Source organism: Hyla sarda, chromosome 1 (assembly GCF_029499605.1).
Source record: "Hyla sarda isolate aHylSar1 chromosome 1, aHylSar1.hap1, whole genome shotgun sequence".
Classification (NCBI taxonomy): Eukaryota; Metazoa; Chordata; class Amphibia; order Anura; family Hylidae; genus Hyla; species Hyla sarda.
Window position 1 is genome coordinate 615,933,074 of NC_079189.1, and position 56,247 is coordinate 615,989,320.

The following is a 56,247-nucleotide window of genomic DNA, read 5'->3' on the forward strand; positions in this document are numbered from 1 at the left end:
ACACACACACACTACATATACACAGGTGAGAGGTGTCAGCAGCACTCCGGAGTATAGATATATATATATATATACACACACACACACTACATATACACAGGTGAAAGGTGTCAGCAGCACTCCGGAGTATAGAGATATATACACACACACAACATATACACAGGTGAGAGGTGTCAGCAGCACTCCGGAGTATAGATATATATACACACACACTACATATATACAGGTGAGAGGTGTCAGCAGCACTCCGGAGTATAGATATATATACACACACACTACATATACACAGGTGAGAAGTGTCAGCAGCACTCCGGAGTATAGATATATATATACACACACACTACATATACACAGGTGAGAGGTGTCAGCAGCACTCCGAAGTATAGATATATATACACACACACTACATATACACAGGTGAGAGGTGTCAGCAGCACTCCGGAGTATAGATATATATATATATACACACACACTACATATACACAGGTGAGAGGTGTCATCAGCACTCCGGAGTATAGATATATATACACACACCCTACATATACACAGGTGAGAGGCATCAGCAGCACTCCGGAGTATAGATATATATATACACACACACACACACACACACACACACACACACACACTACATATACACAGGTGAGAGGTGTCAGCAGCACTCCGGAGTATAGATATATATACACACACACACACTACATATACACAGGTGAGAGGTGTCAGCAGCACTCCGGAGTATAGATATATATACACACACACTACATATACACAGGTGAGAGGTGTCAGCAGCACTCCGGAGTATAGATATATATACACACACACACACACACTACATATACATAGGTGAGAGGTGCCAGCAGCACTCCGGAGTATAGAAAGCAGTGCGGAACCTTTATTCGTTTCTAGGGTCTCACACAATCATTTTCAAGCCAACGTACATGTGATCCATTCGGATTTAAATATACACAGTCATGTGACCAAACAATTTGCATACATACAAGGTAATTAGATACATACAGATAGGGGCCTTGTATATCTGCCCAACGTGCATCACAGTGAAGAACGATTAAAATGACATAGAAAACATTACGGGCGAGTAACGGCGCACACTGAAGTAATTATATATGGGGCGGGGCACACGGCTCGCGCATGCGTAGAAGGATAAAGTAGCGCAGCGCAACCATGTGTAAAGATGCCCTCGTTAGACCCGGTTGCGCTGCGCTACTTTGTTTTTACACGTGATTACTTACACGCCGCTCCACGTGACTGCGCTACACTCTATGCTTATCGGGTCATGTGACCTCTGACGTACTCCCCGCCTCTAGAATACCATTGGCTCCACACGTCCGATGTCCACGCCACTATGTTTTGTCTCCACTGCCGCCATATTTAATTACTTCTGATATTCATTCATACCTGTAATGTTTTATATGCACGATCATGTATTTTATACCTTGAATGTATGCAAATTGTTTGGTCACATGACTGTGGATATTTAAAGGGGTATTCCAGGAAAAAACTTTTTTTATATATATATATCAACTGGCTCCAGAAAGTTAAACAGATTTGTAAATTAATTCTATTAAAAAATCTTAATCCTTTCAGTACTTATGAGCTGCTGAAGTTGAGTTGTTCTTTTCTGTCTAAGTGCTCTCTGATGACACCTGTCTCGGGAACTGTCCAGAGTAGAAGCAAATCCCCATAGCAAACCTCTTCTACTCTGTGCAGTTCCCGAGACAGACTGAGGTGTCAGCAGAGAGCACTGTTGCCAGACAGAAAAGAACAACTCAACTTCAGCAGCTGATAATTATTGGAAGGATTAAGATTTTTTAATAGAAGTAATTTACAAATCTGTCTAACTTTCCGGAGCCAGTTGATACAAAAAAACTTTTTTTTTCCTGGAATACCCCTTTAAAGTCAGTGTTCTCAAACCAGGGTGCCGCCAGCTGTTGCAAAACTACAACTCCCAGCATGCCCGGAGTGGAAGTTTTGCAACAGATGGAGGCACCCGGGTTGGTAAACACTGTTGCAGAACTTCATAGAAGAGGCCCGCGGAACCTTCAAGGTTCCGCGGGCCTCTTCTATCAAGTTCTGCAACAGTGTATGGGAATAACACAAGGTTCTGCAGCAGTGTATGGGATTACAAGAGGTTCTGCAGCAGTGTATGGGATTACAAGAGGTTATGCAGCAGTGTATGGGATTACAAGAGGTTCTGCAGCAGTGTATGGGATTACAAGAGGTTCTGCAGCGGTGTATGGGATTACAAGAGGTTCTGCAGCAGTGTATGGGATTACAAGAGGTTCTGCAGCAGTGTCTGGGATTACAAGAGGTTCTGCAGCAGTGTATGGGATTACAAGAGGTTCTGCAGCAGTGTATGGGATTACAAGAGGTTCTGCAGCAGTGAGTAGGATTGTAAATAGGGTTTGGTAGCAGTGTATATTTCAAGAGGTTCTGCAGCAGTGTATGGAAATTACAGTTCTGCAGCAGTCTATGGTATTTAAAAAAAAATTGGCAGCAGTGTGGGCTTTCAAGAGGTTCTGCAGCAGTTTATGGGATTGCAAAAAGGTATGAGATTGTAAAAGGTTCTACAGCAGTGTTTGGGGTAGCAGTTTGTGGGACTGTAAGAGGTTCCGCAGCAGTATATGAGACTGCAAAAGATTCTGAAGTAGTGTATGGGTAGAACAAGAGGTTCTGCAGCAATTTGTGGGATTGTAAGAAGTTCCGCAGCAGTATATGAGACTGCAAAAGATTCTGAAGCAGTGTATGGGACTGCAAGAGGTGCTGCAGCAGTGTATGGGACTGCAAGAGGTGCTGCAGCAGTGTATGGGACTGCAAGAGGTTCTACAGAAGTTTATGGGACTGCAAGAGGTGCTGCAGCAATGTGGGATTGTAGGTGGTTCTACAGCAGTGTATAGAACAAGAGGTTCTGCAGCAATTTGTTGGATTGTAAGATGTTCTGTAGCAGTTTATGGAATGGAAAGGTTCTATAGCAGTGTATGGGACTGCAAGAGGTGCTGCAGCAGTGTATGTGACTGCAAGAGGGGCTGCAGCAGTTTATGGGACAGCAAGAGGTGCTGCAGCAGTGTACGGGACTGCAAGAGATGCCACAGAGGTGTATGGGACTGCAAGAGGTTCTACAGAAGTTTATGGGACTGCAAGAGGTTCTACAGAAGTTTATGGGACAGCAAGAGGTGCTGCAGCAGTGTATGGGACTGCAAGAGGTGCTGCAGCAATGTGGGATTGTAGGTGGTTCTACAGCAGTGTATAGATATAACAAGAGGTTCTGCAGCAACTTGTGGGACCGCAAGAGGTGCTGCAGCAGTGTATGGGACCGCAAGAGGTGCTGCAGCAGTGTATGGGACCGCAAGAGGTGCTGCAGCAGTGTATGGGACCGCAAGAGGTGCTGCAGCAGTGTATGGGACCGCAAGAGGTGCTGCAGCAGTGTATGGGACCGCAAGAGGTGCTGCAGCAATGTATGGGACCGCAAGAGGTGCTGCAGCAGTGTATGGGACAGCAAGAAGTGCTGCAGCAGTGTATGGGACCGCAAGAAGTGCTGCAGCAGTGTATGGGACCGCAAGAGGTGCTGCAGCAGTGTATGGGACCGCAAGAAGTGCTGCAGCAGTGTATGGGACCGCAAGAGGTGCTGCAGCAGTGTATGGGACCGCAAGAGGTGCTGCAGCAGTGTATGGGACCGCAAGAGGTGCTGCAGCAGTGTATGGGACAGCAAGAGGTGCTGCAGCAGTGTATGGGACCGCAAGAAGTGCTGCAGCAGTGTATGGGACCGCATGAGGTGCTGCAGCAGTGTAGGGATACCTGAGGGGGTTCACATACTTTCCATACAGACTGCACAGTAAGACGAGGTTTACAAACCCAAGAATGTTTATTAATCCCGTTACATGAGATGAAGGCACGGCACACAGTAACATTACTGACAATTCCCTTTATACAATAAAAAGCCATTTATTAATACTCCCATTTCTTTGTGCGTAATAAAAACTCTATTATACTTTCTCTGTAAACGCATCGTACGCCGCTCCAGCCGCAGAAAACGGACGGAGAACGTTCCCGAGGACGTGATATACAAATCTCCACGAAGAGAATACAGGATTTAATGCAGTAAAAACAAAAAATGTCAGTAGAAAAAACACAAAAGTATTTATCTTATTACATTCCACGAGATGAGATTATCCTTTGGGAATTCACATTTATTATGGATTAAAAAAGAATAAAAAAAAACACCCCCCCCCCCCCTCCTGATATGAAGAATTAACCACCAACTAAACTCCCCAAAGTCTCATGGGTGAAATCTTGTGTATTAAAAATGTTTGTCCAGGATTAGAAAAACACTGCTTCTTTGGAAAAACAGCATCACTCTTGTCTACAGCAAGCAACTTTTTTCTAATCCTGGACAACCCCTTTAACCACCTAAACTCCCCAAAGTCTCATGCGTGCAATTTTTTGAATCAACCACCTAAGCTCCATGAAGAATTCATTGGTGCAATATTTTGAATTGACCACCTTCGCTCCTTAAGGACACATGGGTGCAATCTTTTGAATTAACCACCTAAGCTCCTCAAAGACTCATGGGTTCAATCTTTTGAATCAACCACCTAAGCTCCCCAAAGTCTTGTGGATGCAATTTTTTTCAATTGACCACCTTAGCTCCTTAAAAACACATCTGTGCAATCTTTTGAATCAACCACCTAAGCTCCCTGAAGAATTAATTGGTGCAATATTTTGAATTAACCACCTACGCTCCTCAAGGACTCATGGGTGCAATCTTTTGAATCAACCACCTAAGATACTCAAGGACTCATGGATTCAATCTTTTGAATTACCCACCTAAACTCGCCAAAGTCTCATGGGTGCAATCTTTTGAATTAACCATCTAAGATACTCAAGGACTCATGGGTGCAATCTTTTGAATTACCCACCTAAGCTTCCCAAAGACTCATGGGTGCAATCTTTTGAATCAACCACCCAAGCTCCTCGAAGACTCATGGAGCCAGTCTTTTAAACTGACCACCTAAACTCCCCCAAAGATTCATGGGTGCAAAGTCTCTTTCCTGAATTATATTTACATAGGTAAATATAGCCAAAGCCTAAAGGGTAACTCCAAACTGGACAACCAATTTTTTTTCTATTTGACAGGTCCCCAACTCCTAGGGGGTCATACTACCAGACCAGCAAGTCAACATTTCCATAGAGATGGAAATAAAGAAAGAAAGAAAAACCTTTAATCTGGTCACATACGTTGGATACGTGTCGAGGGAACCTGCCGATTCTGACAGAACTAACCTAACTCTTCCCCAACAGATAATGTCAGGGAAAAGAAAGATCAGGCAATGGTGAATGTCAACTCCCCAATCCTTTCATTCTTAGGGTCTATTCACACGGCGGGTTTCCGCCTCAAATTAAAGCCCATAGACTTCTATGGGATTCCGCACTCCCATTCACACTTCTGAATTTCCGCTTGCGGAAATTCAGAAGTGTGATTGGGAGAGCGGAATCCCATAGAAGTCTATGGGCTTTAATTTGAGGCAGAATTCCGCAAGCGGAAATTCTGCCGTGTGAATGGACCCTTAGGGAAAACAAATTGGCCATGTCTATGAGAGTAGGCGTGACAGCTACGTACTACCAGTCACTCCCCCTCCCATAGACATGAATGAGTAGGCGTAGCGTGGCGTCACGAACACGAAAGTTCCAAGCTTCTGTGTTCCGGATGCAGCCGCTGGCCCCATCATCACACATCTTATCCGCTATCCTTTGGATAGGGGATAAGATGTTTTTCGCCGGAGTACCCCTTAGCTCCAGTGATGATGTGCACTACATTCACGTGACTGCTAAAGATGCCCATACACATAAGATGGAAATAGATCGATGGTCGAACAACCGCTGAGCAAACAACCACTTCCGACACATGATAGTCTATTCTGGTCATTATGGTTGGTCCCATTGGCCATCAATGGGGGGGGGGGGGGGGGAGGAGGAATGAACGACCTTTCTGGAAACGTTCTAAGAAGAAAAAGAAAAAAGATCATTTGTGGACGGAAGTTCGGTCACCCAACTCTTGGTCAAATAATGCCAACACAGTCGACCACTAGATGAGGACAGCCATGGCCAGCGACTTAAATGGTCATTCACCGTTTAATCTTAACATAATGAATGATCTAGATGGTTGATATCATGAATTTTTATCTAAGCTGTATGGGCCCCATTAGGCCAGTGACTGGCAGCAGTGGTTACGTGGATCACTCCAGACTGGTGGTGACCACTGGAGCATCACATGACATTTCCTCCGTCTATACTTACTGTGCCCTGGTTCCACGCAGCTCCGTTCATTCCCCCGATCTTCTCTCTTCTTCATGCTTCCGGGACGAGCATTGTAGGACCTGCCGGCCGAGTTGAGCACTGTAGGACCTGCCAGCCGAGTCAAGCACTGTAGGACCTGCCGGCCGAGTCGAGCACTGTAGGACCTGCCGGCCGAGTCGAGCACTGTAGGACCTGCCGGCCGAGTCGAGCACTGTAGGACCTGCCGGCTGACTCGAGCACTGTAGGACCTGCCGGCTGACTCGAGCACTGTAGGACCTGCCGGCTGACTCGAGCACTGTAGGACCTGCCGGCTGACTCGAGCACTGTAGGACCTGCCGGCTGACTCGAGCACTGTAGGACCTGCCGGCTGACTCGAGCACTGTAGGACCTGCCGGCTGACTCGAGCACTGTAGGACCTGCCGGCTGACTCGAGCACTGTAGGACCTGCCGGCTGACTCGAGCACTGTAGGACCTGCCGGCTGACTCGAGCACTGTAGGACCTGCCGGCTGACTCGAGCACTGTAGGACCTGCCGGCTGACTCGAGCACTGTAGGACCTGCCGGCTGACTCGAGCACTGTAGGACCTGCCGGCTGACTCGAGCACTGTAGGACCTGCCGGCTGACTCGAGCACTGTAGGACCTGCCGGCTGACTCGAGCACTGTATAAGACAGGACACTGCCATGGCCAGCAATTCCCAGAATGGGCAGGTCAAGCACCAATCGCTCATCTTGGAAGAAGAGAGAAGATCAGGAAACCAGAAGGAGCTACAGGAAACTGGGGCTAGGTAAGTATAGGGTTTTTCCATTTTTATTCCACCCTTCAGAAGGATATGAATATTAGCGAAACGCTGGATAATCTCTATAAGTCTCGGACATTTCCCTTAAATTCCAATAAACGGAGATCATATTTCGGGGGTTAGGATAAAAGTTTGTCCATGGTCTCTTTTAGGGCATGTGGACATCGTAAAATGGAACCCTTTCCTACGTGAGATTAACACGCCTTGGCTTCGAATGGAATTCGGCCAATCTGTGTCTAGCTATGATTTACCACAATCCCCTTCTATACGAGATGTACGCAGTCGTTGGCAACTTTCCCGAAAATCCATTGTTTGCCGACGGCCTTGAGAATGGAGTCAATGGAATCTCTTGTAACGTGGAGGTTCTTGTCTACGAGACAACCCCCTTAGCAAGAGTAAAAATCCTATATAGGTCTGGGTGTTATGTTTTCCTTGAAGACAGGGGGTCTCCAAACCTGCAGACCTCCATGTTGCAAACGACAACTCCAAGCATGCTGGGAGTTGTCGTTTTGCAACATCTGAAGGTCCGCAAAGTTTTGGAGACCACTGATTTATACCATGATCACACGTTCAGGCCTTGTACAATACTCTCCTTTTACTGATTGATTTGGCACAAACCTTTAAAGGGGTACTCCGCCCCTAGACATCTTATCCTTCATCCAAAGGATGGGGATAAGATGTCTGTTCTGGGGACCCCCGCGATCTCCCTGCTGCACCTGGCATTCGTTTAGAGCGTCGGGTGCAGCGATGGAGGCTTGTGACATCACGGCCGGCCCCGCTCGTGACGTCACGTCCACGTCCCCTCCCATAGACTTGCATTGAGGGGGGCGTGGCTGTGATGTCACAAGCAGGGCGTGGCCGTGACGTCACCAGCCTCCGCCCCGCATCGCCAGTCATCTGGCACGGAGCGAAGTTCGCTCCGTGCACCGGATGTCTAGGGTGCCGCAGCCGGGATCGCGGAGGGTCCCCCGCAATCAAACATCTTATCCCCTATCCTTTGGATAAGGGATAAGATGTCTAGGGGTGGAGTCCCCCTTTAAATACACAATTTACATAAATCTTGTACGATCCTACAAAACGACACATCACGTACACGAAGCTTCTATCACATCGTAGAAAAATAAAAATTGTTACAAAAATATTCTCCCGGTTTCTCTCCGCTTTCACAAAAATCAGGGATTCTCCCGATACCTTCATCAACTCAACTTATGGACCAGCAGTGGGGACCTCATAGGAAGCTTCTTCTAGACATCTTAAAGGGGTACTCCGATGCTCCAGCATTCTGAACACTTTGTTCAGAACGCTCGGAGCCCAAGGCAGTGATCGTGACGTCACAGCCACGACCCCCTCGTGACGTCACGCCACCCACCCTCCATTCATGTCTATGGGAGGGGGCGTGTCGCCAGACACGCCCCCTCCTATAGACATGAATGGAGGGGGTGTGACGTGATGTCACGAGGGGGGCGTGGCTGTGACATCACGACCACTACCGCAGGAACCCGCGTGTGTTTAGAACTTTGGGTGCTGCCGGAGATCGCAGCGGGACCTTCGCGATCAGACATCTTATCCCCTAACCTTTGGATGGGGGATAAGATGTCTAGCAGCGGAGTACTCCTTTAAAGGGCATCTTACATACAATTGCCCCAAGCAACCAGATTCCATTAAAAGCTAGAGCTTCCGTCTGACTGGCTGTTGTCAGGAGGGCCGCCATCAATATAAAAGAGGAGCTCGTCTACATTACAATACCGGCAACAACAAAAGGGCGCATGGTACAAATGAGGGGGCAACAAGGCATTTCGGATGTAGCGGAGGCGGAGATAGCGAAGGAAAAACAATGAAGATATTCACGTTCCAGCTCCACGATGGTGTCGCCACCAATCATTAGACCATGTAGTTAGGCCAAAAATTGCATCTAAATCCCGTCAAAAATCACTGCAACCCTTATAAGTTAACAGTGCAGCTCACCTCCTCACCACCGGGGGCAGCAGCTGTACTACCCCGAGTCACAGTAAGGTAGCTGGCACTTTACTTCCAGGATTAAATTAGACTTTGTAATATAAACAAAATGGCGATCATAATGGCTCAAAGTTCCTTAGACAGCACGGGAAAGGCGAGGGCTCTCCCACAATGCACCGCCGTAGTGCAAACACAAACGTTAGACGCTAGGGCCTCGTACAGATGCGATCGAGTTCCATCAACCGCTAGATGGGTCCCATTTACCCATTTCCTATATTCAAAATGGCGACAATCGATACATCTCTTCCTTGTTAGTTAATATCAAGGGGCAAGAACACTGAAACAGTGGTGGGGCTCTTCATTTTGGAGAGGATTCTGGTTTGACCTATAAAAGCCTTAAAACATGACTGGGGATTATCAGTCAAACCTGAATCTCCTCCGAAAGGACAAGTACCTCGCTCCCCCGTGTGAAGTCAGCTGTTTTGGTGTTCTTGGCCCCGTTGTGCCACCAGTTGGTAGTCGCCTCCCTGTAAGCAAATATCAGACTTCTTAAAAGCCTTGAAACATGACTGGGTATTAGGAAGTCAGACGATGACAGGGAGGCTACTTCCAACAGGTAGCACAACGGGGCCAAGAACACCGAAACAGCTGACATCACATCAGAGAACGTGGGACTCTTCCTTTCGAAGGAGATTCAGGTTTGGCTGATGATTCCCAGTCATGTTTCAAGGCTTTTAAAAATAGTTGGACACTGACTTTCAACCGGTGGCAGAAGACTTTTTCTTACGGAGTTGAATTATTTTGCATATGAAATTATTTTCTCCAGATTCCCTATTCCAGTTTAGCGCTCTCCTCGAGAAGTAAAAATGTTAAAATTAGATTTTAAACAAGTCGGACCCCATGATCAGACATCTTATCCCCTATCCAAAGGATAAGATTTCTAGGGGCGGAGTACCCCTTTAAAATCATGGAAATTAAAAGGAACCTTCCCATCCCTAACGAAAGTTAAGCCCCCTCACCCACAGTCAGGCCTAAGATCTGCATCGCACCGATCGTTCCCACTTTGGGAGGAGCCAAGTGGTCAAATGACTGCGTGGAACCGGCAGGCGGGTCAGATCATTAGGTTTGTGATTCTATACCCTAACCACAGGGAGATGGTGATGTGTCTAATACAAGGCCACGCCCACTACCCCTCCCCCTTATTTTAATAATGTAGCAAAAATACCCAACCCAACCCAGCTCTCGGTTACTATGGCTCGTCAAGTGAACTCGCTGACGCACAAGATGCTTACAATTTTCCCTTAAAAGGGGTACTCCACTGCCCCATTGTGCGGGGGTCGTGACATCACGGGCACGGCCACGCCCCCTCAATGCAAGTCTATGGGAGGGGGCGTGGCGGTGGCCACGCCCCCTCCCATAGACTTGCACTGAGGGGGTGAGGCGTGACATCACGAGGGGCGCTGCCATGACGTCACGACCCCCGCAGCCCACACCCAGCATTCGGAACAAAATGCTTCGAACGCTGGGGCAGTGTACTACCCCTTTAACCCTGACTAGATTCCTTAAAGAAGCACTCCGGGTTTGTTTTCTGCCTATTTAATGCACAAAACTGCACACGTGAACTAAACCCAACCCAATAGAGTCTAAACCAGGTCACCTGGGCCACCTCCAGCACCAGCAGCCTAATCTGATGACCAGGTGCAGTGATAGGACTCCACCCCCTCTCTCTGGAAAGCCAGAGGATTCATGGGAAATGTGGGCAGCAGGAAATCCTTTCAGTGATAGAATTACAACCAGTATGGGCTAACAACCCCATGCCTGCCACTTTAGCTCAAACAGGTAAGCACAGGGCGTACACAAGAACCTTTACATTATTCTCTAATACCTTAAGCTATCATCCAGGAGTGCTTCTTTAATACGGATTAATTAAAAAATTGAATATTTCTGGGACATAGAGGGGAAAAAACCTACAAACAGCACCAGATCCCCCCCCCCCAATCGAGAAGGTGGGGAAGAGATCAAAAGTGGAGGTGGGGACTGAGTTGCTGGTGGGGGGGGGGGGCTTATTCCCTTTTATTCCCTTCTTAGCATGATTTATGCTGGAAGCATGAGATAAAGTGCTCAAAGTACCGGTCCCTATGGCGGCGGACCAACACGAATGTCCAAACATCACACCAGACCCTCCCCCGAGGAACCAAAACATGGCCCAACGGAAGACAAGCAGAACCCGTGGAACAGTCTTAAAGGAAGACTCAACCCCTGAAGACACTTCTACATTACACAGTTAAAATCGTCTGGGCATATGCTCCGCCCACACCCCCAGGGCTGCATTGAGAATTCTCATCGTTTCTTGTGGCAGTGCATTGTGGGAGCTTACACCACATAATCCGAGTAAAGCTCTTATGGTAGGAACTAGAATTACTGTCTGTAACCAGCAGAATCATGAATGCAGCTCTGGAGGTGACCGGAGCATAAGGTATAAAATTTAAGCTCGATATAAGTACACGATGCACGTGGTAAAGTTGTATAGGATGATACTGTGAAATGAAAGTGAAAGTGCAGCCACGTGGCCCATTAGTGTCCTCGGAGGATAAGTCTGGTTAATACTTGATGCTTTAAAAATGATTTTGCTGGTGCGAAGCGAAAATGCTGCGTTGTTACCAAAATCGACTCGGTGCATTAAGAAGCCACCCACATAAAGTAGGCCACTTCATCTAAGTCTACGGGGTAGTCGGTCAGCAGTACGGGAGTCCTTTGGTAAAGTTCCCCTTTGTAGCTTCGCCATTTGCCGGCAGGAAGGTAGACGTCACGTTCCTGTTTTCCAGGCTCTAGCACCGGGGCCACCATCAAGGTGTCTCCTATCAAAAACTGAGAATCTATTTTATGGGCGGCTTCGTCGTTGGGAGAAATCCACCAAATCGGCCGAATGATGGGATCTCCGGTGTCGGTGACTTCTCCAGCAAGTTCCAGCAACAGAGGAGCGACCAAAGACTCGTGGATTTTGGTGAATTTCTGAGCGATTTCGATAACTTCTTTATCAAAGAGCCAGGGAGGGATGGAAAACTGCATGGTGGGCATGAAGGCCGAGAGTTCCAGCCAGCGGATGTAGAGCTCCTTCATGTCCTTGGTGAAGTTGGTGTAGGCATTGCCACCGATCATGTCGGGCAAGATGAAGGGGTAGCCCAGCATACTGATGGTCAGGACCGTGGGTATCAGAGACTTTAGTCCCAACTCGTAGCCCCAATCGGTGTCCCGGTCAATGATTCTGAAGAAACATGAAATGTTTTGAGATTGATACCCCACTCGGAGCTCGGCGAGGTCGTAAAACTGGTCGGCCATTTCGGTGTACCTCCTACTGAACATGTTGGGATCGGCCAAGGGTTGATACGTGCTAAACTGGTAGGGAAGGTAACTTGTTTCCCCGGCATCAAACTTAAAGGATGAAATGCCGTACTTTGTTCTCAGCTGCCTCAGGTTGTGCTGGAACCACTCTTTAGTGCTGGGATTTGTAAAATCCAGGATAGCGCCAATCCCATTCCACCATCGAACCATGGCTGGCAGCTGACCACTGGGCTCCTTCACGAAGAGCCCCCGCTCTACGCCAATGCCAAAGTTAGAGGAGTTATAGTTGACGAAAGGATGAATCCACAGGGTCACTTTGAAGCCGTCTTCCTTTAGCTTTTTGAACATGGCCGGAGCATCTGGAAACTTGTCGGGGTCAAAGTCAAAGTCCCCGTAGTACTTGGAGTACATGTCATCTATTTCTATGTGACTGTAATTGAACTGGTATTTCTTAATACTCTCGGTATAGTTCAGGAGTTTCTCCTGGTTGACGTCTTTTTTGTACTGCGCCCAGGTGGACCAGATTGGGTACTTGAAGGCACTTTCTGAGGGGATCCTGCTGGGCTTGTTAAAGTATCTCCTCACCATGTACTTGTGGATGGAGGTGACGTCTGACCCCACGCACACCCTATAGCTCAGCTCGGGGAAGGGCTGTTTTCCGGGAGGAGGCTTATACGGGGAATCCTTATATCGTGCCTCAAAGAAGAAGACCTTTTCCGTGCTGTTCCACCCGAGATGGAAGGGGACCGAGGCGTTAATTTTTATAGCCGTTGCGTTGGAGGAGAGCCAGTAGCTTTCTAAGATTCCACCGAAACCATCTCTAAACGAGTAGACATCGCCAGTCACGAAGGGCTTGGGTTCTTGGTGCCCGGATAACTTGATGGGCCAGTGCTGCGTACGCATCTCAGCCCCTCCGTACCAATAGGCATTATCCCAGTACATGGTGTGGAGGACCGACTTATCGGCCACAAACTCCTCCCAGCGAACCCGGTAACACATGACGGTGGCTTTATCCTTGATGACCGTCTGGACAAAGAATTTCAGGGGCCCCGTCTCCGATCGGGTGCAAGACAAAATCTCTCCGTATTTTGCGCAGGAATCTAGATCTAGAACCCCAGACTGGAAGGCCATCCTGAAGACCACCCTGCCTTGCTGGTTGTGTATGATGAATCCATCTTTCCTCAGGTACAGCAGCTCTGTCTTCAGGCGGTCGGCTTTGCGCAGGGAGATGGAGTAGTAGCACCAAGATACCACAGCGCCGATGACCAAGACGATGCCCAGCAGGACGGCACCAATCAATGGCTTCTGCTGCTTAGACACCTTCGTCTTGCCCGGCGTGACGTTCTCGGGCAGGAAAGTGTACATGATGGACGGCAGTAAGGGTTGGCTCCTCTATTCTAGGGTTACGGACACTTCTTCATGCCTGAAAAATCAACGGAAATATAAAAATTAGAAACAGTAATCCAAGAAAAGAAAACTTTTATAGTGGAATCGTCCCATAAAAACCAACCCCAAAATTCCCCTAAAGGGGTACTCCCGTGCCCCAGCGTTCTGAACATTTGGTTCACATCGATTGGAGCGGGCATCCGTGATCGGGGCGTTACAGCCACGCTCCTCGCGCTCAGTCGTCACGCCCTCCCATAGATATGAATGTAGGGGGTGTGGTGTGACGTCACGAGTAGGGATCGACCGATTATCGGTTTGGCCGATATTCCCGATTTTGGACATTATCGTTATCGGTAATTATCTTGCCGATATGCCGATAATGCACATCCCCGCCCCCCGGGCCAGAGACCGCCGCTGCCCCATTGCCTGCCCCATCCCTGGTTTTATAATTACCTGTTCCCGGGGTCTGCGGCGGTGGGGGCAGCGGCGGTGGTTGGACTCCGGACCGGCAGGGGGAGAGAAGCGGGCGGCGGCGGTCTCTGGCCAGAGGATAGGCAGGTGGCGGCGGCGGTCTCTGGCCCTGCAAAAGCCGCTGCAGTTCATTGATTTAAAGCGCCTGCTTTAAATCCTTGATCTGCAGCGGCTTCTGCGGGGCCGGAGGGGGGATAGCCGATAACTTATACCGGAATATCGGTATAAATTATCGGCTATCGGCCTCAAAGTTCACAGATTATCGGTATCGGCCCTAAAAAAAATCAATATCGGTCGATCCCTAGTCACGGGGGGCGTGGCTGCGGCGTCACGATCACGGCCGCTCGCTCTAACATGTTCTGATTGACTATAAAGTGAACCCTGGTGAAATCCTCTTCCTGGGCCCAATAAATAACACTGCCCCTCTGGCCAATTATAGGCCGAGGTGGGACATTGGCGAAAATTGACAAAAATCAAACCTATATAAGTCGGGTATCATTTTAATCGCATGGACCTACAGAATAAAGATCAGGCGCCATTTTTACCGAAAAATTTACTGCGGAGAAACGGGAGCCCCCAAAAATGTTACAAAATTGGCCTTTGGCTGTCCGGGCATGCTGGGAGTTGTAGTTTTGCAACAGCCGGAGGCACCCTGGTTGGGATACACTGCTCTAGATAATGTCGGCTAAACAGTTTGTTACAATGTATCAGCGCAGGTAACACGTATCGATCTGGACTCCGGAACGTTGGGAGTTGTAGTTTTGCAACAGCTGGAGAACCGCCGGTCAGGAAGCACTGGCTTTAATCGACGCCGTCAAGATTTACGCAAACATTTACGCAGTTTTTTTATTTTATTTTTTTAGAATTTGCGTTTTTTCCGGTAGGGGTTTCTATGTCTAATTGAGGAACCTGCGCACGCAACGTAATAAATAGAACGGGCAACGAGGGGAAGGAATTTCCCCACATTCAACATCAAATTTTTGTTTTTTTTTTATGGCAAAGATTTTTTTTTTTGCAACTAAGCCCCGCCCCCTGTAAAGTAAAAAAAAAAAAAAAAAAAAAAAATCACCAGAGCAAAAACATTCATAAATAAAACGAACGGCCAATGCAACAAATTGTACAAAAACAATAAGAATTGTGCTGTCCACACAGCTGAGGGTTTGTTACAGTTGCGCCCAATCGTCTTTGAGCTAAACACGTCCAGCACAAGGCTCTGGATCGGTTTGTTACAATGTATCAGTGATGCTGTTCAGGCTGATGATCTTACCTTATGTTCTTCACTGGATGCAATTGTAACAAACCCTCAGCTGTGAGCAGGACAGCCTCTGAATGTAAAACCAGAACGGTGCCGGGGAAGTGAAAAAAAAATGGTGACCCGCAGCCGAATGTGACCTGAGCTCAGTGCTGATCGCAGTTAGGGGTAAGGATTAGGGTTAGGGGTTAGTATTTAGGATTAGGGGTAAGGATTAGGATTAGGGGTAAGGATTAGGGATAAGGATTAGGGGTAAGGGTCAGGATTAGGGGGTAAGGGTCAGGATTAGGGGTTAGGGATAGGGGTTATGGGTTAGTGTTTAGGATTAGGGAGAAGGGTTAGGATTAGGGGGAAGGATTAGGGGGAAGGACTAGGGGGAAGGACTAGGATTAGGGGTAAGGGTCAGTATTAGGGGTTAGAATTAGTGTTTAGGATTAGGGGTTAGAGGTTAGGATTAAGATTAGGGGTAAGGACTGGGGTTAGGATTAGGGATAGGGGTTAGATGTTAGGATTAGAGGTCAGGATTAGGGATAAAGGTTAGAGGTTAGGGGTAAGGACTGGAGTTAGGATTAGGGGTCAGGGATTATGATTAGGGGTCAGGGTTAGGATTAGGGGTCAGGGTTAGAGGTTAGGATTAGGGGTCAGGATTAGGGATAAGGGATAAAGGTTAGAGGTTAGGGGTAAAGACTGGAGTTAGCATTAGGGATTAGGGGTCAGGGTTAGGGGTAGGATTAGGGATAGGGGTTATGATTAGGGGGTTAAGGATAAGGATTAGGGATAGGGGTAAGGATTAGGGATAGGGGTCAGGGTTAGGGATAGGGGTCAGGATTAGGGATAGGGGTCAGGATTAGGGATAGGGGTCAGGATTAGGGATAGGGGTCAGGATTAGGGATAGGGGTCAGGATTAGGATTAGGGATCGGGGTTAGGATTAGGGATCGGGGTTAGGATTAGGGATAGGGGTTAGGATTAGGGATAGGGGTTAGGATTAGGGATCGGGGTTAGGATTAGGGGTCAGGATTAGGGATAAGGGATAAAGGTTAGAGGTTAGGGGTAAAGACTGGAGTTAGCATTAGGGATTAGGGGTCAGGGTTAGGGATAGGGGTTAGGATTAGGGATCGGGGTTAGGATTAGGGGTCAGGATTAGGGATAAGGGATAAAGGTTAGAGGTTAGGGGTAAAGACTGGAGTTAGCATTAGGGATTAGGGGTCAGGGTTAGGGATAGGGGTTAGGATTAGGGATCGGGGTTAGGATTAGGGATCGGGGTTAGGATTAGGGATCGGGGTTAGGATTAGGGGTCAGGGTTAGGATTAGGGGTCAGGGTTAGGATTAGGGGTCAGGGTTAGGATTAGGGATAGGGGTTAGGATTAGGGATAGGGGTTAGGATTAGGGGTCAGGATTAGGGATAAGGGATAAAGGTTAGGGGTAAAGACTGGAGTTAGCATTAGGGATTAGGGGTCAGGGTTAGGATTAGGGATAGGGGTCAGGATTAGGGATAGGGGTCAGGGTTAGGGATAGGGGTCAGGATTAGGGATAGGGGTCAGGATTAGGGATAGGGGTCAGGGTTAGGGATAGGGGTCAGGATTAGGGATAGGGGTCAGGATTAGGGGTTAGGATTAGGGGTTAGGATTAGGGGTCAGGATTAGGGATCGGGGTCAGGATTAGGGATCGGGGTCAGGATTAGGGATCGGGGTCAGGATTAGGGGTTAGGATTAGGGGTTAGGATTAGGGGTTAGGATTAGGGATAGGGGTCAGGATTAGGGATCGGGGTTAGGATTAGGGATAGGGGTCAGGATTAGGGATAGGGGTCAGGATTAGGGATAGGGGTCAGGATTAGGGATAGGGGTTAGGATTAGGGATAGGGGTCAGGATTAGGGATAGGGGTCAGGATTAGGGATCGGGGTCAGGATTAGGGATCGGGGTCAGGATTAGGGATCGGGGTCAGGATTAGGGATCGGGGTCAGGATTAGGGGTTAGGATTAGGGGTTAGGATTAGGGATAGGGGTTAGGATTAGGGATCGGGGTCAGGATTAGGGATCGGGATTAGGGTTAGGATTAGGGAGTGGAGGGAGTCGGCTGTAAAGCAGTGAAGTTCCCCTCTGTGGGGTCACGTTCCTCTACAGGTCACAGTTTTCTTCATTACATCGGGCACTGACAGCAAGCAGAGATACTAAAACACGGCGACTGAAACGCAAAACCTGGGGGAAGTCGATGGAACGTTTCAGGATGCGGCGCGGTTGCGTCTCGTACAGGACAGAAGCCGCCGTTACCTCAGTATAAGGGTCTCCCCGGCCTCCGGCTGATAACAGAGAACAACAGCTGCTGCCGAGATCCCCAAGTGTCACACGGAGGGTTAATGTCTATGGCGGTCACATTGGCAGCGGCGGGTTCAGCGCCTGGAGCGGAGGATGGGCAGCTCTGCCAGGAAAGTCATCTGATGTTCAGCTGCCCGGAGCTGTGAATGTCGTGACAATGTGCCAGGAACTGAGGCTATTTATATAGAGAGGCGGGGGAGGGGCGGCCGGCATAAAGGGGCACAGAGGGGGGGCCGGTATAAAGGGGCACAGAGGGGGGGCCGGCATAAAGGGGCACAGAGGGGGGGCCGGCATAAAGGGGCACAGAGGGGGGGTCGGTATAAAGGGGCACAGAGGGGCGGCCGGTATAAAGGGGCACAGAGGGGCGGCCGGTATAAAGGGGCACAGAGGGGCGGCCGGAATAAAGGGGCACAGAGGGGCGGCCGGTATAAAGGGGCACAGAGGGGGGGGCCGGTATAAAGGGGCACAGAGGGGGGGCCGGTATAAAGGGGCACAGAGGGGCGGCCGGTATAAAGGGGCACAGAGGGGCGGCCGGTATAAAGGGGCACAGAGGGGCGGCCGGTATAAAGGGGCACAGAGGGGCGGCCGGTATAAAGGGGCACAGAGGGGCGGCCGGCATAAAGGGGCACAGAGGGGCGGCCGGCATAAAGGGGCACAGAGGGGCGGCCGGTATAAAGGGGCACAGAGGGGCGGCCGGTATAAAGGGGCACAGAGGGGGGGGGGCGGTATAAAGGGGCACAGAGGGGCGGCCGGTATAAAGGGGGCACAGAGGGGCGGCCGGAATAAAGGGGCACAGAGGGGCGGCCGGTATAAAGGGGCACAGAGGGGCGGCCGGTATAAAGGGGCACAGAGGGGCGGCCGGTATAAAGGGGCACAGAGGGGCGGCCGGAATAAAGGGGCACAGAGGGGCGGCCGGTATAAAGGGGCACAGAGGGGGGGCCGGCATAAAGGGGCACAGAGGGGGGGCCGGCATAAAGGGGCACAGAGGGGGGGCCGGCATAAAGGGGCACAGAGGGGCGGCCGGCATAAAGGGGCACAGAGGGGCGGCCGGTATAAAGGGGCACAGAGGGGCGGCCGGTATAAAGGGGCACAGAGGGGCGGCCGGTATAAAGGGGCACAGAGGGGCGGCCGGTATAAAGGGGCACAGAGGGGCGGCCGGTATAAAGGGGCACAGAGGGGCGGCCGGTATAAAGGGGCACAGAGGGGCGGCCGGTATAAAGGGGCACAGAGGGGCGGCCGGTATAAAGGGGCACAGAGGGGCGGCCGGTATAAAGGGGCACAGAGGGGCGGCCGGTATAAAGGGGCACAGAGGGGCGGCCGGTATAAAGGGGCACAGAGGGGCGGCCGGTATAAAGGGGCACAGAGGGGCGGCCGGCATAAAGGGGCACAGAGGGGCGGCCGGTATAAAGGGGCACAGAGGGGGGGCCGGTATAAAGGGGCACAGAGGGGGGGCCGGCATAAAGGGGGCACAGAGGGGCGGCCGGCATAAAGGGGGCACAGAGGGGCGGCCGGCATAAAGGGGGCACAGAGGGGCGGCCGGCATAAAGTGGGCACAGAGGGGCGGCCGGTATAAAGGGGCACAGAGGGGGGGCCGGTATAAAGGGGCACAGAGGGGGGGCCGGCATAAAGGGGGCACAGAGGGGCGGCCGGCATAAAGGGGCACAGAGGGGCGGCCGGCATAAAGGGGCACAGAGGGGGGGGGCCAGTATAAAGGGGCACAGAGGGGCGGCCGGTATAAAGGGGCACAGAGGGGCGGCCGGTATAAAGGGGCACAGAGGGGCGGCCGGTATAAAGGGGCACAGAGGGGCGGCCGGTATAAAGGGGCACAGAGGGGCGGCCGGTATAAAGGGGCACAGAGGGGCGGCCGGTATAAAGGGGCACAGAGGGGCGGCCGGCATAAAGGGGCACAGAGGGGCGGCCGGCATAAAGGGGCACAGAGGGGCGGCCGGCATAAAGGGGCACAGAGGGGCGGCCGGCATAAAGGGGGCACAGAGGGGCGGCCGGTATAAAGGGGGCACAGAGGGGCGGCCGGTATAAAGGGGGCACAGAGGGGGGCCGGTATAAAGGGGCACAGAGGGGCGGCCGGTATAAAGGGGCACAGAGGGGCGGCCGGTATAAAGGGGCACAGAGGGGCGGCCGGCATAAAGGGGCACAGAGGGGCGGCCGGCATAAAGGGGCACAGAGGGGGGCCGGTATAAAGGGGCACAGAGGGGCGGCCGGTATAAAGGGGCACAGAGGGGCGGCCGGTATAAAGGGGCACAGAGGGGCGGCCGGTATAAAGGGGCACAGAGGGGCGGCCGGTATAAAGGGGCACAGAGGGGCGGCCGGTATAAAGGGGCACAGAGGGGCGGCCGGTATAAAGGGGCACAGAGGGGCGGCCGGTATAAAGGGGCACAGAGGGGCGGCCGGTATAAAGGGGCACAGAGGGGCGGCCGGTATAAAGGGGCACAGAGGGGGGGCCGGTATAAAGGGGCACAGAGGGGCGGCCGGTATAAAGGGGCACAGAGGGGCGGCCGGTATAAAGGGGTACAGAGGGGCGGCCGGTATAAAGGGGCACAGAGGGGGGGCCGGTATAAAGGGGGCACAGAGGGGGGGCCGGTATAAAGGGGCACAGAGGGGCGGCCGGTATAAAGGGGCACAGAGGGGCGGCCGGTATAAAGGGGGCACAGAGGGGCGGCTGGTATAAAGGGGCACAGGGGCGGCCGGTATAAAGGGGCAAAGAGGGGGGGGGCGGTATAAAGGGGCACAGAGGGGCGGCCGGTATAAAGGGGGCACAGAGGGGCGGCCGGTATAAAGGGGCACAGGGGCGGCCGGTATAAAGGGGCAAAGAGGGGGGGGGCGGTATAAAGGGGGCACAGAGGGGCGGCCGGTATAAAGGGGCACAGAGGGGGGGGGCGGTATAAAGAGCACAGAGGGGGGGGGGCGGTATAAAGGGGCACAGAGGGGCGGCCGGCATAAAGGGGCACAGAGGGGGGGCCGGTATAAAGGGGCACAGAGGGGCGGCCGGTATAAAGGGGGCACAGAGGGGCGGCCGGCATAAAGGGGCACAGAGGGGCGGCCGGTATAAAGGGGCACAGAGGGGCGGCCGGTATAAAGGGGGCACAGAGGGGGGGCCGGCATAAAGGGGCACAGAGGGGGGGGCCGGTATAAAGGGGCACAGAGGGGCGGCCGGTATAAAGGGGGCACAGAGGGGCGGCCGGCATAAAGGGGCACAGAGGGGCGGCCGGTATAAAGGGGCACAGAGGGGCGGCCGGTATAAAGGGGGCACAGAGGGGGGGCCGGCATAAAGGGGCACAGAGGGGGGGGCCGGTATAAAGGGGCACAGAGGGGGGGCCGGTATAAAGGGGCACAGAGGGGCGGCCGGTATAAAGGGGGCACAGAGGGGCGGCCGGTATAAAGGGGGCACAGAGGGGCGGCCGGTATAAAGGGGCACAGAGGGGCGGCCGGTATAAAGGGGGCACAGAGGGGCGGCCGGCATAAAGGGGCACAGAGGGGGGGGGCCAGTATAAAGGGGCACAGAGGGGGGGGCCGGTATAAAGGGGCACAGAGGGGGGGGCCGGTATAAAGGGGGCACAGAGGGGCGGCCGGTATAAAGGGGCACAGAGGGGGGGGCCGGTATAAAGGGGGCACAGAGGGGCGGCCGGTATAAAGGGGCACAGAGGGGGGGCCGGTATAAAGGGGCACAGAGGGGGGGCCGGTATAAAGGGGGCACAGAGGGGCGGCCGGTATAAAGGGGCACAGAGGGGGGGCCGGTATAAAGGGGCACAGAGGGGGGGGGCCGGTATAAAGGGGCACAGAGGGGGGGCCGGTATAAAGGGGCACAGAGGGGGGGCCGGTATAAAGGGGCACAGAGGGGGGGCCGGTATAAAGGGGCACAGAGGGGGGGCCGGTATAATTGTATCCTGTGTGAGGTAAAGCAGCTGTGACTCCGGACTGATACATTGTAACAAACAAGAGGTCAGTGCAGATAAAGAACTACAACTCCCATCATTATGTGACCGCTACAGCGAGGCCAACTGTGCGCTCAGCAGTCTGGGGTTCACCTGCTGCAGAACTACAACTCCCATCATTCCCATCACCCCCAACATACACAGCAGACACCGGAGCAACAAGGCTTCACCTGGTAAAACTACAACTCCCACCATGTAGGCGTCACAGGGACCAAACCAACATCAGGGGACTATAGGGACCGATCACAGGGACCAAACCAACATCAGGGGACTATAGGGACCGATCACAGGGACATCAGGGGGACTATGGGGACAGATAACAGGGACCAGACCAACATCAGGGGACTATAGGGACCGATCACAGGGACCAAACCAACATCAGGGGACTATAGGGACAGATCACAGGGACATCAGGGGGACTATAGGGACCGATCACAGGGACCAAACCAACATCAGGGGACTATAGGAACCGATCACAGGGACATCAGGGGGACTATAGGGACAGATCACAGGGACCAAACCAACATCAGGGGACTATAGGGGAAGATCACAGGGACCAGACCAACATCAGGGGACTATAGGGACCGATCACAGGGACATCAGGGGGACTATAGGGACCAATCACAGGGACATCAGGGGGACTATAGGGGAAGATCACAGGGACGAAACCAACATCAGGGGACTATAGGGACCGATCACAGGGACATCAGGGGGACTATGGGGACAGATCACAGGGACCAGACCAACATCAGGGGACTATAGGGACCGATCACAGGGACATCAGGGGGACTATGGGGACCGATCACAGGGACCAGACCAACATCAGGGGACTATAGGAACAGATCACAGGGACCAAACCAACATCAGGGGACTATAGGGACAGATCACAGGGACCAGACCAACATCAGGGGACTATAGGGACCGATCACAGGGACCAAACCAACATCAGGGGACTATAGGGACCGATCACAGGGACATCAGGGGGACTATGGGGACAGATAACAGGGACCAGACCAACATCAGGGGACTATAGGGACCGATCACAGGGACATCAGGGGGACTATGGGGACCGATCACAGGGACCAGACCAACATCAGGGGACTATAGGAACAGATCACAGGGACCAAACCAACATCAGGGGACTATAGGGACAGATCACAGGGACCAGACCAACATCAGGGGACTATAGGGACCGATCACAGGGACCAGACAAAACCAACATCAGGGGACTATAGGGACAGATACAGGGACCAGACCAACATCAGGGGACTATAGGGACCGATCACAGGGACATCAGGGGGACTATAGGGACCGATCACAGGGACATCAGGGGACTATGGGGACAGATCACAGGGACCAGACCAACATCAGGGGACAATAGGGACCGATCACAGGGACCAGACCAACATCAGGGGACTATAGGGACCGATCACAGGGACCAAACCAACATCAGGGGACTATAGGAACAGATCACAGGGACCAAACCAACATCAGGGGACTATAGGGACCGATCACAGGGACCAGACCAACATCAGGGGACTATAGGGACCGATCACAGGGACCAGACAAAAACAACATCAGGGGACTATAGGGACAGATACAGGGACATCAGAGGGACTATGGGGACAGATCACAGGGACATAAGGGGGACTATGGGGACAGATCACAGGGACATCAGGGGGACTATAGGGACAGATCACAGGGACCAGACCAACATCAGGGGGACTATAGGGACAGATCACAGGGACATCAGGGGGACTATAGGGACAGATCACAGGGACATCAGGGGGACTATAGGGACAGATCACAGGGACATCAGGGGGACTATAGGGACAGATCACAGGGACATCAGGGGGACTATAGGGACAGATCACAGGGACATCAGGGGGACTATAGGGACAGATCACAGGGACATCAGGGGGACTATGGGGACAGATCACAGGGACCAAACCAACATCAGGGGACTATAGGGACAGATCACAGGGACCAGACCAACATCAGGGGACTATAGGGACAGATCACAGGGACATCAGGGGGACTATGGGGACAGATCACAGGGACCAAACCAACATCAGGGGACTATAGGGACAGATCACAGGGACCAGACCAAACCAACATCAGGGGGACTATAGGGGCCGATCACAGGGACCAGACCAACATCAGGGGACTATAGGGGCCGATCACAGGGACCAGACCAACATCAGGGGACTATAGGGACAGATCACAGGGACCAAACCAACATCAGGGGACTATAGGGACAGATCACAGGGACCAGACCAAACCAACATCAGGGGGACTATAGGGACAGATCACAGGGACCAGACCAGACCAACATCAGGGGGACTATAGGGGCCGATCACAGGGACCAGACCAACATCAGGGGACTATAGGGACAGATTACAGGGACCAGACCAACATCAGGGGGACTATAGGGACAGATCACAGGGACCAGACCAACATCAGGTGATTATAGGGACCGATCACAGGGACATCAGGGGGACTATAGGGACATCAGGGGGACTATGGGGACAGATCACAGGGACCAAACCAACATCAGGGGACTATAGGGGCAGATCACAGGGACCAGACCAACATCAGGGGACTATAGGGGCAGATCACAGGGACCAGACCAACATCAGGGGGACTATAGGGGCCGATCACAGGGACCAAACCAACATCAGGGGACTATAGGGACAGATCACAGGGACCAGACCAACATCAGGGGACTATAGGGGCCGATCACAGGGACCAAACCAACATCAGGGGACTATAGGGACAGATCACAGGGACCAGACCAAACCAACATCAGGGGACTATAGGGACAGATCACAGGGACCAGACCAGACCAACATCAGGGGGACTATAGGGGCCGATCACAGGGACCAGACCAACATCAGGGGACTATAGGGACAGATCACAGGGACCAGACCAACATCAGGGAACTATAGGGACAGATCACAGGGACCAGACCAACATCAGGGGACTATAGGGACCGATCACAGGGACATCAGGGGGACTATGGGGACAGATAACAGGGACCAGACCAACATCAGGGGACTATAGGGACCGATCACAGGGACATCAGGGGGACTATGGGGACCGATCACAGGGACCAGACCAACATCAGGGGACTATAGGAACAGATCACAGGGACCAAACCAACATCAGGGGACTATAGGGACCGATCACAGGGACATCAGGGGGACTATGGGGACAGATAACAGGGACCAGACCAACATCAGGGGACTATAGGGACCGATCACAGGGACATCAGGGGGACTATGGGGACCGATCACAGGGACCAGACCAACATCAGGGGACTATAGGAACAGATCACAGGGACCAAACCAACATCAGGGGACTATAGGGACAGATCACAGGGACCAGACCAACATCAGGGGACTATAGGGACCGATCACAGGGACCAGACAAAACCAACATCAGGGGACTATAGGGACAGATACAGGGACCAGACCAACATCAGGGGACTATAGGGACCGATCACAGGGACATCAGGGGGACTATAGGGACCGATCACAGGGACATCAGGGGACTATGGGGACAGATCACAGGGACCAGACCAACATCAGGGGACAATAGGGACCGATCACAGGGACCAGACCAACATCAGGGGACTATAGGGACCGATCACAGGGACCAAACCAACATCAGGGGACTATAGGAACAGATCACAGGGACCAAACCAACATCAGGGGACTATAGGGACCGATCACAGGGACCAGACCAACATCAGGGGACTATAGGGACCGATCACAGGGACCAGACAAAAACAACATCAGGGGACTATAGGGACAGATACAGGGACATCAGAGGGACTATGGGGACAGATCACAGGGACATAAGGGGGACTATGGGGACAGATCACAGGGACATCAGGGGGACTATAGGGACAGATCACAGGGACCAGACCAACATCAGGGGGACTATAGGGACAGATCACAGGGACATCAGGGGGACTATAGGGACAGATCACAGGGACATCAGGGGGACTATAGGGACAGATCACAGGGACATCAGGGGGACTATAGGGACAGATCACAGGGACATCAGGGGGACTATAGGGACAGATCACAGGGACATCAGGGGGACTATAGGGACAGATCACAGGGACATCAGGGGGACTATGGGGACAGATCACAGGGACCAAACCAACATCAGGGGACTATAGGGACAGATCACAGGGACCAGACCAACATCAGGGGACTATAGGGACAGATCACAGGGACATCAGGGGGACTATGGGGACAGATCACAGGGACCAAACCAACATCAGGGGACTATAGGGACAGATCACAGGGACCAGACCAAACCAACATCAGGGGGACTATAGGGGCCGATCACAGGGACCAGACCAACATCAGGGGACTATAGGGGCCGATCACAGGGACCAGACCAACATCAGGGGACTATAGGGACAGATCACAGGGACCAAACCAACATCAGGGGACTATAGGGACAGATCACAGGGACCAGACCAAACCAACATCAGGGGGACTATAGGGACAGATCACAGGGACCAGACCAGACCAACATCAGGGGGACTATAGGGGCCGATCACAGGGACCAGACCAACATCAGGGGACTATAGGGACAGATTACAGGGACCAGACCAACATCAGGGGGACTATAGGGACAGATCACAGGGACCAGACCAACATCAGGTGATTATAGGGACCGATCACAGGGACATCAGGGGGACTATAGGGACATCAGGGGGACTATGGGGACAGATCACAGGGACCAAACCAACATCAGGGGACTATAGGGGCAGATCACAGGGACCAGACCAACATCAGGGGACTATAGGGGCAGATCACAGGGACCAGACCAACATCAGGGGGACTATAGGGGCCGATCACAGGGACCAAACCAACATCAGGGGACTATAGGGACAGATCACAGGGACCAGACCAACATCAGGGGACTATAGGGGCCGATCACAGGGACCAAACCAACATCAGGGGACTATAGGGACAGATCACAGGGACCAGACCAAACCAACATCAGGGGACTATAGGGACAGATCACAGGGACCAGACCAGACCAACATCAGGGGGACTATAGGGGCCGATCACAGGGACCAGACCAACATCAGGGGACTATAGGGACAGATCACAGGGACCAGACCAACATCAGGGAACTATAGGGACAGATCACAGGGACCAGACCAACATCAGGGGACTATAGGGACAGATCACAGGGACCAGACCAACATCAGGGGACTATAAGGAAAGATCACAGGGACCAGACCAACATCAGGGGACTATAGGGGCCGATCACAGGGACCAAATCAACATCAGGGGACTATAGGGACAGATCACAGGGACCAGACCAACATCAGGGGGACTATAGGGACAGATCACAGGGACCAGACCAAACCAACATCAGGGGACTATAGGGACAGATCACAGGGACCAGACCAGACCAACATCAGGGGGACTATAGGGGCCGATCACAGGGACCAGACCAACATCAGGGGACTATAGGGACAGATCACAGGGACCAGACCAACATCAGGGGACTATAGGGACAGATCACAGGGACCAGACCAACATCAGGGGACTATAGGGGCCGATCACAGGGACCAAACCAACATCAGGGGACTATAGGGGCCGATCACAGGGACCAGACCAACATCAGGGGACTATAGGGGTCGATCACAGGGACCAGACCAACATCAGGGGACTATAGGGACAGATCAGAGGGACCAGACCAACATCAGGGGACTATAGGGGCCGATCACAGGGACATCGGGGGGACTATGGGGACAGATCCCAGGGAAATCGGGGGGACTATGGGGACAGATCACAGGGACATCAGGGGGACTATAGGGACAGATCACAGGGACATCAGGGGGACTATAGGGACAGATCACAGGGACATCAGGGGGACTATAGGGACATCAGGGGGACTATAGGGACAGATCACAGGGACCAGACCAACATCAGGGGACTATAGGGACAGATCACAGGGACATCAGGGGGACTATGGGGACAGATCACAGGGACCAGACCAACATCAGGGGGACTATAGGGACAGATCACAGGGACCAGACCAACATCAGGGGACTATAGGGGCAGATCACAGGGACATCAGGGGGACTATAGGGACATCAGGGGGACTATGGGGACAGATCATAGGGACCAAACTAACATCAGGGGGGACTATAGGGACAGATCACAGGGACCAAACCAACATCAGGGGACTATAGGGGCAGATCACAGGGACCAGACCAACATCAGGGGGACTATAGGGGCCAATCACAGGGACCAGACCAACATCAGGGGACTATAGGGACAGATCACAGGGACCAGACCAACATCAGGGGGACTATAGGGACAGATCACAGGGACCAGACCAAACCAGCATCAGGGGACTATAGGGACAGATCACAGGGACCAGACCAACATCAGGGGGGACTATAGGGGCCGATCACAGGGACCAGACCAACATCAGGGGACTATAGGGACAGATCACAGGGACCAGACCAACATCAGGGGACTATAGGGACAGATCACAGGGACCAGACCAACATCAGGGGACTATAGGGACAGATCACAGGGACCAGACCAACATCAGGGGACTATAGGGGCCGATCACAGGGACCAAACCAACATCAGGGGACTATAGGGACAGATCACAGGGAACAGACCAATATCAGGGGACTATAGGGACAGATTACAGGGACCAGACCACATCAGGGGACTATAGGGGCAGATCACAGGGACCAGACCCAACATCAGGGGACTATAGGGGCAGATCACAGGGACCAGACCAACATCAGGGGGACTATAGGGGACGATCACAGGGACCAGACCAACGTCAGGGGGGACTATAGGGGCCGATCACAGGGACCAGACCAACATCAGGGGGACTATAGGGACAGATCACAGTGACCAGACCAACATCAGGGGACTATAGGGACAGATCACAGGGACCAGACCAACATTAGGGGACTATAGGGGTCGATCACAGGGACCAGACCAACATCAGGGGACTATAGGGGCCGATCACAGGGACATCGGGGGGACTATGGGGACAGATCCCAGGGAAATCGGGGGACTATGGGGACAGATCACAGGGACATCAGGGGGACTATAGGGACAGATCACAGGGACATCAGGGGGGCTATAGGGACAGATCACAGGGACATCAGGGGGACTATAGGGACAGATCACAGGGACATCAGGGGGACTATAGGGACAGATCACAGGGACCAGACCAACATCAGGGGACTATAGGGACAGATCACAGGGACATCAGGGGGACTATGGGGACAGATCACAGGGACCAGACCAACATCCGGGGACTATAGGGACAGATCAGAGGGACCAGACCAACATCAGGGGACTATAGGGGCCGATCACAGGGACATCAGGGGGACTATGGGGACAGATCCCAGGGACATCAGGGGGACTATAGGGACAGATCACAGGGACATCAGGGGGACTATAGGGACAGATCACAGGGACATCAGGGGGACTATAGGGACAGATCACAGGGACATCAGGGGGGACTATAGGGACAGATCACAGGGACCAGACCAACATCAGGGGACTATAGGGACAGATCACAGGGACATCAGGGGGACTATGGGGACAGATCACAGGGACCAGACCAACATCAGGGGACTATAGGGACAGATCACAGGGACCAGACCAACATCAGGGGACTATAGGGACAGATCACAGGGACATCGGGGGGACTATGGGGACAGATCCCAGGGAAATCGGGGGACTATGGGGACAGATCACAGGGACATCAGGGGGACTATAGGGACAGATCACAGGGACATCAGGGGGGACTATAGGGACAGATCACAGGGACATCAGGGGGACTATAGGGACAGATCACAGGGACATCAGGGGGACTATAGGGGACAGATCACAGGGACATCAGGGGGACTATAGGGACAGATCACAGGGACCAGACCAACATCAGGGGACTATAGGGACAGATCACAGGGACATCAGGGGGACTATGGGGACAGATCACAGGGACCAAACCAACATCAGGGGACTATAGGGACAGATCACAGGGACCAGACCAACATCAGGGGACTATAGGGACAGATCACAGGGACATCGGGGGGACTATGGGGACAGATCCCAGGGAAATCGGGGGACTATGGGGACAGATCACAGGGACATCAGGGGGACTATAGGGACAGATCACAGGGGACATCAGGGGGACTATAGGGACAGATCACAGGGACATCAGGGGGACTATAGGGACAGATCACAGGGACATCAGGGGGACTATAGGGACAGATCACAGGGACATCAGGGGGGACTATAGGGACAGATCACAGGGACCAGACCAACATCAGGGGACTATAGGGACAGATCACAGGACATCAGGGGGACTATGGGGACAGATCACAGGGACCAAACCAACATCAGGGGACTATAGGGACAGATCACAGGGACCAGACCAAACCAACATCAGGGGGGACTATAGGGGCCGATCACAGGGACCAGACCAACATCAGGGGACTATAGGGGCCGATCACAGGGACCAGACCAACATCAGGGGACTATAGGGACAGATCACAGGGACCAGACCAACATCAGGGGACTATAGGGACAGATCACAGGGACCAGACCAACATCAGGGGACTATAGGGACAGATCACAGGGACATCAGGGGGACTATGGGGACAGATAACAGGGACCAAACCAACATCAGGGGGACTATAGGGACAGATCACAGGGACCAGACCAAACCAACATCAGGGGGACTATAGGGACAGATCACAGGGACCAGACCAACATCAGGGGGACTATAGGGGCCGATCACAGGGACCAGACCAACATCAGGGGACTATAGGGACAGATCACAGGGACCAGACCAACATCAGGGGGACTATAGGGACAGATCACAGGGACCAGACCAACATCAGGGGATTATAGGGACCGATCACAGGGACATCAGGGGGACTATAGGGACATCAGGGGGACAGATCATAGGGACCAAACTAACATCAGGGGGACTATAGGGACAGATCACAGGGACCAAACCAACATCAGGGGACTATAGGGGCAGATCACAGGGACCAGACCAACATCAGGGGGACTATAGGGGCCGATCACAGGGACCAAACCAACATCAGGGGACTATAGGGACCAGACCAACATCAGGGGACTATAGGGGCCGATCACAGGGACCAAACCAACATCAGGGGACTATAGGGACAGATCACAGGGACCTGACCAAACCAACATCAGGGGACTATAGGGACAGATCACAGGGACCAGACCAGACCAACATCAGGGGGACTATAGGGGCCGATCACAGGGACCAGACCAACATCAGGGGACTATAGGGACAGATCACAGGGACCAGACCAACATCAGGGAACTATAGGGACAGATCACAGGGACCAGACCAACATCAGGGGACTATAGGGACAGATCACAGGGACCAGACCAACATCAGGGGACTATAAGGAAAGATCACAGGGACCAGACCAACATCAGGGGACTATAGGGGCCGATCACAGGGACCAGACCAACATCAGGGGGACTATAGGGACAGATCACAGGGACCAGACCAACATCAGGGGACTATAGGGACAGATCACAGGGACCAGACCAACATCAGGGGACTATAGGGACAGATCACAGGGACCAGACCAACATCAGGGGACTATAGGGACAGATCACAGGGACCAGACCAACATCAGGGGACTATAGGGACAGATCACAGGGACCAGACCAGACCAACATCAGGGGGACTATAGGGGCCGATCACAGGGACCAAACCAACATCAGGGGACTATAGGGACAGATCACAGGGACCAGACCAACATCAGGGGACTATAGGGACAGATTACAGGGACCAGACCAACATCAGGGGACTATAGGGACAGATCACAGTGACCAGACCAACATCAGGGGACTATAGGGACAGATCACAGGGACCAGACCAACATCAGGGGACTATAGGGGTCGATCACAGGGACCAGACCAACATCAGGGGACTATAGGGACAGATCAGAGGGACCAGACCAACATCAGGGGACTATAGGGGCCGATCACAGGGACCAAACCAACATCAGGGGACTATAGGGACAGATCACAGGGACCAGACCAACATCAGGGGACTATAGGGACAGATCACAGGGACCAGACCAACATCAGGGGACTATAGGGACAGATCACAGGGACCAGACCAACATCAGGGGACTATAGGGACCGATCACAGGGACATCAGGGGGACTATAGGGACCGATCACAGGGACATCAGGGGGACTATAGGGACCGATCACAGGGACCAGACCAACATCAGGGGACTATAGGGGCAGATCACAGGGACCAGACCAACATCAGGGGACTATAGGGACCGATCACAGGGACATCAGGGGGACTATAGGGACCGATCACAGGGACATCAGGGGGACTATGGGGACAGATCACAGGGACCAAACCAACATCAGGGGGACTATAGGGTCAGATCACAGGGACCAGACCAGACCAACATCACGGGGACTATAGGGGCCGATCAAAGGGACCAGACCAACATCAGGGGACTATAGGGACAGATCACAGGGACCAGACCAACATCAGGGGACTATAGGGACAGATCACAGGGACCAGACCAACATCAGGGGACTATAGGGGCGATCACAGGGACCAAACCAACATCAGGGGACTATAGGGACAGATCACAGGGACCAGACCAACATCAGGGGACTATAGGGACAGATCACAGGGACCAGACCAACATCAGGGGACTATAGGGACAGATCACAGGGACCAGACCAACATCAGGGGACTATAGGGACAGATCACAGGGACCAGACCAACATCAGGGGACTATAGGGACAGATCACAGGGACCAGACCAACATCAGGGGACTATAGGGACAGATCACAGGGACCAGACCAACATCAGGGGACTATAGGGGCCGATCACAGGGACCAGGCCAACATCAGGGGGACTATGGGGACATATCACAGGGACCAGACCAACATCAGGGGACTATAGGGACCGATCACAGGGACATCAGGGGGACTATGGGGACCGATCACAGGGACCAGACCAACATTAGGGGACTATAGGGACAGATTACAGGGACCAGACCAACATCAGGGGACAATGGGGACAGATCCCAGGGACATCGGGGGGACTATGGGGGCAGATCCCAGGGACATCGGGGGGACTATGGGGGCAGATCCCAGGGACATCGGGGGGGACTATGGGGGCAGATCCCAGGGACATCGGGGGGACTATGGGGGCAGATCCCAGGGACATCGGGGGGACTATGGGGGCAGATCCCAGGGACATCGGGGGGTCTATGGGGGCAGATCCCAGGGACATCGGGGGGACAATGGTGACAGATCCCAGGGACATCAGGGGGACTATGGAGACAGATCACAGGGACATCAGGGGGACTATGGGGACAGATCACAGGGACATCAGGGGGACTATGGGGACAGATCACAGGGACATCAGGGGGACAGATCACAGGGACATCAGGGGGACTATGGGGCACAAGCTGCTGCCTCAGGAAAGTGAAGGGTTAATGAGACGGTTACAATGTAACAACTTCCTGATAAAGAATCAGGACACATTCCGGGACTGATCAGGAGCTCCGGGGATTAGATACAATGAGATGAGATACACAGGAAGCCGCAGACACAGACGATACTCACAGGAGACACCGAGGATCCGCCCGAAATAACTCGGGGAGACTGCGGGGCCCCGGGACACAAACATCAGCACGTGACCCCGGTCACATGACCCCAGAGCAAAGTCCGCGCCCCCAGAGGAGGAGGAGACACCAGGATCTTACCGGAAGTCACCGCCCCTCACTGATTGGCCATACGGACTTGTCAATCAACCAGGAGGCGGGACAGACCGCGCGGGATTCTGGGAGATGAAGTTTTTTCAGTAGTTATTATTAGCGTACTACGAGTAATGTGACCGCAGCCATACCTTATGGGAAAATACTGTGTATCTAAGCCTATGGGTGATACTAGTGTATATTTATGTCTACTATGTGTGATACTTATGTGTATCTATGCCTATCATGGGTGATACTAATGTGTATCTAAGCCTATCATGGGTGATACTAATGTGTATCTAAGCCTATCATGGGTGATACTAATGTGTATCTAAGCCTATGGGTGATACTAGTGTATATTTAAGTCTACTATGTGTGATACTAATGTGTATCTAAGCCTATCATGGGTGATACTAATGTGTATCTAAGCCTATGGGTGATACTAGTGTATACTTAAGTCTACTATGTGTGATACTAATGTGTATCTAAGCCTATCATGTGTGATACTAATGTGTATCTAAGCTTGCTATGTGTGATATTAATGTGTATCTAAGCTAACTATGGGTGATACTAATGTGTATCTAAGCCTATCATGGGTGATACTAATGTGTATCTAAGCCTATCATGGGTGATACTAATGTGTATCTAAGCCTATGGGTGATACTAGTGTATATTTAAGTCTACTATGTGTGATACTAATGTGTATCTAAGCCTATCATGTGTGATACTAATGTGTATCTAAGCTTACTATGTGTGATATTAATGTGTATCTAAGCTAACTATGGGTGATACTAATGTGTATCTAAGCTTATCATTGGTTATACTAATGTGTATCTAAGCTTACATTGGCGGCTGAGTCATGTACCTAAGCCTACCATGTGTGATACTGCATGCTGTGTATCTAATCCTCACGTGTGATACTGCATGCATTGTATTTAGGCATGCCATGTGGGATATCGCCAGCTGGGCCATATATCTATGTGGTATCCCGGTACCGCATCCTATCCGATACCTTTGTATATAAGTCCCCATAGCCAGAGTCCCTAGGACATCGGGGTTCTTCTTAACTAGCCCGCCCCTAGTCACCTCTCATCTAGGTATTAGTTATCTAATAATTCTTCAGGATTTGTATACACATATATATAGGATTGTACGAGTGTATATAAATGGTTAATTACCTATGCATAGCGTAACAGGACCTGCGGATCACGTGACCGGGTAAACTCTATGGTTTTATGCTTGAGGACCTTTGGAGGTCCTTGTGACGTTTATCTCCCATCACTCCTTGTAATAGTGAGTGACAGTTGATTGGACCAGTAAAGGCGGCCCCGCCCCCGCCCATATAAGGGAGCGGCGGCCATTGCTCACTCTCTTTCCTCGTGGGCTGTTGATGGAGCAGGATCTGCGCTGCTGTCATCAGTGGCAATGACTGATCTCTGCTAAATTGTGAGTGTGTCAATCCCTAAACACTCTGCAAGATCACCGGACCTTATCTATCCCCTAAATCCGGACGGATCTTCGCAATATTCCCTAATTCAGAGACTTTTATGAGAAGTCAAGGTCTGAAACATCTGTCAGTCATTGCACTAGAGACTGTTCCTGAGACTGTTACTGTTCATTGGATGTACCGCAAAGCCTTTCAGTAACGTTATCCAAGTTCAAGTATTTTATATATGCACCTATCGTTACTGGGAAGGGCGGCGATAGGCCGGAGAATTACCTCAGCATTCTAGCCCTCAGCCTGGCGTCACGAACTATAGGATTAACCTTAACCCCTCATCTACCGAAACAACACCCCAACTACCATACACCCCCCAAGGGCTACTACATATACACTGCTCAAAATAATAAAGGTCTCCCTGCGATAACATATCCTAGATCTGAATGAACTGATCGTATGAAATCCTTTCCTCTTTACATAGATGAATGTGACAACAAAATCACCAAAAATTATCAATGGAAATGAAATGTATTAACCCCTGGAGGTCTGGATATGGAGTCACCCTCAAAATCACAGTGGAAAACCCCACTACAGGCTGATCCAACTTTATGTAATGTCCTTAATACAAGTCCCAATGAGGCTCAGTAGTGTGTGTGGCCTCCACGTGCCCGTATGACCTCCCTACAACGCCTGGGCATGCTCCTGATGAGGTGGAGGATGGTCTCCTGAGGGATGTCCTCCCAGACCTGGACTAAAGCATCCGCCAACTCCTGGACAGTCTGTGGTGGATGGAGCGAGACGTCCCAGATGTGCTCAATCGGATTCAGGGGAACGGGCGGCCAGTCCATAGCATCAATGCCTTCCTCTTGTAGGAACTGCTGACACTCCAGCCACATGAGGTCTAGCATTGTCTTGTATTAGGAGGAACCCAACCGCACCAGCATATGGTCTCACAAGGGGTCTTAGGATCTCATCTCGGTACCTAATGGCAGTCAGGCTACCTCTGGCAAGCACATGGAGGGCTGTGCGACCCCCCAAAGAAATGCCACCCCACACCATTACTGACCCACCGCCAAACTGGTCATGGTGGAGGATGTTGCAGGCAGCAGAACGTTCTCCACAGCGTCTCCAGACTCTGTCACATGTGCTCAGTGTGAACCTGCTTTCATCTGTGAAGAGCACAGGGCGCCAGTGGTGAATTTGCCAATCTTGGTGTTCTCTGGCAAATGCCAAATGTCCTGCACGGTGTTGGGCTGTAAGCACAACCCCCCACCTGTGGATGTCGGGCCGTCATACCACCCTCATGGAGTCTGTTTCTGACCGTTTGTGTGGACACATGCACATTTGTGTCCTGCTGGAGGTCATTTTGCAGGGCTCTGGCAGTGCTCCTCCTGCTCCTCCTTATACAAAGGCGGAGGTAGCGGTCCTGCTGCTGGGTTGTTGCCCTCCTACGGCCTCCTCCACGTCTCCTGATGTACTGGCCTGTCTCCTGGCAGCGCCTCCATGCTCTGGACACTACACTGACAGACACAACAAACCTTCTTACCACAGCTCACATTGATGTGCCATCCTGGATGAGCTGCACTACCTGAGCCACTTGTGTGGGTTGTAGACTCCGTCTCATGCTACCACTAGAGTGAAAGCAACGCCAGCATTCAAAAGTGACCCAAACATCAGCCAGGAAGCATAGGAACTGAGAAGTGGTCTGTGGTCACCACCTGCAGAACCACTCCTTTATTGGGGGTGTATGGTAATTACCTATAATTTCTACGTGCTGTCTGTTCCATGTGGAATTGATTGTCAATCAGTGTTCTTCCTGAGTGGACAGTGGGATCTCACACAAGTGTCAGTGACTTGGAGTTACATTGTGTTGTGTAAGTGTTCCCTTTATATTTTTTGAGCAGTGTATTATGCGTGATACCTTCTGAGCTGTGTATCTAAGGCACACATGCATGATACAGTCTTCTGAGTTGTGTATCTAAGCCTTTCCTGTGTTTATGTCTGCTGAGCCATGTATCTAAACCTATTATGTGTGGTGCTTCCTGTTGATCTGCATATCTAAGCCTAACCTGCGTGATACAGACTGTTGAGCCCTGTATCCAAGGCAGTGTTTCCCAAGCCGGGGGCCTCCAGCTGTTGCAAAACTACAACTCCCAGCATGCCCGGACAGCGCTGGGAGTTGTAGTTTTGCAACAGCTGGAGGCACCCTGGTTGGGAAACACTGATCTAGTGTTATATCATGTGTGATACTGCCTGCTGAATCTAATCCTATCATGTGTGATACTGTCTGCTGAGCTGTTGTATCTAAACCTATCATGGGAGACAGCGTCTGTTGGGCCATGTATCTAAGCCTATCCCGAGTCTGTCTGCTGAGCTGTGTATGTACGGTTCTCGTGTGACACTGTCTGTTTCATGTGTGAAACTGTTTGCTGAGCTGTATATGAAATGTATGTGTGATACTATCTGCTGTATCTAAGCTTTTTTTTGTGTGATACTGTCTGCTGTATCTAAGCCTTTTTTGTGTGATACTATCTGCTGTATCTAAGCTTTTTTTTGTGTGATACTGTCTGCTGTATCTAAGCCTTTTTTGTGTGATACTGTCTGCTGTATCTAATTCTGTAACTAAGAATCCAGACCCCAGACCTTGTGGGGCAGATAGAACAGGTGCACCCGTAGGGGGCACTGAGGAGGGGAGCAATCTGTGAACCAAAGACTGGAACCCTATAGGACAGCAGACCCCTATATGACCCCAGACCAGACCCCTATATGACCCCAGACCCCTATATGACCCCAGACCAGACCCCTATATGACCCCAGACCCCTATATGACCCCAGACCAGACCCCTATATGACCCCAGACCCCTATATGACCCCAGACCAGACCCCTATATGACCCCAGATCCCTATATGACCCCAGACCAGACCCCTATATGACACCAGACCCCTATATATGACCCCAGACCCCTATATGACCCCAGACCAGACCCCTATATGACCCCAGACCAGACCCCTATATGACCCCAGACCAGACCCCTATATGACCCCAGACCCCTATATGACCCCAGACCAGACCCCTATATGACCCCATACCAGACCCTTATATGACCCCAGACCAGACCCCTATATGACCCCAGACCAGACCCCTATATGACCCCACTCCAGACCCCTATATGACCCCAGACCAGACCCCTATGTATGACCCCAGACCAGACCCCTATATGACCCCACTCCAGACCCCTATATGACCCGACCAGACCCCTATGTATGACCCCAGACCAGACCCCTATATGACCCCACTCCAGACCCCTATATGACCCCAGACCAGACCCCTATATGACCCCAGACCAGACCCCTATATGACCCCAGACCAGACCCCTATATGACCCCAGACCCCTATATGACCCCAGACCAGACCCCTATATGACCCCAGACCAGACCCCTATATGACCCCAGAACAGACCCCTATATGACCCCAGACCAGACCCCTATATGACCCCACTCCAGACCCCTATATGACTCCAGACAAGACCCCTATATGACCCCACTCCAGACCCCTATATGACCCCAGACCAGACCCCTATATGACCCCAGACCAGACCCCTATATGACCCCAGACCCCTATATGACCCCAGACCAGACCCCTATATGACCCCATACCAGACCCTTATATGACCCCAGACCAGACCCCTATATGACCCCAGACCAGACCCCTATATGACCCCACTCCAGACCCCTATATGACCCCAGACCAGACCCCTATGTATGACCCCAGACCAGACCCCTATATGACCCCACTCCAGACCCCTATATGACCCGACCAGACCCCTATGTATGACCCCAGACCAGACCCCTATATGACCCCACTCCAGACCCCTATATGACCCCAGACCAGACCCCTATATGACCCCAGACCAGACCCCTATATGACCCCAGACCAGACCCCTATATGACCCCAGACCCCTATATGACCCCAGACCAGACCCCTATATGACCCCAGACCAGACCCCTATATGACCCCAGAACAGACCCCTATATGACCCCAGACCAGACCCCTATATGACCCCACTCCAGACCCCTATATGACTCCAGACAAGACCCCTATATGACCCCACTCCAGACCCCTATATGACCCCAGACCAGACCCCTATATGACCCCAGACCCCTATATGACCCCACTCCAGACCCCTATGTATGACCCCAGACCAGACCCCTATGTATGACCCCAGACCAGACCCCTATATGACCCCACTCCAGACCCCTATATGACCCCAGACCAGACCCCTATGTATGACCCCAGACCAGACCCCTATATGACCCCAGACCCCTATATGACCCAAGACCAGACCCCTATATGACCCCAGACCAGACCTCTATATGACCCCAGACCAGACCCCTATATGACCCCAGACCAGACCCCTATATGACCCAAGACCAGACCCCTATATGACCCCAGACCAGACCCCTATATGACCCCATACCAGACCCCTATATGACCCCAGACCAGACCCCTATATGACCCCAGACCAGACCCCTATATGACCCCACTCCAGACCCCTATATGACCCGACCAGACCCCTATGTATGACCCCAGAAAAGACCCCTATATGACCCCACTCCAGACCCCTATATGACCCCAGACCAGACCCCTATGTATGACCCCAGACCCCTATATGACCCCACTCCAGACCCCTATATGACCCCAGACCAGACCCCTATATGACCCCAGACCAGACCCCTATATGACCCCAGACCCCTATATGACCCCAGACCAGACCCCTATATGACCCCAGACCAGACCCCTATATGACCCCAGACCAGACCCCTATATGACCCCAGACCAGACCCCTATATGACCCCAGACCAGACCCCTATATGACCCCACTCCAGACCCCTATATGACTCCAGACCAGACCCCTATATGACCCCACTCCAGACCCCTATATGACCCCAGACCAGACCCCTATATGACCCCAGACCCCTATATGACCCCACTCCAGACCCCTATATGACCCCACTCCAGACTCCTATATGACCCCAGACCAGACCCCTATGTATGACCCCAGACCAGACCCCTATATGACCCCAGACCAGACCCCTATATGACCCAAGACCAGACCCCTATATGACTCCAGACCAGACCCCTATATGACCCAAGACCAGACCCCTATATGACGCCACTGCAGACCCCTATATGACCCCAGACCAGACCCCTATATGACCCCACTCCAGACCCCTATATGACCCCAGACCAGACCCCTATATGACCCCACTGCAGACCCCTATATGACCCCAGACCAGACCCCTATATGACTCCAGACCAGACCCCTATATGACTCCAGACCAGACCCCTATATGAGTTCACTAGCAGACTAGAAGGGACGTTGTCTCCTCTTTAGGGCTCCGTCCCCATCATTTCGTCTACAGGACATAAATACTTGTCCAGGATTCCTAGAAAATATGTAGAAACCCTAAAAAAAAAAAGTCCAAAAATATAAGAATAACTCGTCAGACCGCCCACACACACACAACGCATGCGCAATGCCAATCAGCCAATAGCAGCTCGCAGGACAATACTTAAGAGCCGCCCTGTGATTGGCTGAAACCCTAACATAACCAAACCTATAGCTGAAGGCGCCACAGCAGCCCACGTGACCATAACCAGCCAATGGCTGCGTGCAGCATTGGGCCGTTGCCCCGGCAACAGTAACGAGCCGCGCTGTGATTGGCCGCTGCCTTCCTGTGACCGGAGCCGTGAAGTGGCGGCGGCTGTGGTGGTCGCGGTCCCGATGCGCCGGCCGCTGCTCCTGCTGCTGTGCCCGTGTGTGCTCGGGCTCCTCCTGCAGCTGTGGCTCCGCTCCTCCCCCGCACCATCCGCTGGTTATCGGGGTCCTGTCCGCCCGGCAGCACCGCGCCCTCCGGGACACCATCCGCGACAGCTGGCTCCAGGCTCTGCCCCCCGCCCGGAGGCCTCTGCTGCGCTTCATCGTGGGCTCCGAGGCCTGCCCTGTGCCGCCCGAGGACCGGGAGGACCTGTACTCCTGCCGCCTGCTGAACATCACCTCCCCCCTGATCCACCGGGAGATCGAGGCCTTCACCGGGCCGGAGCCCCCCCGCTCGTCCCCTCACCGCCAGCTCAGCGTCACCTTCCGGGTGTTACACCCGATCATCGTCACCCGGCTGGGGGCGTGGTGTCCAGGCCTGACCCGGAACCTGAGTGTACGTCTGTACCAGGCGGAGCACGAGGAGGCGCTGTGCGGAGCCCGTCTGACCCCGAAGAGCCACGGGGCCCCGCTCACCCAGGCCGGACTGTGCTACAAGCCGGTGGAGCAGTTCATCCTCCCGGAGGGCTTCCACGGCACGGTGCGGTGGGACAGCCATGACGCCGAGGGGTTGGCCATGTGGGGTGTGCACCGGGTCACGCTGAACGATGGCGGGGGCGTGCTGCAGGTGACGGTGGCCGATGAGGGGCTCCTCCCCTACGACTTCTCTCAGGGGCCGGAAGGCATCGCCGGCGGCTTCACTTACATGGTCCACGATGGCGAGCTCCTCCTCCAGCGACTCAGCTCCCGCCCCCTGCGCTTCGCCCAGCACCGCGCTGCCCTGGAGGAAGAAGAGGCGGAGCTGCTGGCAGAGAGCCACGCCCACAACGACATGGTCTTTGTAAACGTTGTGGACACTTACCGCAACGTCCCCCGCAAGCTGCTGCTCTTCTACCGCTGGCTGGAGGCCGCCGCCAACTTCGACTTCCTGCTCAAGACGGACGACGATTGCTTCATCCACTTGGATAATGTGCTGCGGGCCCTGGAGAAGGTGCGGGGCCCCAACGCCTGGTGGGGGAACTTCCGCCTCAATTGGGCCGTAGACCGGACTGGGAAGTGGCAGGAGCTGGAGTACATGAGCCCCGCCTACCCCGCGTTTGCCTGCGGCTCCGGCTACGTCATCTCCCGAGACATCGTCCAGTGGCTCGCTGCCAACGCCGACCGGCTGAAGACCTACCAGGGGGAGGACGTCAGCATGGGTATCTGGATGTCGGCCATCGGACCCCGCCGTTACCAGGACGATGGCTGGCTGTGTGAGAAGTCGTGTGACCGCACCATGCTCTCTGCCCCGCAGTTCTCTGCGCAGGAATTGTCTGAGCTCTGGCGGCAAAAACAGCAATGCGGGAATCCCTGCGAATGTTCCAACACGTGACCAAAGACCACGCCCACTGATGGTGACTGCGGGATTCCATCGGCTGCCACGGGGAGGGATGGAGTCTTCTTTGTGTTTCTTCCAGTATTTGGGGGTTATCAGGGGCCACAGAATTATTTAACCCCATTGAGGATACACAATAGAGGACTCTGAGGGGCAGAAGCCTTATATTTATTATAGTAGGAGAATCATATGAACTGGGCGGAGTCTTATAATGCCCCTCCCCCTCAAAGTTTCTGCACTTTTTATGACTGGACGTATATATATATAATATCACATATATTTATTAAAGGGATGAATTTTCTTATTTCTGTCTAATTTTTCAAGGGGCACTTACTTTAGTATAGTTTACAACAAGGCAATATACAGAAAGCTGAAGTGATAAGGCTTGACATGCACATCACGTACTCTGTATACGTGTACACGCAGCTGTGTTTTATCATGGAGAGGGGAGCTTCAGATATTGCATAATTACAACTTGCTGTCTAGGCATGCTGGGAGTTGTAGTTTTTTCAATATTTGGTTGTCCACAGTTTGGAGACCACTGCTGTATACACAATGTGAATGCCTCTCTATGTACATACAGCACAACTGCCTGTGATCGGAACTCTGTCCCTAGTGCATGCAACAAGCCTGTTATCATAGCTCCGCCTCCACTGCATGCAACAAGCCTGTGATCATAGCTCCGCCTCGACTGCGTGCAACAAGCCTGTGATCATAGCTCCGACTCCACTGCATGCAACAAGCCTGTGATCATAGCTCCGCCTCCACTGCATGCAACAAGCCTGTGATCATAGCTCCGCCTCCACTGCATGCAACAAGCCTGTGATCATAGCTCCGCCTCCACTGCATGCAACAAGCCTGTGATCATAGCTCCGCCTCCACTGCATACAAGCCTGTGATCATAGCTTCTCCTCCACTGCATGCAACAAGCCAGTGATCATAGCTCCGCCTCCACTGCATACAAGCCAGTGATCATAGCTCCGCCTCCACTGCATACAAGCCTGTGATCATAGCTCCGCCTCCACTGTATGCAACAAGCGTGTGATCATAGCTCCGCCTCCATTGCATGCAACAAGCCTGTGATCATAGCTCCGCCTCCACTGCATGCAACAAGCTTGTGATCATAGCTCCGCCTCCACTGCATACAACATGCCTGTGATCATAGCTCCGCCCTCACTGTCTACATGTCACTGTCAGCAGCCTTCTTACCCCCCACAAAGACAGACTGAGCTAAACAACAAGCAGAGGACAGCAAATTCGGTGGAAAGGCGACTCCTAGTGGCTGGAACTCTAGACACTTTGCTTTTTTTCCCCACAAAAAAAACCATGTTAATGGAAGTAAATTATACTTTGGATAATGCTCACAAATATTAATGGAATGAGCACAAAGGGGGAGAGTTATCGAAACCTGTCCAGAGGAAAAATTGCCCATTGCAACCAATCAGATCGCTTTTTTATTTTTAGCAAGGCGAAAGAAGCGATCTGATTGGTTGCTATGGGCAACTTTTCCTCTGGACAGTTTTGCTGAATCTCCCCCCAAAGTGTCTAATAAGGTACTAAAGTAACAACTCAAAATCCGTTATTCTTGATCATCGAGTCAGACAAACCCTATAGACATTGGATTTTCGGACCAGTTCTGCAACGATCACAATGCGGATCCAGCATAAGGGTATAGCCACCCAGTGAGGTAAATTTTTGACAGCATCTGAACAGGTCAAATATTTTTGTAAATGATTGAAACGCTTTAAAAGGAGAGAAATGAGTTTCACTTAGTGTGAACTGTTACCTATTCCCAAAGAGAACGATACGTTGCACATTGAGTGATTTTCAGCTCTCACTATGATGCGTGAAATCAGCACCGAAAATCTCTGAATGAACCCGGCCTGGATGAGTTCTATAGATATTGCCTGTGGCTGAGACATTGACCCGTCCTGAGGGCAAATACCAGCACGTGAGAGATTCCAGTGATGGAGCTGAAGAAATGTCCCTACAGGAGGTCCTAGTAGAGGGAAGATTATAGGGTCCCACATATCTTGTGTATTGCACATACAAGTCTGTGGAGAAGAGTACAAGGCTGTAGCCAGGGTTTACCACTAGAGGTCGCCACACAATGTCTTATGGTTCAGCACTTCATGTGACACAGGGGTCTGAAGGGGAAATAGAGTTCGGGGGGAGTGTAGAGTAAGAAAGAAGAGTGTGGAGGAGGGTAGAGGGGTCTGGAGGAGAACAAAAAAGTATGGAGTAAGCCAGAGGGATCTGAACAGGAAAAGAGTGTGGAGAAGGTCAGAGGAGTAAAGCCCCTTGAAGGGGTACTCCGCTCCTAGACATCTTATTCCTTTTCCAAAAGATAAGGGATAAGATGTCTGAACGCGGGGGTTCTGTGATCATTTAGAGCGTCGTGTGCAGCACCTGAGGCTCGTGATGTCACGGCCACGCCCCCTTAACCTCTTGGAGATGCATACGCCCTGCATCCCCCATCCTTTAGGACTCAGGGCGTACTTGTACGCCCTGGTCGGGTTTAAACCGTTCTCACCGGCGGAGAATGGGTTAAACCTGGTGAGTCCCAGTTGCCTGCTCTTTACAATTCCTAAAATGGACAGAGGTGTCAGCAGAGAGCACTGTGGTCAGACAGAAAGGAAATAAAAAATAAAAAGAGAACTTCTTGTGGAGCATACAGCAGCTAATAAGTACCGGAAGGATTAAGATTTTTAAATAGAAGAAATTTACAAATCTGTTTAACTTTCTAGCACCAGCTGATTAAAAAAAAAAAGTTTTCCACCGGAGTACCCCTTTACAGTTGGAGGCTTGGTCCATAAAGTTAACCAGTTCATTACCTGTCGGACCAATTACATCGTCTATACTTTAGTCTGCCCATGTGGTTTTGTATATGTAGGTAAAACCATTAGGAGCCGTGTTAGGGAACATCTCAGATTTATTATTACTGGAAAAGGTGCCCCTAGATTCATTTATTCTGCAATTGAGAAAGGGGGAACTTAACCCCGAAGTGCGTCTAGCATGATTGTCCACCACATGTATGCACCAATAAATGTGAAAACTTTGTTTTAAACCGGACTGAAACTGAATTTGGTCTCCGAAAGGCAGCGCCACCGCAGATCATCTTTTACCTCCGATACCTTCTCATCCTCTGCCGACCCCACACCGAGGGGTGACACGCTTTCACCAAGACCAAACCCAGGTGAGCGCAAATCACACACGGGGGTCGTGTAGGACATAATACCCACGGAATTACGAGGCGCTGTCCTTTCCATTCTTTTATTTATTTATTTTTTCATGGTGGGGTATGTGCAGACTGCAGAGCATTGCATCCTAAGGTCGGTAGAAGACACTAGGGTGCAATGCTCTGTCTGCAGTCTACTCTGCACATACCCCCCATCTGTATAGAAATGCAGAGCAGACTGCAGACACGGGGCCGCAGCACAGCGCACAGTGAGTGTTGTGTAGATGGACACTTTTACATACTGTAGGGGGCCCGGGTGGTGGCAGAAGATGGAGCATCACTGACTGATCCTCCAGGGCAGGCAGGCTGAGCGGGGGATGGAATGGCGGCGGCTGGGAAGGAGCAGCCCCACCCTGGTGAGTGAGTGGTGACTACTCTGAGGGTAGAGCTGCCTCTGAGTCACTGAGGCTGTAGGCATAGTGCCTGACCGCCCGCAGCAGCCTCCTGACTGCCCGCAGCAGCCTCCTGACTGCCCGCAGCAGCCTCCTGACCGCCCGCAGCAGCCTCCAGACCATCCCGCAGCAGCCTCCTGACCATCCTGCAGCAGCCTCCTGACCATCCCGCAGCAGCCTCCAGACCATCCCGCAGAAGCCTCCTGACCATCCCGCAGCAGCCTCCTGACCATCCCGCAGCAGCCTCCTGACCATCCCCCAGCTGCCTGCTGACCGCCCCGCAGCAGCCTCCTGACCATCCCGCAGCAGCCTCCTGACCGCGGGCAGCAGCCTCCTGACCGCGAGCAGCAGTCTCCTGACCATCCCGCAGCAGCCTCCTGACCATCCCGCAGCAGCCTCCTGACCGCGGGCAGCAGCCTCCTGACCGCGAGCAGCAGTCTCCTGACCATCCCGCAGCAGCCTCCTGACTGGCTGAAGGTTTTGGGTTGGGTCCAGCGGGGTCCCCATAGCATAAAGCCTTACAGTGGGAATAATGTTCTCCTGGTGATGGGAAGTTTTCATCTGGCGCATTATATGATGTTTCCCATGATGACCAGATAGTTACATTATAGTCAAATCTGGAAATTATAATAAATAGGAATGAAACTAAAGGTAGAACAGGTCAGTGTCCCCCAAAACTGTGAGGGAAAGTGTCCAATAGCAGAACAGACACATGAACGGCTGCAACAAATACTGGAATCATAGAATATCCGAATATGGGAACCGAGAAGGGAACCTGGGAGATTTCCTCCATATATACATGATGACATCACACAGTTCCTCCATATGGACATGATGACATCACACAGTTCCTCTATATAGACATGATGACATCACACAGTTCCTCCATATAGACATGATGACATCACACAGTTCCTCCATATATACATGATGACATCACACAGTTCCTCCATATATACATGATGACATCACACAGTTCCTCCATATAGACATGATGACATCACACAGTTCCTCCATATGGACATGATGACATCAAACAGTTCCTCCATATGGACATGATGACATCACACAGTTCCTCCATATAGACATGATGACATCACACAGTTCCTCCATATATACATGATGACATCACACAGTTCCTCCATATAGACATGATGACATCACACAGTTCCTCCATATGGACATGATGACATCACACAGTTCCTCCATATGGACATGATGACATCACACAGTTCCTCTATATGGACATGATGACATCACACAGTTTCTCCATATAGACATGATGACATCACACAGTTCCTCTATGTGGACATGATGACATCACACAGTTCCTCTATGTGGACATGATGACATCACACAGTTCCTCTATATAGACATGATGACATCACACAGTTCCTCTATATAGACATGATGACATCACACAGTTCCTCCATATAGACATGATGACATCACACAGTTCCTCCATATAGACATGATGACATCACACAGTTCCTCTATATAGACATGATGACATCACACAGTTCCTCTATATAGACATGATGACATCACACAGTTCCTCTATATAGACATGATGACATCACACAGTTCCTCCATATAGACATGATGACATCACACAGTTCCTCCATATGGACATGATGACATCAAACAGTTCCTCCATATGGACATGATGACATCACACAGTTCCTCCATATAGACATGATGACATCACACAGTTCCTCCATATATACATGATGACATCACACAGTTCCTCCATATAGACATGATGACATCACACAGTTCCTCCATATGGACATGATGACATCACACAGTTCCTCCATATGGACATGATGACATCACACAGTTCCTCTATATGGACATGATGACATCACACAGTTTCTCCATATAGACATGATGACATCACACAGTTCCTCTATGTGGACATGATGACATCACACAGTTCCTCTATGTGGACATGATGACATCACACAGTTCCTCTATATAGACATGATGACATCACACAGTTCCTCTATATAGACATGATGACATCACACAGTTCCTCCATATAGACATGATGACATCACACAGTTCCTCCATATAGACATGATGACATCACACAGTTCCTCTATATAGACATGATGACATCACACAGTTCCTCTATATAGACATGATGACATCACACAGTTCCTCTATATAGACATGATGACATCACACAGTTCCTCCATATATACATGATGACATCACACAGTTCCTCCATATATACATGATGACATCACACAGTTCCTCCATATAGACATGATGACATCACACAGTTCCTCCATATGGACATGATGACATCACACAGTTCCTCCATATGGACATGATGACATCAAACAGTTCCTCCATATGGACATGATGACATCACACAGTTCCTCCATATAGACATGATGACATCACACAGTTCCTCCATATATACATGATGACATCACACAGTTCCTCCATATGGACATGATGACATCACACAGTTCCTCCATATGGACATGATGACATCACACAGTTCCTCTATATGGACATGATGACATCACACAGTTCCTCCATATAGACATGATGACATCACACAGTTCCTCCATATGGATATGATGACATCACACAGTTCCTCCATATGGACATGATGACATCACACAGTTCCTCCATATAGACATGATGACATCACACAGTTCCTCCATATGGACATGATGACATCTCACAGTTCCTCCATATGGACATGATGACATCACACAGTTCCTCCATATAGACATGATGACATCACACAGTTCCTCCATATGGACATGATGACATCACACAGTTCCTCCATATGTACAAGATGACATCACACAGTTCCTCCATATAGACATGATGACATCACACAGTTCCTCCATATGTACAAGATGACATCACACAGTTCCTCCATATGGACATGATGACATCACACAGTTCCTCCATATAGACATGATGACATCACACAGTTCCTCCATATAGACATGATGACATCTCACAGTTCCTCCATATGGACATGATGACATCTCACAGTACCTCCATATGGACATGATGACATCACACAGTTCCTCTATATAGACATGATGACATCACACAGTTCCTCCATATAGACATGATGACATCACACAGTTCCTCCATATGGACATGATGACATCACACAGTTCCTCTATATAGACATGATGACATCACACAGTTCCTCTATATAGACATAATGACATCACACAGTTCCTCTACATGGACATGATGACATCAAACAGTTCCTCCATATGGACATGATGACATCAAACAGTTCCTCCATATGGACATGATGACATCACACAGTTCCTCCATATATACATGATGACATCACACAGTTCCTCCATATGGACATGATGACATCACACAGTTCCTCCATATAGACATGATGACATCACACAGTTCCTCTATATAGACATGATGACATCACACAGTTCCTCTATATGGACATGATGACATCACAAAGTTCCTCTATATGGACATGATGACATCACACAGTTCCTCTATATAGACATGATGACATCACACAGTTCCTCCATATGGACATGATGACATCACACAGTTCCTCTATATAGACATGATGACATTGCACAGTTCCTCTATATAGACATGATGACATCACACAGTTCCTCTATATGGACATGATGACATCACACAGTTCCTCTATATAGACATGATGACATCACACAGTTCCTCTATATAGACATGATGACATCACACAGTTCCTCTATATGGACATGATGACATCACACAGTTCCTCTATATAGACATGATGACATCACACAGTTCCTCTATGTGGACATGATGACATCACACAGTTCCTCTATATAGACATGATGACATCACACAGTTCCTCCATATGGACATGATGACATCACACAGTTCCTCTATATAGACATGATGACATCACACAGTTCCTCTATATAGACATGATGACATCACACAGTTCCTCTATATGGACATGATGACATCACACAGTTCCTCCATATAGACATGATGACATCACACAGCTCCTCCATATGGACACGATGACATTACACAGTTCCTCTATATAGACATGATGACATTACACAGTTCCTCTATATAGACATGATGACATCACACAGTTCCTCCATATGGACATGATGACATCACACAGTTCCTCTATGTGGACATGATGACATCACACAGTTCCTCTATATAGACATGATGACATCACACAGTTCCTCTATATAGACATGATGACATCACACAGTTCCTCTATATAGACATTATGACATCACACAGTTCCTGCATATATTCATGATGACATCACACAGTTCCTCTATATGGACATGATGACATCGCACAGTTCCTCTATATGGACATGACATCACACAGTTCCTCTATGTGGACATGATGACATCACACAGTTCCTCTATGTAGACATGATGACATCACACAGTTCCTCTATATGGACATGATGACATCGCACAGTTCCTCCTTATAGACATGATGACATCACACAGTTCCTCTATATATACATGATGACATCACACAGTTCCTCCATATGGACATGATGACATCACACAGTTCCTCCATATGGACATGATGACATCACACAGTTCCTCTATATAGACATGATGACATCACACAGTTCCTCTATATGGACATGATGACATCACACAGTTCCTTTATATGGACATGATGACATCACACAGTTCCTCTATATGGACATGATGACATCACACAGTTCCTCTATATGGACATGATGACATCACACAGTTCCTCTATATGGACATGATGACATCACACAGTTCCTCTATGTGGACATGATGACATCACACAGTTCCTCTATGTAGACATGATGACATCACACAGTTCCTCTATATAGACATGATGACATCACACAGTTCCTCTATATGGACATGATGACATCTCACAGTACCTCTATATAGACATGATGACATCACACAGTTCCTCTATATAGACATGATGACATCACACAGTTCCTCCATATATACATGATGACATCACACAGTTCCTCCATATGGACATGATGACATCACACAGTTCCTCTATATAGACATGATGACATCACACAGTTCCTCTATATGGACATGATGACATCACACAGTTCCTCTATATAGACATGATGACATCACACAGTTCCTTTATATGGACATGATGACATCACACAGTTCCTCTATATAGACATGATGACATCACACAGTTCCTCCATATGGACATGATGACATCACACAGTTCCTCTATATAGACATGATGACATCCCACAGTTCCTCTATATAGACATGATGACATCACACAGTTCCTCTATATAGACATGATGACATCACACAGTTCCTCTATATGAACATGATGACATCACACAGTTCCTCCATATGGACATGATGACATCACACAGTTCCTCTATATAGACATGATGACATCACACAGTTCCTCTATATAGACATGATGACATCACACAGTTCCTCTATATGGACATGATGACATCACACAGTTCCTCCATATAGACATGATGACATCACACAGTTCCTCCATATGAACATGATGACATCACACAGTTCCTCCATATAGACATGATGACATCACACAGTTCCTCCATATGGACATGATGACATCACACAGTTCCTCCATATGGACATGATGACATCACACAGTTCCTCTATATAGACATGATGACATCACACAGTTCCTCTATATAGACATGATGACATCACACAGTTCCTCTATATAGACATGATGACATCACACAGTTCCTCTATATAGACATGATGACATCACACAGTTCCTCCATATGGACATGATGACATCACACAGTTCCTCCATATAGACAAGATGACATCACACAGTTCTTCTATATAGACATGATGACATCACACAGTCCCTCTATATGGACATGATGACATCACACAGTTCCTCCATATGGACATGATGACATCACACAGTTCCTCCATATGGACATGATGACATCACACAGTTCCTCTATATAGACATGACATTGCACAGTTCCTCTATATGGACATGATGACATCACACAGTTCCTCCATATGGACATGATGACATCACACAGTTCCTCTATATAGACATGATGCCATCACACAGTTCCTCTATATAGACATGATGACATCACACAGTTCCTCTATATAGACATGATGACATCACACAGTTCCTCTATATAGACATGATGACATTGCACAGTTCCTCTATATAGACATGATGACATCACACAGTTCCTCTATATGGACATGATGACATCACACAGTTCCTCTATATAGACATGATGACATCACACAGTTCCTCTATATAGACATGATGCCATCACACAGTTCCTCTATATAGACATGATGACATCACACAGTTCCTCTATATAGACATGATGACATCACACAGTTCCTCTATATAGACATGATGACATTGCACAGTTCCTCTATATAGACATGATGACATCACACAGTTCCTCTATATGGACATGATGACATCACACAGTTCCTCTATATAGACATGATGACATCACACAGTTCCTCTATATAGACATGATGACATCACACAGTTCCTCTATATAGACATGATGCCATCACACAGTTCCTCTATATAGACATGATGACATCACACAGTTCCTCTATATAGACATGATGACATCACACAGTTCCTCTATATAGACATGATGACATCACACAGTTCCTCTATATAGACATGATGACATCACACAGTTCCTCTATATAGACATGATGACATCACACAGTTCCTCTATATAGACATGATGACATCACACAGTTCCTCTATATAGACATGATGACATTGCACAGTTCCTCTATATAGACATGATGACATCACACAGTTCCTCTATATGGACATGATGACATCACACAGTTCCTCTATATAGACATGATGACATTGCACAGTTCCTCTATATAGACATGATGACATCACACAGTTCCTCTATATGGACATGATGACATCACACAGTTCCTTTATATGGACATGATGACATCACACAGTTCCTCTATATAGACATGATGACATCACACAGTTCCTCCATATATACATGATGACATCACACAGTTCCTCCATATGGACATGATGAGATCACACAGTTTCTCCATATGGACATGATGACATCACACAGTTCCTCTATATAGACATGATGACATCACACAGTTCCTCCATATAGACATGATGACATCACACAGTTCCTCCATATGGACATGATGACATCACACAGTTCCTCTATATGGACATGATGACATCACACAGTTCCTCTATATAGACATGATGACATCACACAGTTCTCCATATAGACATGATGACATCACACAGTTCCTCCATATAGACATGATGACATCACACAGTTCTCCATATAGACATGATGACATCACACAGTTCCTCCATATAGACATGATGACATCACACAGTTCCTCCATATAGACATGATGACATCACACAGTTCCTCCATATGGACATGATGACATCACACAGTTCCTCCATATGGACATGATGACATCACACAGTTCCTCTATATAGACATGATGACATCACACAGTTCCTCCATATGGACATGATGACATCACACAGTTCCTCTATATAGACATGATGACATCACACAGTTCTTCTATATAGACATGATGACATCACACAGTTCCTCTATATAGACATGATGACATCACACAGTTCCTCTATATGGACATGATGACTCTGGAGGCCATTGGAATCATGTGACCTCATTGTCCTGTATGAGATGATGTCATGTGACCTCATTGTCCTGTATGAAATGATGTCATGTGACCTCATTGTCCTTTATGAGATGTCATGTGACCTCATTGTCCTGTATGAGATGATGTCATGTGACCTCATTGTCCTGTATGATATGATGTCATGTGACCTCATTGTCCTGTATGAGATGATGTCATGTGACCTCATTGTCCTGTATGAGATGATGTCATGTGACCTCATTGTCCTGTATGAGATGATGTCATGTGACCTCATTGTCCTGTATGAGATGATGTCATGTGACCTCATTGTCCTGTATGAGATGATGTCATGTGACCTCATTGTCCTGTATGAGATGATGTCATGTGACCTCATTGTCCTGTATGAGATGATGTCATGTGACATGGGGCATTATCCTGCTGGAAGTATCATCAGAAGATGGGTCCAATGTGGTCATAAAGGGATGGACATGGTCAGTAACAATACTCCGGTCGGCTGTGGTGTTTATACCAGGGTCCATTGGTACAAAGGGGCCCAAAGTTCCCAGAAAATGTCACAGATGGCCCTCGGCCCATATTTTATTCACCCTTCCTTCAGCAGGATGATCACTAAAGAAGACCAACTTATCACTATATGGCACAGCCCAGAGCCGGGGGGATAGTCGGGCAGCATTGGGGCTGCTCTGCCACTGGGTCGTTCCCCCTATGGGCACTGGTGGTAGCTGCTCGGCGATATGCCATTTTCTGTTAGGGACCAACTACACATAGGTGGCTGTAACGTGGCTAGGAGGGCTTGCACATTAGGATCATAACGTATACTTACTGCCTGTTCATTATATATATATATATATATATATATATATATATATATATATATGAGGAGAAGCACAGGATCTCTGTGCAAGATGTCGCTGTGCGGCCAAGTCTGTTTTTCTACCCATGATGTCTCACCATATAAATTCCTCCACAAATCCATCTACCCAGTTTAATCTCGAGAGGAAACATATAGAAGATTGAGAACAGAGAGGGAATTATGGACTTTATCTATATCCCTCCGTTATTCTCCATAAGTCTAGTTAATCTTTGTAAAATGGATTAGCTCATTGATGGTTTACCTTTACTTACCAATGGGGATTTTAGCTTGTAGTGGATACAAACCAAGATAGAAGAGGAAGAACAGCAAACTGCTCATCTACTAAAACTTTATAAACTTTGCAATTAAAGTTTTAGTAGATGAGCAGTTTGCTGTTCTTCCTCCTCTGAGAAGCTCCTGTTAAGCCCATTTCTTTTTAGCTGATCCAACAGATTCTTTGATATGTTGGGTTTCCAATAGCCCAATGTTTAGACCAGTGTTTCCCAAACAGTGTGTTTCCAGCTGTTGCAAAACTACAACTCCCAGTATGCTGAGAGTTGTAGTCTGCAACACCTGGAGGCACAGTTTCGATAACACTGATTTAGACCAATGCTGTGTGTGCGAACAAGATAAAAAAGGTTGATACCTAAAAACACTTTCTACAATAAAATGTGGGTCTTTTAACCCCTTCCCGCTATTGGACGTATGCATACGTCCAGGCAAATTACACGTTCGCGCAAATGGACGTATGCATACGTCCAAGCGATCTCCTGCTCTGCCACGGGCAGCGCAGGAGATCGCGGGTGGGACTCAGCTGTCAATCACAGCCGGAGTCCCACCGCAGCTGCCGGGGCCGCGATCGCGCCGGTCCCGGCAGCATTAACCCCATAGATGCCGTGATCAGTTCTGATCACGGCATCTACGGTGTTTGCAGGGGGAGCGCTCTCCCCCTGCCCATCAATCGCGGCGCCGCGATAAAATAAGGGGGATCGGGGGTGTCCAAGACACCCTCGATCCCCCTTGAAGAGATAGGAGTGAGGTGGCAGGGTTGCCACCCCTCCTATCCCTGCTATTGATCGGCGGAGCGGCCGACCAATAGCAGACTGAGGGGTTAAAGTTCGGTTCCCCCGCTATGCCCACCCATCGGTGTCCGGGCACAGCGAGGGGAACCGTGTAATGGCGGCAGCGGCGGTCACTTACCCGGCGGCGGCGGCTGTGATTACGGCGGCGGTGGAGGTAAGTATGACGCCGCGTGTGCAGAGTCTGTTGCCTAGCAACATCTGCAGGGCGACAGTTTAGAGAGTGGTCTCTAAACTGTCGCCCTCCAGATGTTGCGAAACTACAACTCCCACCATGCCTTGACAGCTGTTTGCTGTTCAGGCTGGAGATCACTGACAGTGGTCTCTAAACTGTGGCCCTCCAGATATTACAAAACTACAACTCCCAGCATGCCCAGACAGCAGTTTGCTGTCTTAGCATGCTGAGATTTGTAGTTTTGCAACATCTGGAGGGCCACAGTTTAGAGACCACTGTCAGTGATCTCCAGCCTGAACCCCTCTAAATCTTGCAAAACTACAACTCCCAGCATTCAGGAACAGCAAATGGCTGTCTCGGCATGCTGGGAGTTGTACTTGCTTGCCTCCAACTGTTGCATAACTACATCTCCCAGCATTCCCTTTGGCAATCAGTACATGCTGAGAGTTGTAGTTCTGCAACAGCTGGAGGCACACTGGTTGGGAAATACCGAGTTAGGTAATAGGTTCTATTACCTAACTCAGTATTTTCCAACCAGTGTGCCTCCAGCTGTTGCAAAACTACAACTCCCAGCATGCACGTTCTGTCAGTGCA

The 56,247-nt window shown here is 50.6% G+C and overlaps 2 protein-coding genes and 1 long non-coding RNA gene across 5 annotated transcripts; 1 reads left to right on the forward strand and 2 right to left on the reverse strand.

The window, feature by feature from the left end:
• Positions 1-3,861: 3,861 nt before the first annotated feature.
• LOC130299174 (uncharacterized) lies at positions 3,862-5,451 on the reverse strand. The gene is made up of 2 exons (XR_008850365.1): positions 4,704-5,451; positions 3,862-4,564 (listed from the first exon to the last, which is right to left on the reverse strand). It is a non-coding gene; the product is annotated as an uncharacterized LOC130299174 (long non-coding RNA).
• Positions 5,452-6,810: 1,359 nt separating this feature from the next.
• Positions 6,811-33,588, reverse strand: MYORG (myogenesis regulating glycosidase (putative)). 3 transcript variants are annotated; one of them, XR_008850293.1, is made up of 3 exons: positions 33,457-33,588; positions 8,597-13,830; positions 6,811-8,456 (listed from the first exon to the last, which is right to left on the reverse strand). XR_008850293.1 is itself a non-coding variant. In XM_056551392.1 (2 exons), exon 2 carries the CDS (start codon positions 13,770-13,772, stop codon positions 11,745-11,747), a length of 2,028 nt encoding a protein of 675 aa, XP_056407367.1. In that variant the 5' UTR covers positions 13,773-13,830; positions 33,457-33,588; the 3' UTR covers positions 8,564-11,744. The 3 variants fall into 3 exon arrangements, 2 of the variants coding, with proteins under 2 accessions (XP_056407367.1, XP_056407369.1); XM_056551392.1 differs by lacking the exon at positions 6,811-8,456 and having other exon boundaries at positions 8,564-13,830; XM_056551394.1 differs by lacking the exons at positions 6,811-8,456; positions 33,457-33,588 and adding an exon at positions 17,785-17,936 and having other exon boundaries at positions 8,564-13,830.
• A 7,211-nt stretch (positions 33,589-40,799) lies between these two features.
• Positions 40,800-42,526, forward strand: B3GALNT2 (beta-1,3-N-acetylgalactosaminyltransferase 2). Its single transcript, XM_056551402.1, is given in 2 exon segments — positions 40,800-40,886; positions 40,888-42,526. Coding segments are annotated over 2 exon segments (1,404 nt in total). The 5' UTR covers positions 40,800-40,814; the 3' UTR covers positions 42,220-42,526.
• The last annotated feature ends 13,721 nt before the right edge of the window (positions 42,527-56,247 follow it).

Coding starts and splice junctions, on each gene's coding strand:
- MYORG (XM_056551392.1), bottom strand. CDS start 13,772: ATGTACACTTTCCTGCCCGAGAACGTCACGCCGGGCAAGACGAAGGTG.